Source organism: Amblyomma maculatum, chromosome 2 (genome assembly GCF_055883805.1).
Source record: "Amblyomma maculatum isolate TAMU_Amacu chromosome 2, ASM5588380v1, whole genome shotgun sequence".
NCBI classification, from domain to species: domain Eukaryota; kingdom Metazoa; phylum Arthropoda; class Arachnida; order Ixodida; family Ixodidae; genus Amblyomma; species Amblyomma maculatum.
Genome location: NC_139345.1, coordinates 167242831 through 167314919, shown reverse-complemented (window position 1 = coordinate 167314919; position 72089 = coordinate 167242831). Strand labels below are relative to the sequence as shown.

At 46.3% G+C, this 72089-nt stretch overlaps 1 protein-coding gene and 1 pseudogene across 1 annotated transcript; both read left to right on the top strand.

Annotated features, from left to right (window-relative positions):
* The first annotated feature begins 34237 nt into the window (after positions 1–34237).
* On the top strand, positions 34238–35915 carry LOC146200377 (uncharacterized; annotated as a pseudogene).
* A 4737-nt stretch (positions 35916–40652) lies between these two features.
* Positions 40653–48490, top strand: LOC146200376 (uncharacterized). Its single transcript, XM_084592339.1, has 3 exons — positions 40653–40787; positions 46616–46762; positions 47906–48490. Exons 1-3 carry the CDS (start codon positions 40653–40655, stop codon positions 48488–48490), a joined length of 867 nt encoding a protein of 288 aa, XP_084448465.1.
* The last annotated feature ends 23599 nt before the right edge of the window (positions 48491–72089 follow it).

Here is a 72089-nt window from a genome sequence, read left to right as displayed (position 1 = left end):
CAACGGGTAAGCCGTCACAACCGCTGGGACTTCGCCACTCAGCTCGACAACGTCGTATTCTTCCTGACCGACACCGCCCTTGTCTGGTTGGAAAACCATGAGGACACGCTGACGACATGGGACCGCTTTTTCACCGAACTCAAACAGTGTTTCCGCGATTAGTCGGCGCGCAAGAAGCGAGCCGAACAGACACTAGCCAATCGCGCCCAACTACCTGGAGTGACCTGCACTACCTATACCGAAGCGGTCCTCAAATTTTGCAGAACCATCGATTCGCGCTTTTCTGAGGAAGACAAAGTTGGGCATCTTTTGAAAGGCATCGCAGCTGATGTCTACAACGTCCTCATCGCCAAAGATATCTCGACTTTGTCCGCTGTCCTCTGTCACATCCGCACATTCGAAGCATTAAAGACCCGTCGAGTAACTCCTAAGTTTGGAAGGCTTGCCAATGTGACAACCGTCGCCAGCATTGACGAGAATGTTCCTCTAGACTTTACTTCAACTATCCGGCAGATCATTCGCGAAGAGCTACTCCGGCTCGATTCCCGCTGCCGGCACACGTCAGCAGTGTCCTACCACCCATATTTTCCGTATGAACCTGCCTAAAATCTTCAATAACAGCCTGAGTTTCCTTCTGTTCACTCAGTACACCCTGCCTTTTTCGAAGAATGCTCGCGGCAACATTTCGCAAGCCCTGTTTCTTCTAGTCATCTTGATCAGGCTAACGACCTTAGGCCGCGAAGACCTAGGCGAGCACCCCGGAGCAGCGCGATCCTGACTTTTATCGACAGCATCACATCGAATCCTTCCGGGGCCAACCCCTTCATCGGCCTACTTCTGTCTGCTACCGGTGTGGCACCCCGGGCCATATTTCACGACAATGCCGCCGTCGTCGCCCATCGCAAACTGACCGGCCAACGTGTCAAGACCCAACCAGCGATTACCCAGCTGTCTCCCGTCGGTACTGGTCGTCTCATCCGCGTGGCCAGTTTCAGCGCGGTGACGTACGCAACCACTCCCCGGCTTCCGACTGGAGTCTGACTCCACCGCCCGTTTTTCGTACCCGCCGCTCGGCATCCCCACGACGTCGTTCCCAGTCCCCTCCTCCGGAAAACTAGGCGCCACGGCCGATGGAGGTGAGGCCGCCGGTGAAAGCTCACTATTCGCAGAAATACCTCTTTCCGTGACTATGCTCAAAAATAAGATTTCTGTGTCTGTTGACGGTACTTCTACAATGGCATTAGTGGACACTGGTGCGACAATATCGAATATGACCCAGGTAGCACAAAATGTGGGGCCCCAGTAGGTCCGATGTAGGCAAGTGTGGCTGGGGCAACCATCATAACATCTGCATTGGTCCCCGATGGGGCAAAAGTGGGCAAGCCCCATTTGGGCTTGCCCCTGTTCCTCCTGCATGGGTCCCATAGCGGCGTTGCTCGGGCCAATGCACAGCACATTCCAGCATCAAGACCACAAGGGTCCCTTGTCGGATATTTGAGGGCAATCCAACCTAAATGTGGGCTCTTTACGTGAAAGCCTTCATAGATCCGAAATAAGGCCGCCACCATTAAATCTTTGTGGGACCAAATACGGCCGTAGTGGGGCAAACAAACGGACATACCCACATACTGCCCCAATCGGCCTCTTGTATAGGTTACTTGAGGGCAGGTGAAATATGAAAGAGCTCAATTTGGGTAAGCCCCCATGAAGCCCAAGTGAGGCAGCCTTAGCTAAACCGCTTTAGGTTTCACATAGGCTGTAATGTGGCTGGAGGGCGGACGTGCCCGCATGGTACCAAAATCGGTCGCTGGTGGGGACTTTGAAGGCACGTGCAACAGCAGGTGGGCTATAGGTTCAAAAACAGCACCCAGCCCAATTGGGGCTGCCCACAAAAAATTGCTTTATATCCCACAAAGGCCTTAATGGGGCTGGAAGGCGAGAGGACCCGCAAAATACCAATATAGGTCTCTTGTGTGGAATTTGACGACACGTGCAACAGCAAGTGGGCTTTAGGTTCAAAAGCAACACCCAGCCCAGTTGGGGCTGCCCACACAAAACCGCTGTAGGTCCCACATCGGCCGTAATGGGGCAAGAAGGCACACCTGTCATTGTGTACTCATTCTTTATGACCTTTATTTGTATTAGATGCTGCACTAAATTACTAATATAGATGAATTGTATAACAGTTGTTGCGATTTTACTCAGTTAAAAATATTACATGGCTTTAGTTCTCGCGCTAATGCAAATTGCGCTAAAAATACAAAAAAATGCTGATTACTAGCTGTAGCTCCTTATGTCGTTGTTGTGGACACCCTGCAACTTTAAGCACAATATTACTGTTCAGAACACGCATCTCTGTAGCCTGAACAAGATGTACATGAAGTCATTTAGGCTAGATTAATGTTATGAATTATTGTAAAATTTAATATTTTGGCTGTTTAGACATGTATAAAAAAATTACCTAATTATGTGCATAAATATTGATTGGGAAAACTTCGACTAGGGCTTGCCATCAATTTCCTGCATCGGACCCCTATGAGAATAATGTGGGCAAGCCCAAGTGCGGCTTGCGTTATAGAACTCGCATCGGTCCTATGTGAATATCTCAGAGGCTAACCGAAATAAAAAAAATGTACATCCAGAGCGGCTGCCGGAATCTGTCCAAAGTTGGACCATCGTGAGGGAGCTGGCGGGATGTGCCCTTTTGGCAATGCGGGAAAAATGTGGGCAGCCCCGCAATGGCTCCCTGCATCGGTCCCTAGTAGGGCCCATGGGGGCTTTGTCGACAGCCCCCTTCAGGCCTACATCGGCGCCACTTGCAGCACCCACACTGAGCCCACCGGGGCTCTCCTACATTGCCTACATCGATCCCATCGGGACCCACCCTTCATAGCCCCCTTTGTGCTACCTGGGGAGTTTAACATTTAAAAACTTACTGGGTCCAAAATTGATGTTTCCTTGGGACAGAAATGCAAATTTTCATAGCGCTAGTAGCGATTTGTTGTATCCCGTTGGAGTGCGCAGTGACAAGGTGTCTCTTGGAGGAACCGTGTTTTCTGCAGAATTCGCCGTGCTACCCCACTCTACACATGATGTAATTCTTGGTATAGATTTTCCGCGCTTGTGTGGCGCAACCGTAGACTGTCGCACGGGCGAGATCAGTGTTTAGGGCTCCACCTGAGTTCTTCGAGGAGTCTTGTTTGGGAAGATGTGCTGTGCGTGTGCGACAATACTGCTGTGCCCCCGATGTCTATGCAGTACATTCCGGTATCTGTTCTCGTCGTACAATCGAAACGTTTGATGCGACCGTGACACCTAACAATTCGAACTGCGCGAACAAATCTCTCCTGGTTCCTAATTGCGTGAGGTCGGTAACCAAAAGCTGCATGCATTGTGGACTATTAATTGCTCCATGCAGCTAGCACAGAACCGGGTGAAGTGGAGAAATATGGGAGAGGCCTTCGCCCTGCAGAGGGTATAGTCAGGATGATGATGTTGATGATGATATGATAAATGAAGATGAGGAACGCGGGGGTATTTGGACGAAGAAGAAGAGAGTGGGTGTAGAAGTGCCGCCTGTTTCGTGTGCACCATATCTTGGGCTCAGAAAGTTGTGTTACATAGATACAAGCATGTTATAAATAATATATATATATATATATATATATATATATATATATATATATATATATATATATATATATATATATATATATTCCGCGGTTCCAGGCAACCAACTTCGTCGTCTACGCTAACCAGCAACCACTTCATCGTCTACGTCAACTAGCCACTGATTGTCTCCGCTTCGTCGTCTACTATAGTTTGTATCACTGCCCCCCTCCTCTGTAGCATCGACTTGATGCGACGAGGTGCTACTAGGAAGAAGTTGGGGAAAGGGTACACAAAAGTGTCACAAGGACCCAGCGGCGTTGACGAAAAGTTCAGTCATGCACGATCACTATAGGGCTTCAGCCGAACCACGTGCACGATTTCAGGACGCTGCGGCCTTCGGGATGGAGCTGAAGCTACGGGAACAACGGCGTAGGTGACATCACTGATACGGCGAACAATCTTGTAAGGACCGAAGTATCGGCGTAGTAACTTTTCAGATTGGCTGCGATGACGAACATGTGTCCACACGCAGACAAAGTCGCCCGGATCGTAATTGACGATTCTTCGGCTGAGGTTATACCGAGCAGCGCCATTCGCCTGTTGTCGGTGGATTCTGAGGCGTGCTAGTTGCCGCGCTGCCTCAGCACGCTGAAATAAGATGTTGGCGTTAATTTCGCCATCAGAGCTGCATGAAGGACCAACTGGCATCATGGCATCCAACGACGTGCTCACTTGGCGACCAAAGACAAGTTCGAACGGTGTCAGTCACGTCGTCTCTTGAGTGGCGGTATAGTACGCGAAAGTTATATAGGGCAAAATCGCATCCCAGGTGCGACGTTCTGCGTCCACACACATAGCAATGATGTCGGTGAGGTTGCGATTCAGGCGCTCCACCAGCCCGTTGGTATGAGGGTGATACGCCGTCGCACGTCGATGGCTAGTGTGAGTCAGAGTCATGACCAACCGGATTAGGCGAGCCGTAAAAGATGTTCCACGGTCAGTGAGTACCACGGCGGGGGGGGGGGGGGGGGCGCCATGACGTAGGACAATGCTAAGAACAAAAAACTGAGCAACTTCGGCTGCAGTACCTTTAACAAGGAACGCGGTCTCTGCGTACCGTGTTAGGTAGTCTGTCGCGACGACTACCCAACGGTTGCCAGATGAGGACTTCGGAAAAGGACCGAGAAGATCCATGCCCGCTTGATGGAAAGGGGTCTTCGGCGGAGCAATGGGCTGAAGAAATCCAGCGTGTTTCAATGGCGGAGACTTCCGACATTGGCAGTCACGACATGAGCGTACATAGGCCCGCACCGATGGGAGTAACCTGGGCCAATGATACTTTTGACGAGTTCGTGCAAGCGTACGGCTCACACCCAGGTTGCCGGCGGAGGGTTCATCATGACAGGCACTCAATATATCTCGGCGCAACTCGGAGGGCACAACAAGGAGAAACGTCTCTTCACTGTTAGCAAAATTTCGCTTGTAGAGCACGTTACCACGCAGAGTGAACGTTTGAAGCCCACGAAGAAAAACACGGGGAATACGGGCGTTGACGCCCTGCAGATAGTCGACGAATGACGCTAACTCTGGGTCCCTTCTCTGCAGCTGCGCCATTTGGGTTGTACTAATAGCCCCCAGAAAGGGAGAATCATCGGCCGTTTCTTCTGGACATATGGCGATGGGCGAGCGCGACACAGTCAGCATCCTGATGGTTCCGTCTGATTTGTATACGACTGTTACGTCATACTCTTGTAATCTAAGACTGCATCTAGCCAATCGTCCTGAGGGGTCTCTGAGGCTCGCGAGCCAGCATAATGAATGGTGGTCGCTTATAACGCGGAAAGGTCGGCCGTAGAGGTATGAACGAAACTTGGTGAGGGCCCATATAATAAGAAAGGCAAAAAGGGTGGAGGTTTAAGCGCGTCTTCAACTTAGTGATAGGAGGGAAGACTGTACCTCCAGACATTATTTCTCAGTCGTTGAATAGTTGGTTTCGGAGCGGGTAAGTGTTCGGATCGCGTAAGCGATGACCCGTTCTGCAACGCCTTGCCACCGAATTATTACGGCACCGACCCCAACGTCGCTGGCATCAGTGTGAACGTCAGTTGCGGCGTTTTCGTCAAAATGGCCTAGTATCGGGGGATTCTGTAGGCGGCTGCGAAGCTCAAGGAAAGCGGCCTCTTGTTTACTTCCCACAGGAACGGCCTGTCATCTCGAGTCAGTGTGGTTAGCGGTTCTGCGATGTGCGGAAAGTCTCGTACAAAGCGTCTGTAATAGGAGCACAAACCTAAGAACCGTCGAACAGCTTTCTTGTCAGTAGGGTGCGGAAAACCAGAAACGGCAGCTGTCTTTTCAGGGCCCGGGCGAACACCTTTTGCGCTGACGACGTGACCAAGGAAGCGAAGTTCCTCAAAGCCGAAGTGACATTTGCCCGGTTTGATTGTCAGGTTGGCGTCTCGGAGAGCTTTTAACACAAGGCGTAATCTTTCTAGGTGTTGGTCGAAGGTGGTCGAAAATATGACACCTTCCAGGTAAACCGAACACGACTGCCATTTCAAACTGGACAGAACGGTGTCCATCATGCGTTGGAACGTGGCCGGTGCCGAATATAGGCCGAAGGGTAGCACCTTAAACTCGTACAAGCCATCGGGTGTCACGAAAGCCGTCTTCTCCCGGTCTCTCCCATCCACTTTTATTTGCCAGTACCCACTTTTTAGGTCTAGCGACGAGAAGTATCGGGCATCTCGTAGTCAATCGAGCGCGTCGTCTATGCGGGGAAGTGAGTAAAAGGTCTTTTTAGTGACGAGATTTAGTTTTCTGTAATCGACACAGAACAGCAGAGCGTTGTCCTTTTTTCTGACGAGAACAACCGGCGAAGCCCACGGCCTTGTAGACGGCTGAATGACATCATCGGAAAGCATTTCGGTGACCTGTCTCTGAATCGCTGCTCGTTCCATTGTAGAAACCAGGTATGGCCGTTGGCATACGGGGCGCGTGGTCTCGTCTGTTATTATACTGTGTTTGGCGACCGGAGTTCGGCCCACTTTGGAAGACGTTGCAAAGCAGTCTACAAAATCTGCCAAGACAGTTGAAAGCAGATCCTTCTGAGCCGGCGATAACTCGGTGTTTATTTCGACAGGTGGCAGAACGTGACGAGGTCCAGTGTCATCTGGAAGTTCTTCTTCCACGGTCCACAAATGTGGACACTCCGCGACGTCTTAGAGGAAGGAGATCACCGTGCCTTTGACGAGATGCTGAAATTCGTTCGAAAAGTTGGTGAGCAGAACGGTAGTGCAGCCATCCCGTAGGTGGACGAGACCTCGGGCAACAATGAGACGCCTCTAAAGCAGCAGCGGGATATGACCCTCCGCCATGCCCTCAATGTCATTAAATAGGTCATTCTGCATGCGCATTACGACACTGCACCGTGGTGCCACCATGACATCATCCTCCACAATACACAGAGCATGGCTACAGGGATCGCGGGTGTCGAAGCGTGCCACTGCCCGTTTAGTCGAGATTGTGACTCGTGCCTCGTGTAGGTCGATCACAGCACCGTTTGCCTGCAGAAAGTCGAGCTCTAGAATCAAACCTCTTGACCATTCGCGCAAGACAACGAATTCCCCGACGTAGACGAAACCGCGGATGCCAATTCGGGCTCTGCACCCTCCGGCCGGGCTAATGAGGTGACCTCCGTCGTGCGAATGCTAGGGACTGACCATGGCGTCACAACTTTGCTCAATTCCTGGGCGAGGGCGTGGCTCATCACTGAATAGTCTGCACCGATGTCAAGTAAAGCGATCGTGTCAGTTCCGTCAAGTGTCACGCACAAATCCGAAGTAGCGCATGGGATGCTGTCGCTACCCTGCCCCTGTGAGAAAACAGCGTATCGGTGTATCGGCGGCAGAGGATCTTCAATATTTCCGTCCGCAGCGGCCTTACCTCCGGAGACCGCTGGAATTAGTTTTCCCGTTGTGGACTGGGAGAACGCCGCCAGTATTGCTGGCGTCTCTGCGAGGGGTTGGGGAACGGTACCGCAGCGGAGATGACGATCCTGAGTCATAGCGCCTGTATCTCCCAGGCCTCTGACTGGCCGACAGATGAGCTTCAATTTCGAGCGGCCGTTCGCCGTTCCATGGACAGAGCGCATCGGGTCCGAAGCCGCGAAGTCTCCCTCGGCGATACGGGCATGCACGGTAAAGGTGACCGGGCTCCCCGCAGTGGTAGCAGATTGGCCTGCAGTCCTGCGTATGCCCCAAGTCCGACTTGCGAAGGCGTGGAACAGGCACCACAGCTTGAGCCGATGCGTCATACGGACTGATGTGGCTAACCACCGGTGTCGGGTCAACAGGACCACAGGCATCTGCTTGACGTGCAACGAACGCGTACATCCGTTTGTCGTCGACCCGTGGTGGCATGGTAGCGACAGGATGGTTGGCAGCTGCCTGACGAACAACGGATGTGTGCGTGGGCATTTCATCGACGCGCTGCAGTAGGTTGGTGACCGAGAATTCATGAGCAGCCTGGCGTACTTCATCTCTGACAACTGCGGTCAGTGATGTCACTGGCGCACTCTGAGGCAGACGGAAACGTTGGAGTTCCTCTCGAACAACCGACCGAATGAAGTCACGTAAGGCGTCCGCACCGCCTCCATGGCATGACGAAAAAACATCTGGGGCCAAGCTGCTGACATCTCGGTTGTACTGCCGGGTCCGTTGTTGGAGCGTCGTTTCCATGGTCGTTGCCTCCGCGAGGAATTCAGCAACAGTACGCGGTGGACTGCGAACGAGGCCCGAAAACAGCGCCTGCTTAACTCTACGCATGAAGTGGCGAAGCTTCTTCTTCTCTTTCATACTGGGGTCTGCGCTCTGAAAAGACGGGCCATGTCTTCAGAGTACATGCGCACACTTTCATTTGGCCGCTGGTTTCTGGACTGTAGTGCAGCTTCAGCTTTCTCGTGGCGGTCGGCGTTGGGGAAGGTGGCCAGAAGTCACGGCAAAATGCTTCCCAGGTGGTAAGGGCGCCCTCGTGGTTACCATGTAGACGCAGACTCTTCTAGGGTGAAGTAAACATTATTGAGCTTTCGCTCATCACTCCAGCCGTTGTACCGAGCCACTCGCTCGAAGGTCACCAGCCAATCCTCAGAGTCTTCGAAGACGTCGCCGTGAAAAGATGGTGGTGTTCGCGGCGGGTGCAAAGAATCGGAGCTGAGAGCCTGAGATCAGTGGCCATGTCGAGGTGGCTCGAGCGTTGCGGCTGCGTGATCCTCGTAGGGGTGGAAAGGGGTCCAACCTCAGACGACTGTACGCGGAGGCGGCGACTGATTCGCTGGTGGACCGGCGTCAGATCCGTCGTGAAGTGTGTAAACGTGGGAAAGCGTACCCAGCGCACTCCACCAGACTGTAACAGTTATTGCGCCAAACGTCCAGGCAACGCCCTGAGCCTAGAAGACTGTTGAAGTCCGAGAGCGGTCCGAGCAGCGGTGTGAGCGCGGTTCCAGGCAACCAAATTCGTCGTCTACGCCAACCAGCAACCACTTCATCGTCTGCGTCAACTAGCCACTGATTGTCTCCACTTCGTCGTCGACTATAGTTTGTATTATTATATATAGTGAAAAATGAAGACCAACATGTGAAACAATTTATTGACGTTTCGGCTGTGGAACAGCCTTCGTCAGAATGTCCGTTTCGGCTGTTCGGCGTCTCGGACGTTTCGGCTGTTCCACAGCCGAAACGTCAATAAATTGTTTCACACGTGGTCTTCATTTTTGACCACTATTGACCGTGGCCAAGATTTCATTTTGATTTATGTATATATATATATATATATATATATATACGATAAATAAACAACTGAACCAATTTGGGAATCAACCTGCCAATGTGAGAAATTTACGAAACATGAGCAATTACACCCAAGTTTTGGAGTAGACGCCTCTCGCTGATTTAACTTTTACCGGTTGCCACAAAGCTCATGAATCCACAAAAAAAAAGTTTTTATCGGAGAGTTCTATTGGGTATGTCAGTACATTTGTTTTGCAATTCGTTGACGTCCAGTAAGATCAGAGCCGAGGCATGGACCGCGGATCTTCGGATTGCCAACAAACTGGCGCCTACAATAACTTATTTATCTCCAGCCTACATAGACTCATTCACATTTCGTGATATATAACAATTCCACTTAGGGAATTTGCTGTAGGTAACTCTTGTACAGTTCTTGGGATCGTACTCTCTTTAGGAAGCGCTACGTCGGTACTCACAAATAACTGCTGCGGTAAGCGATGAAAGAGCATTTCAACCGCGTTCTTGTAAAATAAAATAGTAACCTAATTCGTGTAACGGAGCAATCTACGACTGCAATTTGTTTCATACTGCTTTTTATTTAGAGGACAACCGAGGAAAATAGCAATGCTTTAGACATATGCACACAGTATTCATCACAGTTACAATTTTTTAACGGGAAACCGTTCATCGAAAACCTGTCGGCGGCCGTACGCCGGCATTGGCGTTGTGATCGAAAAAGTAGCGAGCATGGCTCTTGTAGGCGGTGGCATATAGCTGACATGGCCGCAGGCTAACTGGTCGTAGCGTTGCCTCGTATTAAAGTTGGGAGGAGCTGCCAAGTCTGGCCCATCCTTTCATATCGGAGTTTGACATCAGAATCAACCTTCCTGGAGCGTTGCGTTCACGTTACCCCTAGGCCACCAGACACGTTCGCACGACTTATATAGAGCGGGGCTTTTTACTGTCACGTGGCATAGTGACAATACCGTAGGCGAGAAAAGAAGCTATTAGCGTTGCCCTGAACAAAAAAATCTCTTCATTCGCCTGACTTGCGCCCGCAAAGAAAAATACAACACGTTAGCGTTGAAACCAGCAATCGTGCTCGTCGGTAGTCCAATTAAGAATACCTGCTTAGCTTCTCAGGGCTCGATTTAAAGTCAGCAACGAAACATCTAGATGAAGCCGCAAATGTGACCGGAACGAACTGCAACATTATGGGAACCAATGCGAGGGAAGAATGATAAAGCCGCTTCTCACGACAACCAGCAAGAACAAACAAATTGTTCCGTTCGCTATAATCACAGTGATAAATAGTTCCTCCTAACTCTCCCCCCTCAACAAAAAAAAAAAAACAGCACCTGTTTTAAATCTTTCTTGTTTTGTATTGTGCACGCAAAAATAAGCGCCTCACCACGTTTGGTTGTCCCATGCGCAGTTGAAACATTAACGTTAATTTTTTTGCGACATGGAGCGGATTTCTCACCGAAAGCGCCTATACACGCTGATTTCAAGGCGCAGCAGCATAGCTGGCAGGAAACTCACCATAGAGTGTATCCCCGAGTAAGAATGCTTGTTTTAGAGCTGTCTGTACAAAAAGGACTAGCTATCGAGAGCAAGAGAATTAAAAAAAATAAAAATAAAAGCCAAATTGGTCCGTAACAACGGCGCATTGGCTGGTAAACCAAGTGTAGGCGGTGAAGGGTGGCTAGTCTTGGCCCTGATTGGACTGGGACAGGTAGGTCATCGGCGCTCGTGGCGGGGGCTATAGCCATCGGATGTTTATCTGTTGTAGGCTGTCATGGGGGGGGGGGGGGGGGGGGCACCCACCACTGCTACCGTTGTGGACGACGGCTGTTGTCTGCGCGCGTCTTTCTCTCCCTCTTCTTTTTGTTTCTGCTCTATTTTCTCTGTTCTGTCCGCACGAGGCCGAGGAGGTGGCTCAGCTACAGAGCCAGTAGTAGGCCAGTGAATTTTCTTTTCCTTCTTCCTACAGGCACAATAACATAAACCAAACTTGTCCTCGTCTGTGACGTGCGGAAGCATTGCGTCGATTGTCATCGTGGACACCCTGTCATGCATAAGTTGAAGAGGGGCTGCCCTAGTCTTCTCCTAGACAGTAGTGTTATAGGCGAAAACCACGTAGGGAATTAGGGATTCACATGTCTTGTATTCGGAGTCGACGTGTATTGGGTGGTCCTAATTATGTGCGAACACCTCGAAGCGTGGCCGCGCTCCGCGGTCGTCAGCGCATCCGGCGCGGCAGCGCATAGAACCAAGGTGGCGCAAGCGCATCGGAGGCTTGGAGGAGGTGCTTCGTGTAGTATGCTACTGCACGGAATAACACCGTGTTTCCTTGTAGCATATGGGATAATCCTTCCAACTGTGGGCTCGAGCGCTGCTGCTGTGAAAAACTCATTGTGTCGGTGTGTAATTTGCTTCGGCTCTTAACAGGGGTCAGCTAGCGTAGACAATTGATTGCTCAATCCCGTCGTTATTCTCAAAGAGGACGGCGCCTGGACCGAGGCTGCTTGCGTCTGTGTGAATTCTCGTGTCGGCGTTTTCATCGAAGAGCCCGAGGATAGGCTGTGAGGGGACTTCAAGTGACGCGAAGTTCCTTGAAGACTTGCGCTTGCGGTAGTGTGTATTTAAACGGCACGTTTCACTTTGTAAGTTTAGTCGGTGGTTTCGCTAAGTGTGCACAATGTTTCGGAAGCCGCCTGTAATAGGCACAGTCCGAGGAATCTGCGGACGGTTTCCTTGTCTGTGGGTGGCGGGAACTGGGTGACAGTAGTCGTCTTATGCGGGTCGGGACTTACACTGTCGTTTCTAAAGACGTGACCGATGAACAGCAGTTTTTAGAAGGCGGAGCAAAGCTTTTCAGGATGGAGAGTAAGTCAGGAGAGTGCGTCCAGTGCTGCCCTCAGCCTGTGTAGGGGCTTATGGAAACTTCCGTCACGAAGAAAACGATGTTATCTAAATATATTAAGCAGCTTTGCCACTTTAGGCCCGTCACTACGTACATTACTCGCTGAAATGTCACTGGTGCCGAGCAACGGCCACATGGCATGATCTTAAATTCACAAAGTCCATCCACCGCAGTAAATGTCGTATTCTCACAATATTTTACATCGACCTCTATTTGACGGTAACTGCTCCATGGTCCATCGTAGATAATAACTTGAGGTTGCAGAGCCCACCCAGTGTGTCATCAATGCTGATTAGGGGTCAGTTCAGTTCAGTTCAGTCGTTCAGTCGTGTCCGACTCTTCGTGACCCTATTGACCATGTCACGCCACGCTTTCCGGTCTCTCACTATCTTCCTAACATCACATAATTTCATCTGCAGTGCCTCGAGGATGCCATCTAACCATCGCGTTCGCTGCCTACCCCTTCTCCGGCGACCCTCAACCTTGCCCAACATCAAATCTTTCTTCAGCGACTCCTCTCTTCTCATCAGATGACCAAAGTAGCTGAGCTTTAACTTTAGAATTTGACCCTCCAATGAGCTGTCAGGGTTTATGGTCGACAATATTGACTGATTTGATCTTCTGGCAGTCCAAGGAACTCTCAAGAGTCTTCGCCAGCACCACAATTCAAACGCGTCAATTCTTCGGCGGTCAGCCTTTTTCACAGTCCAACTCTCGCATCCATACATCACAACTGGAAAGACCATAGCACGAGTTATACGGATCTTGGTTGGCAGACTAATGTCTCTGCTCTTTACTAGGCGGTCAAGGCTAACCATTGCTCTCTTTCCCAGAAGCAGGCGTCTCCTAATTTCATGGCTGCAGTCTCCTTCCGAGGTAATCTTGGAGCCCAAGAAGAGAAAATCTGTCACAGCTTCCACTTCTTGTCCCTTGATGCTCCAGGACTTGATAGGGCAAGACGCCATGATCTTTGTCTTTTTAATGTTCAGTTTAAGCCCAAACTTCTCACTCTCTTCTTGTACGCGCATCAGAAGTCTCTTGAGTTCCGCTTCACTTTCTGCCATTAAAGTGGTATCATCCGCATATCTAAGGTTGTTGATACGTTTTCCAGCAATCTTCACTCCAGCTGAAGACTCGTCCAGACCAGCCTTCCTCATGATGCACTCTGCATATAGGTTAAATAGGCAGGGCGACAGTATGCAGCCTTGCCTCACTCCTTTCTCAATCGGAAACCAATCAGTAAGACCATGCCCAGTTCTGACTGTGGCCTCTTGCCCTTCATACAGGTAGATATCCTTATCTGTTACTCTGTTCAGGAGGCGGTAATCTGCGCAGAACCGAAGTGGGCCTTGTTTTTTCCTCACCAGAGCAACGGGCGGCACCCAGGGACCCTTCGATGGCTGGAAGGCGTCATCGCGAAGTATTTCTTCCATTTGGTCTCGAATTTCATGGTTGGCGTTTTTTCGGCGAAACACTGCAGGGGCTATGGCGTAGTGGCTTGGTATTTTATCGGTTAAAATTCTACGCTTCGTGACGGGTGTTTGTCGAATCATTACAGATGATGCACATCACTCGCTGCAATTCCGTGGGAGTCACCGTATTTCTTTTCGTCGGCAAAGGGGCAGCTCCGTATTGAAGTCAAATTGTGGCTCTGCGGTTTCGCCCACTGGAGAGTCCGACGGTGGGCTAGAAATTACGAATGGATTGCTCGCGTCAGACATTTTGTCAAAGAATGCCATGGATGTGCCCTTGTTAGGTGTCAATACTTCTCGCTGAAATTGGCAACGAAGAATTTTGCTTTTCCGTTCAGGACGCGAGCGATGCCTCTTGCGATGCCGATGCTTTGTACCAGCAGCAATTGCTTCCGTCTCTCAATGATGCCTTTATTGTTTCAGCGTCTTCTCTACATATATTAATTCTTGCGCATCACCGGGTTGCGAGAGCTACTTGGTAATCAAGAACTCTCAGGGCCGCGTAATGCTCTTTGGCTTTTTTTTTGGGGGGGGGGGGGGTAGGACTTCGTCAGGCGATTAATGCGCTTAGATCGAAAATCAACGATCGGTTGCGTTTGATAATTAAGTAACGCCAAGAAAGCTGAGACTACAACGGTGGTCGGAATGTTAGGCTCATTGACTGTTATTCGCGCTGTGTATCTTTCTGACGGCTTGAGCAAGTGGCCTATGTTGTGCTCCTGTATACTTTGGAATCGAGGAAGTGAGTGAGGTCGCCAGGCAATTGAGAAGCGAACAATAGAACAATGGATGTTTATTAGACGAGAACTTCTACATGCTTACACTGACATTTTACCAAAGAGAGTGAGGCAAGCCTTGTAGCTCCTTTTACGAGGTGTGACACAAAAGAAACAAGACTAAGTGTGTAGCTTAAAAAAAGTGGAATTGTAATGATTGAGTGGGTTTCCAGTATTCAGACTGTTAATCAGCACTACTACATTGACTTCGTGAAAAAAATTAGGATAAAAAGGTCGCCGTTGTCGAGTGATGGATGGCTGTTTGCACCAGGACAATGCACCCGCTCACACGGCCCTCTCTGTCAAGCAGTTTCTGACCAGCAGAAATATTACTATGATAGAGCATCCTCCTTACTCACCTGATTTGGCTCCATGCCATTTTTGTTAATTCCTAAAGTTAGATTTTGCCTAAATGGAAGCTATTTTACCTCAGTTTCGATGTTCAGGCAAAAACAGAAAATCTCCCGAAGAGCCTTCCAAAAATCTCTTCCAGAACTGTTACTAGCAGTGGCAGCTCCGAATGCAGAAGTTTCTGAATGCTGAAGGCGACTACTTTGAAGGTGATAATTTCAAAGAGAACTGATTCTGTAAGTACAATAATAAATTGGACCAGTTTTATTTTGGCACATCAAGTATACAGCTCAATAGATGGCGCAGTAAGCGACCACAGTTGCCCGGCGGCCTTGCAGAAACAAGCCAGATTCATCCGAATAAGACACCTTTCTCTCCTTTTTGTGGGGAGAACCGCAGTCTTTGCACTGAGTCTAAAGGATACCTGTTTGTAGGCAGGTGCGTTCGTTGCGGTTGGGTCAGAGTTTAGGGGAGTTGCTCGGTTGGGTTGCTGCTGGTGTACCCAAGGCTTGTGACGGTTCCGTTTCTTTCTGCGTCACAGCTGATGAAAACTCTCTCAAATGCTTGTCTCTGAAGCTACTGATTCATCAGTCTGGTTCGATGAATGTTCAATTCACGAGGGAGCAATTGAATGTGATGTCTTAACTAGGTGAACGGTCCTTGAGGTAAAGTGACATTTAGACTATATGATACGTGATACGTATATGATAGGTGGTCTTCTTATTATGACCCCTTGAACCCAAGGAGGCATGCTTCGCTAATAACAAACAAAAACAAGGTCAGCAACCGCAAATGTGTCAGCATAATTTTTTCGATGCGCCATTTGCTTGAACTGTTTTTCTCGAACTCTTTCCTTCACCGAAGGCTTGACCGCACCTAGCCATGTACAGATGTTTCTTCCAAGCAGCAATGCTGCTGCTGTTTCCTTCGCTGTTGCGTGAGGATATTTCGGTGTTATAACAGGGAGCTTCGCAATGTAGCCTCCAGACGATAGTTGGGTCGTTCTTTCTTTAACGCTAAATTAAAAGACTGAACAAAGTGTTCTGCTAGCTCATTTGTACTAGGGTGGTGCGGAGCACATGTCACGCGTCTATGTCACATGTCACGCACATACCGAGATGCTTGAGGTATGCCCGAAGTTAGCTGCTGATGAACTGAGGCACGTTGTAAGTGACAACTCTTTCAGGCTCACCGAAACGAGCAAAGAATTCTTACAAACACATAATCATTTTCCTTGATGTTTCGTTCATTACGAAGACTTCAGGCCATTTTGAGTGAGCATCAACAGCTGCTAAAATAATTTTGCTGCGCATTAGCCCTGCGAAATCCAAGTAATGTCCACCAAGGCAGTGTTGGCCATGACAATGGGTGCAGCAGCGCCGCACTGGGACTCGAACGTTGCTCCTGACAAGCTTCGTAGCTTTTGACGTGTTTTTCAAGGTCAGCATCGATCGTGGGCCACCATACGTAACTGCTTGCGATTTCTTTACAGCTCACAATTCATGGGTGAATTGATGGGTCTCCTACTATGAGAGCCTGCTGCCGCTTAGGAACTACAAAACGCATGCCACACAGCAAACAGCCCTGGTTGGTAGTTACTTCCGTGTTTCTGTTGAAATAGGGTTTTAACTCTGAATCCGGCACAGATGACGGCCAACCGTTTTTGGTCCACTCTAGGACTTTGCTTAGTTTCGTATTCTTACGAGTTGAACGTGCGATTAAGAAACTAGTTAAGGGCCGGAATTCCAATCGAATTGCTCAATATCATCTTCTGACTGTTCTTGTTGCGTTACAATCGGCAGTCTTGAAACACAGTGTGCCTCGCCGTTGCTAGACTTTCTGAACAGCACCTTATAGCGGTAAACAGACAATGTCACTGCCCAATGCTGTAGCCTAGATGTAGCAATCAGCGGAATCTCTGTCTTAGGTCCGAATATCGTTTGCAGCGGCTGTAGTCTTTACGACCATGAAGCTTCGCCCATAAATGTACTGGTGAAGTTTTTTTACCCCAAATACAATACCGAGACCTTCCTTTTCAAGTTGACTATAGTTCTTCTAAGCCTCTGATAACGTTCAGGAAGCATATGCCACAGGCTTTACAGATCTATCGGAGAAACGTCAGAAAGAACAGCACCTACCCCGTATTTCGAAGGGCCGCAGCAGAGTTGCAACGGCTTTTTCGGGTCATAATGCACCAGGATCGGCGAATTTGCAATGGCAGACGTAATTGCACGAAATGACTTTCGGCAGACTCCATTCCAGCTATACGGCTTTCCTTGCTTCAGCAGCTCGTATAAGGGGTACGCGAGTGTAGACAGGCTTTCCACATACGTACCATAACAGTTGACCATTGCCAAGGACTGCAGCTGCTGCCTGTTTTTTGGCCCTGGTGCCTCCATCAGTGCAGAAGGGGCTTTTCAGGTGACGGTAGAATGTCCTCAGAAGAAAAAACGAACATTGTTCGCGTCGCACTCGTACTCCACGCTCCAGCAGGCATTTCAGAACAAACCTCGAGCTTTTGAAATTGTTCGTTTTTTTTCTTACCGGTGATAAGAATATCGTCCAGGCTCACTCCTCTTAAGCCCTGGAGCGTCGTATTCATAATGCGCTGAAGGATGGCAGGTGTCGAAGACACACCGAAAGCCAAGCGGTTGACGGGGTACAGTCCCTTGTGGATGTTAAGCGTCAACAATTTCGTTTAGTCCTCTGCCATCAACCCCTGCTGGTAGGTTCTGTAGAGGTCAATTTTGTAGAATTACTGGCCTCCGGCTAAAGCTGCAACAAGATCCTCGATTCTTAAAATCGGGTACAGGTCCATATCAAGTCAAGGGTTGACGGTTGGTTTGGAGTTACCGCACAAGTTACCGCTCTACTGGTATTACAGGTGTTGTCATTTCACTCGTAGTCACAGGAGGTACTATTCCAAGTCGTTCGAGCTTTTGCAGCTCTGCTTCGACAGCTGGTTGAATGGCGAAAGGAACACTTCTTGCTTTTAGAAACTTCGGGCGCGCTCATTCTTCTAGGAGCAGTTCCGCGCGTTCACCACAAATGGTTTCTAGCTTATCCTTAAAAAGGGCTTCATATCTATGCAACAGCCCCTCCAAACGTACCTGGTCATTATCTTGAGAGCAGTATGCAGGTGACAGCTTTTTCAGCGCAAAACTGCTGCTCAAATTCAGACGCATGGTTCTCAGGTACTGTAGTCCTCACAGAGGAGGGCCACGTCCATTTACGAAGTACAGTGGCAGGATCGCTATTTAATCGCCATGTCGGACCTCGACGTCAATCAATCCCTTTGGCACGACGACAGCTTTAGAGTATGCGCGGAGCTTTAACGAAGTCGGTTCGAGGTTGTTGGTGTTGCCATATCGCTTTTTGAAGAGCTTTATGGAATGACAGACACTGCTGCACCGGTATCTATTTCCATCAACAATGACTTTTTCTCGACCGTTCAGTTCAGTTCAGTCGTTCAGTCGTGTCCGACTCTCCGTGATCCTATGACCATATCACGCCACGCTTTCCAGTCTCTCAATATCTTTCTAACATCACATAACTTCATCTGTAGCACGTGCCTCTAAGACGACGCTACCTCTGCGGTCAAATTTCCTAGGGGAATATTTCACCACTGAAACATTTTTCTCATCCATGGACAATCAGAAAACGCTGTTGAAAGTAATTGACAATCATCACGAAATTCAAGGGCTTTAAGAGTTAGGCAACTTCTATGCCGTCTACGAAATAAACTAGCTCTAGAAAGAACTAGAAGGCCTAGACAAGACAAAACAAAGGCTCGGTAAGAGAAATTCTGGAAGAAGATGCCTAAAACATAACTACTGCACCAATATACCGGACAGGCCTGGCACAGCAAAAAAGGCAAAAAGTATACCATCATAAAGTAGTAAAAAGAAAGAAAAGGCTCTACTCCTTTCATAGAATTATGCCTGGTGCCGATGCAACCTGGCTCCCATGAGGGAGACTTCAAAACGGAGCACTTATTTAAGCATCGCCTATTAATAAAGATATTTAGCATAGCGTGTGGATGCTTACGTACGAGAAACGCAAGCAATTTGCGGGACGTCCCTCAGCGTGTCGCTTCGGCGCTTTTAGTTGACCGTACGAAAACACGAACGTAAACTGCAGGGTTTGCATCTAGAATCGAAATAAAGAAACACATTGAGGCTTTCTTTTCTTTTTTACTCGGAAGCTGAATCCAGCCAAGTCGCTCCAGGACGGCAGCCAGTTCAAGACAATCGAAACCATGCCAACAAAATGATGCACTCTGCTATGGTTAGCAACGGCGGAGTCGTCGCCAGGAATCAAAAATTAGGCAAGTTTACCCTCATTCGTTTATCCCTCATGGAGCTCACCATGAGAACATATTACAAGAGATTGGAAAGCAAAGGCAGTTTAAATGCAAAAGCAAAATAACAGCGATTTTTCTGTTAAAGTAATTGATCAATCGATACAGCATACGTACAGAAAAAAGCAGGTCTCGAAAATGCAGCTGGTCATGTATCTGGTCTGGTTCTCCGTTGATACAGGCCACATCGTTTGAACTCTCTGCGATTGCGTTGCGGGGTGTAATATCTTGGTTCGATAAATGTGTATCTCTCTTATGCAGAAGGCTCATGTCGGCAAAATGAACGTGTATTCCATAGCCGCTAATGATCGGACGAGTGTTTAAGTGTAATGGGATGTACTGAACACGCGCGAATGTTTGTCTACGACTTCTAGACAGGGCAGGAGTTCCTGCAAATCTTGTCCCTTCAGCTTCTGATGCAGGCCACACTTTATTGATTTGTAAACAACTCGTAATATTACCTCAATCACACTCGCGCTAATACGAGAGAGCTTCGCTTATTGACCGGCCGTTTCCTGCGGCTATTGAGGTTGCACTCTGCCGTACTCCCACAGTTCAGATGCACTTATGGTGGACGTTCATACTAGTATATAAAACTCAGTTTTCACCGAATTTGCAAATGGTAGAACTTTTATAAATCAGAGATGTTTTCATTTGGCAGCAAGCGCGAAATACAAGAACGCCCAGTCACTTCGGAAAGGGCCGGATGCGCAAAACCGACCCCATAAACGACTTTGTCTTTCGCGCATTGTATGTCGTTGCGGCCCTCGTTATATGTACGTACAAGTGTCGCTGTTGCATAGCGCATGCTTCAAATGGCTGTCCTGAGACTGCATGCAATAGCGAACAATACTGCGTTTCTTTGAAGGCTCAGCGAAACCTTCCACCATGTAGCAGGGCTGTGGTTGAGTGTTTCTGTGAGGGCACAGGATTCTCATTTTCGCACAGACATGCTATTAAGTCAGTAGGTTTTCGTCAAGGTATACTCACTCCAGCAATTTGCATGTCAGAGGCACAAGCTCTACACCGCCTTGTCTCAAAGCGGAGATTGGTTCCTTTCCGTAAGTGGCGCTGCTGTAGAAGAAAAACAAAACACCTAACAACGAATTATGGAGCCAAAAAACAAGCAAAAAAAAACAGGAGAGAACAAAACAGTACCTCCGCAAAGAAGCAGCAGAAGAAGACACCTAGCACACTACTTCGTGAGCAGATGACGAGCACTCGGATGCCAGTTGTGAAATATCAAGACAACCTTTCTTCACGTGTGACTTTTGTTTTGAATACGTGGCAAATACTCCCGACCCACTGGCACACACACACGGCGAAGGCGGGACAAGCAGCTCCCATCATCCGCGCACTACAGCGCAAGAATTCACAGCAAAGCTGCGCTGATCAGGGTCATGTTTTCCAACCAAAACCAAATCGCCTACAGGGGGCGCTAGTTGCGCCTCCTGTAGTTACGACGATCAAATAGCGCAGATACCAGCAGACATAAAGCAAGCATTAGAGAAAAGCCCCATGGAAGACTGGGATTATGAACAGGTAGAACTACTCATAAGGAAGAAAATTCAGGAGGTTAAAGTAGCAAACTGCTGGAATGGAAAGAGGAAGCCACGGAGCTGGCGGAATAAGCAAATCAGGGAAGCTATTGAACAACGACGGGCTGCTTCAAGGGAACACCGAATGACAAAGAAAGCACAGGTTTCTCAGGAGGAAATCGACCAAAAGTGGGAATCATATCGACAAAAGAAACTTCAGGTGCAGGCCCTCGTCCAAAGTAAAATAAGGCAGTCCACCGATCGCTGGATGGCTGACATACACGATGCCTCTAGAGGCGGAGCAAGAAAATTCTGGAACCATATAAGCTGGCTAGGGAAGAAAAATGAAAGAAAGCAGGATCGGATTCAAGATAACGAGGGAAATTGTTTAAAGAGAGACAACGCAGTGAACTACATTACATCAGTTATAGCCGAGTCATGTAAGAGCGACGATAGGGTAATCTCCGTAAATCAGGAAGCAACACAACGTAGCAGAATACAAAGCAGCTTAGAACTGACCAATCTAAAAAAGGCAGAAAAAAATAATCCTAAAAACGCATCTACAGGAATAGATGGAATTCCGATCAAGCTGATTAATGAACTCGGTCCAAAAAGTAAGGAAACGTTGTTAAAAGCTGTGGAAACAGTCATAACGAATAAGCTAATTCCGAACAGCTGGCGGCAGAGTAAAATGAATTTGATTTATAAAGAGAAAGGAGACAGGATGCACATAAACCCCTACAGGCCGATTACCATAACATCTGTTATGTACCGGTTAGTCATGCAGGCGGTGAAATTAAATATGCAAGCATGGGTAGAAAGTAACAAGATACTTGGATAACTTCAGAACGGCTTTATAAATGGTAGGCGCTTAGATGATAGCCTGTTCGTGATTACCCAATGCATCGAAATATCTAGAGTGGAAAATAGACCCTTGTATTTGGCCTTCCTGGACATAAACGGGGCGTACGACAGCGTAAGAAGGGAACTCCTGTGGAACATATTAAAAGAAGAAGGTATCGATTATGAGATTATTAATAGAGTTCTTACAGGAAATATACCGGGATAACAAAGTAGAAATTACGTGGGAAGGGATAAGAAGTACGGAGGATGTCAAAGTATGCAAAGGATTAAGACAAGGCTGTCCTCTAGCTATCTCCGGTGCTGTTCATGCTTTATATGATAAACCTGGAACGGAGGATACGAGACAGTAACCTAGGTTTTAACCTGTCATATAGATTAGGTGGAAAGGCGGCAGAGCAGCGCCTCCCCGGTTTTATGTATGCAGACGATATTGTGCTGCTAGCTGAGAGTCTGGAAGAATTACAAACTCTAGTTAAGTATTGCGGAGACGAAGGGGACGCTCTAGGCTTCAGTTTCAGCGCAGTTAAGTCGGGTCTGATGATTTTCAACGGCTCAACTGATCAGGGTCTTAAAATACAAGGCCATGAAATACCTAGAGTAGCAGAATATAAATATCTGGGGGTATGGGTAAACGAAGGATTGGCATACATTGGAAAGCATGAGCAATCACTTAAGGCCAAAGGGCGAAGGAATGCCGGGATAATGAAACACAAGGCATTGTGGGGATACAATAGGTATGAGGTTTTTAGGGGTATTTGGAAAGGAATTATGGTGCCCGGACTTACTTTCGGAAATGCGGTTTTGTGCCTAAAATCAGAGGTACAGTCGACATTAGAAATAAATCAGAGATCCGTTGGACGATTAGCACTATGTCAGTTCAGTCGTTCAGTCGTGTCCGACTCTTCGTGACCCTATGGACCATGTCACGCCACGCTTTCCGGTCTCTCACCATCTTCCTAACATCACATAACTTCATCTGTAGCGCCTCGAGGATGCCATCTAACCACCGCGTTCGCTGCCTACCCCGTCTCCGGTGACCCTCAACCTTTCCCAGCATCAAATATTTCTCCAACGCCTCATCTCCTCTCATCAGATGACCAAAGTAGCTGAGTTTTACCTTTTTAAATTAACCCTTCAATGAGCAGTCAGGGTATAATTATGGTCGACAATATCATCTGATTTGATCTTCTGGCAATCCAAGGAACTCTCAAGAGTCTCCGCCAGCACCCCAGTTCAAACGCGTCAATTCTTCGGCGGTCAGGCTTCTTCACAGTCCAACTCTCGCATCCATACATCACAACTGGAAAGACCATAGCACGAGTTATATGGATCTTGGTTGGCAGTCTGTCTCTGCTCTTTACTAGGCGGTGTTGTGACCGGAGTTCCGGCCGAGGTATGCGCAGACTCCCACAGCTGACAATGGAGGCGCACTGTTGTAACCGGAGTTCCGGCCAGACTCCAGCTACTGACAGTGGAGGCGCACGTAGCGGACGCCGGCAAGCGACCGCGAACAAAAGCAGCGAAGTGGCGGGTACGGCACGTGTTTCCGGCAGCGACGACCAACCGTTCCCGCCCCCCTCCCCCTCCTTCAGGATGAAGACCAGCTGCCCATCGAGCTTTAATCCCCGTGGCGCCACAACGGCGTCAATATGGCACCTATTTTTGTGCTTAATGGGCACGAGCCGCGTCGCCGAGCAGCATTTACCCCGCTCGCCGAATTCTCGAGGCAAGCAGGTGACCCCCTTGGAATTTCGCGGGGTTAATGACCACCGTCAAAAGGCGAATTCTCGGACCATTTTGCCCTGGTACCAAAACTACATCGCCCGCACAAAATTGTCATCGACATCACAAGATTTGTCCTCGCCACCGGAAGATGTGCAAGCCCTCGGCAGTGGGCGGCACTTCGAGTTATCCCTTTCCCCCACTCATTGGATAGTACCGATGGACTTTGAGTCCCCAGCTAGAGAACTTGGGATAACAAACCATATTTAACTGACGGATTTTGTTTGGACAGATAGCTCCTTTTCCTCTTATGACTTGTACCCTCTTCAAAATGTGGAAAATATATATAAACGTTACATTTTGCCTCTCCTCCCTGGCTGTCTTCCGCCTTGATGCATCGTCGCCTCTTGAGCCTGCTGCGGTGAAGCTCGCCCCCTGAACTCGACACACTTCAGCGGTCCAGGCTAGCCATGGCTCTCTTTCCTAGAAGCAGGCGTCTCCTAATTTCATGGCTGCAGTCCCCTTCCAGGATAGTCTTGGAGCCTAAGAAGAGACATTCTGTCCCAGGTTCCACTTGTTGTCCCTTGATGCTCCAGAACTTGATAGAGAAAGACAACACGATCTTTGTCTTTTTAATGTTCAGTTTACGTCCAAACTTCTCACTCTCTTCTTGTAGGCGCATCAGAAGTCTCTTGAATTCCACTTCACTTTCTTTCTTTAAAGTGGTATCATCCGCATATCTAAGACTCGTCCAGACCGGCCTTCGTCATGATGCACTCAGTATATAAGTTAAATAGGCAGGTCGATAGCGTGCAGCCTTGTCTCACTCCTTTCTCAATCGGAATCCAATCAGTAAGACCATGCCCAGTTCTGACTGTGGTCTCTTGCCCTTCATATAGGTTCCTGAGGAGACAGATGAGGTGAATTGAAACTCCCATGTCTTGAGCTTGCCACAATCTGCTGTGATCTACGCAGTCAAACGCTTTCGCATAATCAATAAAGCAGAAGTAGATGGGTTTCTGGAACTCTCGTGCTTTTTCCATGATCCAGCGAAGGTTGGCAATCTGGTCTATAGTCCCTCTGCCCTTGCGAAACCCAGCTTGCACGTCCGGAAGCTCCCGATCCATATACTGCTGCAGCCTACCTTGAAGGATTTTCAACATCACCTTGCTAGCATGCAAAATAAGCGCTATCGTGTGGTAGTTGGAACAATCTTTGGCACTGCCTTTTTTTTTGGAATGGGGATGTAAACTGTCCTCCTATAGTCCTGTGGCCACTGCAGGGTAGTCCAAATTTGCTGACATGATGTATACAGAACATTAACAGCGTCATAGTTGAGGTTTTCAAGCAACTCAGCTGGAATGCCATCAATTCCGCTAGCTTTGTTTTTAGCAAGGCTGGCTAAGGCCCATTCAACTTCACTCTTCAGGATGCCCGGCTCGAGATCAGTAATCAGAACCGTCTTATGTTGGGTTTGCACTTTCGGGTCCTACTTGTACAGTTCTTCTGTGTATTCCTGCCACCTCTTCTTTATCTCTGAGGCTTCAGTGAGGTCCCTGCCTCATTTGTCCTTTATGACGCCCAGCTTAGCACAGAAGCTTTCTTTGATATCTTTGATTGTCTTATACAGAGCTCTTGTGGTCCTCAATTGGATGTTGTCCTCAACAGCTTGGCACTGTTCAAAAAGGCATTCATATCTCTACTTGCTGTTTTCTGAAAATCCGCATTGAGAACCTTGCATCTTTCTCTTTCCCCCATAACATTGGCCATCATCCTTTCTTCAGCAATTTGCAAAGCCTCTTCAGATAACCAGTTTGCTTTCTTGCATTTCTTTTGCTTTGGAACTACCTTAGTAGCAACTTTTTGTATTATATCACGAACATCAGTCAACATAGCTTCAGGCTCTTTGTCTTCGAGATCTAATTCTTGAAATCGATTCCTCAATTTCACAGCATATTCTGATGGAATTTGATACAGATCATACCTGAAAGCCCTTCTAGGTTTGTGCGTTTTCCTCGATCGAAGCCTAAATTTGGCATCAAGAAGCTGATGATTGGTGCCACAATTGGCCCCAGGCCTTGTTTTTACTGCTTGTATAGCGCTTCTCCATCTCTGCCGGCAAAGAATATAATCAATATGATTCCTGTACAGACCGTCTGGTGAAGCCCATGTGTACAGGCGCCTCTTTTGCTGTTGAAAATGAGTATTCGCTATGGTCAGGTTGTTTTCTTGACAAAACTCTACTAGCCTCTGCCCAGCTTCATTTGGCTCACCAATACCGAACTTACCTGTAATTACGGATATTTCTTCATTCCCCACCTTAGCATTCCAGACTCCAATGAGAAAAAGGACGTCTGATGATGGAGTGCGGCCTAAAAGGCATTGCAGGTCAGCATAAAATCTCTCAATGTCAGCTTCTTCAGCAGTAGTGGTTGGTGCATAAACTTGGATAACTGTTATGTTGAAACGGTGACCTTGGATCCGAAGTGAAATCATTCGGTCGTTTTTGGGATTGTACCCTAGCACTGCTTTGCCCATTGTTCCGTTTACTATGAGAGCGACCCCATTCCTTCTCTTGGATTTGTGCCCACAATAAAAGACATCATGGTCACCGGATATAAATTCTCCCATTCCGGTCCACTTGAGCTCGCTGATACCCAAGATATCAATGTTCAATCTGTCCATGTGGACAGTTATTTCGAAGGTAATTGGGCCGAAGTCACGACTCTTAACAGCATTCATGTCGGCCAGGCATTTGTCGAACACATTCGCTAGTATTTTACTTCTTTTTGGGGTGTTTCTTTGTTCAGTGCAGCACCACGGCAGGCACATTGAATTTGGCCCATCTTCCAGCACTTCAAACACGTATCCCCCAAGTGTGGAGATTTATTACTCACATGCCTCGGCGAACCGTATCGTAAACACGTATTCGTCGGCATGCTCATCCCCGCACGGCGCTTGACGAAATCCGAAACCATAACAGGTATTGACGCGTCTCGGTCTGCGTTGACCTTGTATACGTCCATTTCCGCTCCTTCCGGTGCGTGGGCCAGGGCGGTGCTCTTGGTTGCTGCTTCCATCTGGTGAATTCGAGTGGGAGAGCAGGCACACTCGAGAGCACATTGAAAGTGCTATCAGACAAGCGGGTGCCCTCCAGTGGGAGAGCAGGAGTAGAATCACTGGCTTCCAATGGTAGAAGAAGGCTTTTCCTCCGCTGAGAGCACCCGAGTGCACTCTCGGCTGCTCCCTCGTCTAAAGCGAGTGTAGAGGAAGACACATGGCATAAAGTGTCATATGCGCGCCATTTTTTGTTTTCTCTTGAGTCGGTGGCGCTTAAAATGGCGGCTGCAAAGTGTCGGAACTCGGTTAGCGGAAAGCATGGCTCAGGTGCTTTATGCATGTTTGGGAGTCGCTGCTGGTGTCGAAAGGGTCAAAAGACGCAGATCGCCGCGCAGTGAGAACAAAGGCATACAAAACAAGCGGTTCTACACGGAGCGTTGGCAGGCGGAGAATGCTGATGAGAGATGTGCGCAGTCACTTTATGGTCACATAGTCGTGACGCACTGCTCTCGACATGCAGAGCGCGTACCTGTGGGAGGACAGCTACACCGCCGCTCGACGTGCTACTGTACTGCTATGTACTGCTCGGCACCTCTACTCTCGTCCCCCAACCGAATGCGCCAATAGTGAGCGATTTTTCATAGCACTTTGGAACGTCAGCTTCTTTCCTTCTGTAAACAGGACGAGCTGGATATCGTCTATCTTCAGGCCGTAGACAAAACGATCTGGTAGCGCGCAGGTGAGGAAAGTTTCGAAATCACATGAGACAAACCGCATTTTTTGACGAATTCCGCAATGGTTTCCTCTCCTAGCGATCGCTTGTAAAATTTCGATCTTTCCGCGATGACGGACGTCTATGGCGCAAGGTGCCCTCTCAGCAAGCTCTTCTGTGTCTTGAACGTCGAGACCGACGGCAGGTTTGGTGCGGACAGCGACTTAGGCAGGGCGTATGTCTTGGGACCGATAAGCCTTAGCAAGGCGTCCACCTTATCCTCCTCGGCGACTTGGTTTCGCATGTACGAGGTAAGGCTTTCTTCGTACGAAGACCAGTCTCTTGTCGACTCGTCGTACGGCTCTATGTTTTCCAGACTACATATGATTACTGTGGCTGGTGCGAGGTTAGCTGTACCACTCGAGGAGTCGTTGGCTGGCTCACTGTCGCTGCTCGTTGCCGTTTCATCGGTTTCCATGCTTGGTCAAATCCCATCCTCTCGTCGCCATTGTTGTGTTTTTGTACTTTGCAATCGAGGAAGTGAGGTAGCCGGGCACTGAGTAGCAAACAATGGAAAAATAGTCGTTTATTAGACTAGCATGTCTACATGCTTACACTGACATTTTAGCAAAAAGAGCGAGGCAAGCCTTACAGCTGCTTTTATACAGCTCAATAGATGGCACAGTAAGCGACCACAGATTCCCGGCAGCCATACAGAGACAAGCAAGTTTCATCCGAACATGACAGCCTCCAGAGGTGCGAATTCGTAGGCCGTACCATCAGGTAGTCACTTCCTTCAGCTTAGAGGCGAGGGATTCACTCATGACGGAGTTGTCGATATATGTATCTATCTAGTCATCGTGGCTTCAGATAGGTGTCTCGAGGTCGGAGATACGGGTTTGTCATTGCACATTTGTCTGGGATTAGGGCCACTGCTTCGTCAGTTGTTGTTTCTGGCGATCGCCGGTGTCCCATCGCTACCACTAATAGCCGCCTTAAAACTGAGTCGTGTCGTCGCTAACGTGCTCGTGTTGGTCGCAGTGTACGTGTGAGCAGGCATCTATTGAGGATCTTCGCCAGTTCGTCGTGATGCAACTTCACCTCCAATGGTCATTGCGTTTAATTTCACTGCCAGGCACCCGGAGACCACCTGTGAGTTTTAGGTGAGTATCGTCGAGGTGTTAGGAATTGGGCCGGTGAGTAAAACTATGACTTTGGACGTCTGCTCTCATCATGCTCCTGACGAAGGTAGTCGTCGATTTCAAGAAGCCGCTGACCGGGGAGTGGCCGGGGAGTGCCGGAGAATGTGGACTGCCTCACCGCAATGGACAATTTGCGGAGAAGCTCCTACGCATGCGCGACAAAGGTGCAACTAGCGTCCCCAGTAGGCGATTTGGTTTTGGTTGAAAAACATGAGCCAGATCAGCGCAGCCTTGATGTGAATTCTTGCGCTGTAGTGCGCGGATGATGTGAGCTGCTTGTCTCGCATTCGCCGTGTGTGTGTGCCCGTGGCTCGGGAATATTTACCACGTATTCAAACCAAAAGTCACACACGTGAAGACAAGTCGTCTGGATATTTCACAACAGGCCTCCGAGTGCTCGTCGTCTGCTCACGAAGTAGTGTGCTAGGTGTCCTCTTCCGCTGCTTCATTGTGGAGGCACTGTTTTGTTCTCTCCTGTTTTTTTTCTCGAGGCCGTAATTCGTTCTTAGGTGTTTTGTTTTTCTTCTACAGCAGCGCCCCTTACGGAAAGGAGGCAATCTCCGCTTTTAGACAAGGCGGTGTTGAACTTGTGCCTTTGACATGGAAATTGCTGCAGTGAGCATACCTTCACGAAGAACTATCGACTTACATAGGATGTCGTGCGAAAAGAAACACTCAACAGTAGCCCTGCTGCGTGCTGGAATGTTTCGCTGAGCCTTCAAATAAACGCAGTATTGTTCACAATTGCATGCAGTGTCAGGACAGCCATTTGATTAAACGCGTTTCTATCCAAACTAAGCATGCGCTACGCAATGGCGACACTTGTACGTATATATAACGAGGGCCGCGACGACATACAAGGCGCGAAAGGCAAAGTCGTTTATGGGGTCGATTTTGCGAATCCGGCCCTTTCCGGAGTCACTGGGCGTTGTTGCATTTCGCACTTCCTGCCAAATAAAAACATCTCGGTATTATAAAAGTTCTGCCATCGGCAAATTCGGTGAACACTGAGTTTTATATATTAGCATGAACGTCCACCATAAGTGCAACATTAGCAAGGTGTGCTACCTGAACAGTGGTAGTACGGCAGAGTGCAACCTCAATAGCCGCAGGAAACGGCCAGCCAGTAAGCGAAGCTCTCTCGTATTAGCGCGAGTGTGATTAAGTTAATATTACGAGTTGTTTACAAATCAATAAAGTGTGGCCTGCATCAGAAGCTGAAGGGACAAGATTTGCAGGAACTCCTGCCCTGACTAGAAATCGTAGACAGACATTCGCTCGTGTTCAGTACATCCCATTACACTTAAACACTCGTCCGCTCATTAGCGGCTATGCAATACACGTTCATTTTGCCGATATGAGCCTTCTGCACAAGAGAGATACACATTTTTCGAACCACGATATCACACTCTGCAATGCAATCGCACTGAATTCAAACGATGTTTCCCGTATCAACGGCGAACAAGACCAGCTGCATGAGCAGCTAAATTTTTGAGACCGGCTTTTCGGTACGTATGTCGATTAATCAATTACTTCAACAGAACAATCGCTGTTATTTTGCTTTTTCCTTTAAACTGCCTTTGCTTTCCAATCTCTTGTAATATTTATTTATTTATTTAGGCATACTGTCAATCTACTGGGGATTTTAACAGGGACGGCATTTAGTACAAAGCATACTAGGGTGAAAAGGACTACATGGCTAAAAATGTCAGATGCAGAGTGCGTAGTCTTAAAAGGAACTTAAAAGGTGGAACGATGGGAATACAGTGTCACACTTCATTATACAGTTATACAGGGAAGATCTCCGACGCCTGGCAAACATGATCACACTGATAGGTTAGGCATGGCCCACATAGCATCACACAGAAACATAATGAACGAAAAATATAGCACTAAACATGAAGTTAACTATTTAGGATGACGTTTGGAATATATGATAATGACAGGAGGTGGTTTACAACAAGTTTTTCAAAAGTATCTAGTGATGTACTATTAGTGATGTGATGATGAAGGTTATTCCACTCTCTTACTGCAAGGGGGAAAAAGGAATATTTCAGGCAATCAGTGCGGAAAGAATATTCTTTTAGTGTTTGGCTATGTTTATGCCTAGTTGGTCTCGCCTCTGAGGTCGTGATGTACTTAGTTTTATCAATATTAACTTGGTTATGCAGCAATTGATAAAGCACTTAAGACGTGCAAATTTGCTCTATTTTCCAGAGTGAGAATGCCGACGTCAATTAGTAGTTGAGTTGGTGAGTCAGTATACCTGTACCAGTTAATCACAAACCTAACTGCCTTTCTTTGGATGGATTCTAATTTACTTATGAGACATTTCGTGTGAGGAAACCAAGCGACAGTCGCATATTCCAGAACCGACCAAACAGAAGTGTTGTATGCAAGTTGTTTTGCTGAAGGCGGGGCTTGACGGAGGTGTCTTCTGAGAAACAGGAGCCGTTTTAATGCGGCTGATGTCACATAGTTGACAAGCGACTCCCATCTGAGATCATGTGATATTATAACACCGAGGTGTTTATAATTGTTAACTCGCGTCAGGGGGGTATTATTCACGATATAGGAATAGGAAGACTGATTTTTTTCTCGTTATTGTTAGAAGAGCAGACTTACTAATATTAAGGTTCATTTTGCAGTCAACACACCCCTTGGATACGGCTTCTGCAGCGCAGTTTAGGGCAATATGGTCATCGGGAGTATTAATTTGCTGGTAAATTATACAATAATCTGCAAAAAGTTTATTATTGAAATTGACATATAGGGGTAGATCATTAATAAAAATTAGAAATAAAATTGGAGCCAGGACGCTGCCCTGAGGCACTCCTGATGTTACTCGATCAATTTCAGAGAACTGATTGTTAATCTCAACATATTGTGACCGATCTGTCAAATAGTCTTTAATCTATTTAACAATGTGGCTGCTGCCTAGTGTGCATTCTAATTTAATAATAAGTTTTCTTTGTGAAACGCGGTCAAATGCCTTTGAGAAGTCAAAAAGAATCCTATCTACTTGTTTCTGACTGTCGATGCTAAATGATAAGTAATGAATTATTTCCAAGAGCTGAGTAACAGTGGAAAGGCCTTTCCGAAACCCATGCTAGGATGGTGTCAGAATGTGCTGTTGTTCGAGAAATGTGGTTATATGCTTGGTCAAGATGTGTTCGAGAAGTTGACATATTGTGCAAGTTAAGGAGATGGGTCTGAAGTTAGAGGGTTCACTCTTGGTTCCACTTTTATGTACAGGAATAATTTTGGCGATTTTCCATTCTTGGGATAAGGCGCTTGTTGATAGCGGCTTATTAAATAGTATGAATAAATATTTGGCGATCCCTTCGGCATATCGTTTGAGAAATATGTTTGGTATGTAGTCCGGGCCAGGAGCTTTTTTTGTGTCTAGTTTAAGTAAAAGATTCAATATACCTGATTCACTTATATTTAAAGAGGCTAGAATAACCTATATAAAGGGACTATAGGAGCGAGCTCATCATCATCAACTGTAAAAACAGATTTAAAGTACTTATTTATGCTATTAGCACAGTTAAGATCTTATTCTTGGGAGTTCTGGTTCTTGTTTTGTTTTTTGGGTTTGAGAAAGGTCCAAAATTTTGGGGTGGAGATTTTGAGAAAATTAGGTAAAGTATTTGTGAAATAGTTGGTTTTAGCTAAGTTTATCTTTTATTTCAAGTCTCTAATGGCTTCAGCGAGACGATTTCTGAGTCCAGGTGTGCGTTTCATCTTCGCAGATTTTCTTAGTCGTTTAACTTTGCGTTCGGCATGAATCACGTCTCGTGTTATCCAAGGGTTGTGTTTTCTGGTTAGTTTTGTTTTCGTCGGGACATAATTCTGAATACAGAAGAAAACAGTACGTTTGAATGTGCACCATAATGATTCAATATTTGCCGAAGGCTGATTGGACATTTCTTCAAATGCCGTGTATTCATAAATAAGGTGATCGAGGAAATTTGAATCTCTAGCATGACTGTAATCGTGATTGATAACTTTAGACTTAGTGGGAGGCTCTGTGTTATAAATAGGAAGAGTGCATAGGACTAATTTGTGGTCAGATATGCCATCAATATATTCGAGTTCTGCCTGGTCTGCTGAAAAGTGGCTGCTGAAAATGATTAGGTCAGGAATATTGGACGTTCTTCCTTATACTATTTACTACCTGACAAAGATTAAATTGAAGCATAGCATCTAGAATTATTTCGGAACTAGGGGAGTGAAACTGTAAGGATTGCCAGTTTATATCTAGCAGATTGAAATCTCCTAATAAGATTAGTTTAGAGCCTAGAACATGGCGTTGCATGTAATCATACAAGGATGACATTGAGAGATGGTCGGATGAAGGACTGCGATAGACAAACCCCACTATGATAACGCGAGAGCCTAATTTCAATTTGCAAAAGATTGCCTCAGTACCCTGAACATCCGGCAGTACAGAGAAGTGAATTGTTTTGTTTATTAGAATAGCTACACCGCCGCCACGTGTAGGCCTATCCTTGCATATGATTACGTAATCTGGAGGTGTTCTCGCCATCCAAGATATCGGCTGATAACCAAGTTTCAGTTATTGCCATAAAGTCTGGCTCAATTCCAGCAAGCAGTGATTCGATCCAATCTGTTTTGTTCAGAATGCTGCGGAAATTAACATTTGCGAAAGTTATATGCGGCGCTGTGGTTTCCGCCTGGGGCGTGATTTCAGTGCCTCGCCTGGAGGATTTTCTGTTTTTTGGCTGTCTGAAATATGTTCTCATGGTGAGCTCCATGAGGGATAAACGAATGAGGAATAAAGTTTCCTTTTTTTTTAATTCCTGGCGACGACTACGCCGTTCCTAACCATAGCAGAGTGCATCATTTTGTTGGCATGGCATGGATTGCCTTGAACTGGCTACCATCCTGGACCGACTCGGCTGGATTCAGCTCCCGAGTAAAAAAATAAAATAAAGAAAGCCCCAATGTGTTTCTTTATTTCGATTCTAGATGTAACCACTACAGTTTACGTTCGTGTTTTCGTACGGTCAACTAAAAGCGCCGATGCGACACACGGAGTGACGTCCCGCAAATTACTGGCGTTTCTCGTACGTAAGCGTCCACACGCTATACTAAATATCTCTATTAATAGGCGATGCTTAAATAAGTGCTCCGATGTTTGAAGCCTCTCTCATGGGAGCCAGGTTGCATGGGAGCCAGGTTGCATGGGTACCATGCAAAATTGTATGAAAAGAGTAGAGCTTTTTCTTTTTTCTTTACTCCTTTATCATGTGAGACTTTTTGCCTTTTATGCTGCTGCTTCCAGGCCCTCCGGTATAGTGGTACAGTAGTTTTGTTTTAGGCATCTTCTTCCAGCATTTCTCTTACCGACCCTTTTCGGAATTAAAGGCCACTTTGAAAACAACTTAAAAAATAAAAATAAATTTTTGAATATTGTTTTAACAAATTACACATTTCTTTCTGTAATATTGGCAAAATAAATTTTGTTTGCTTCTAACTAAAACCGTTCCAAACATACAGCCAAATTTGTAACCCCCTAGACATTTTGCAAAACCGAAACTGACAGTTTCGGTTTCTACATACCGAAACAATTTGACTCCTTTGGTGGACTTACTTTTTTTTGCAACATAACTTTTCAGTTTACAATCATTATAAGTTTTTCTAAGCGTGTATGTTTATTTTTGCTTTCATTTAATACCGAATGTGCTCGCAAGAGGGACGCATAATGTCTCGATCATGTGAGTTGTGTACCCTGGAACGTTCCCGCGCAAATTGAAGAATCTGCCGACTGTGCTTACTTGGTGCCTTGTGTGCTTCAACTATTTCACTTCGTTGTTTACGCGCTTTACCCACATGGGAAAGTTTAGAGTGCAGAGGAGACGAAAGCGAAAGGTTGCCGGAAATAGACACACGACAGGTGAAGATGGCGACGAACCGAACCCCGCCAACGTGAGTGCTTCAGCAAGTGCCTTGAAACTCGGAGATGTGGAGAACAACAATGACTATAAATCGGATTCTACGCCCGAAGCAAACAGGATAATTGACCTTGACATTCTGTCAAATGTTTTGTCATCGCTTGCGTGTTCGGAGTGCTTGGCAACATCCCTGAAACTTGAGGAACGCTACTATGCAGGTGTGTCTTGTGTGTTGGCTACTGTGGGCGTTGCATGTGGCTATGAGCAAAAACGTCAGGGCATTCAGTGGAGAACAATGATCGACTTGTATATGCAATGCGACAATTAGGAAGTGGGCATGCGGGTGCGTAAACATTTTGAAAAATTATGAATATGCCTCCACCCCCGTGGCATTCCGCTTACGATAAACTATCTTTGAAGGTATCTGACGCTGCAAAGGAGGTTGCATCGAAGTCAATGATTGATGCAGCAGCTGAAGTGGAGAAGGCTGTAAACAGTAATCAGTGCGGAGTGTCAGGAGATGGCACATGGCAAAAACGAGGCCACTCTTCATTGAACGGCTGTGTTTCTTTGATATCTGTGGATACAGGAAAAATAACCGATGTGGAAGCTTTGTCCAGCACATGCAAGTCATGCAAGATCAACAGCAAACTGAGTCCCACAAGCAGCGATTTCCTGGAATGGAAGGCAAATCACACAACTTGTGATGCCAACCACACAGGCACTGCCGGTGGTATGGAGACAGTTGTACTTTACCGCATGCTTGAGAGGTCAGAAACGACGCGCGGTTTGAAACATGTGCACTACTATGGAGATGGAGACTCGAAGAGCTACTCGGCAGTGAAGGATATGTATGGACCAAATAGCGTGAAAAAATGTTAATGCATTGGCCATGGCCAAAAACGGGTTGGCTGCCGGCTAAGAAAGCTGAAGAAAACAATGCGGCAAAGGAAAATTGACTGACGGGCTTATTGATCGCCTTCAAAATTACTATGGCATTGCTATCAGAGCCAACGTCGGAAATCTTGCAGAAAAGAAGCAGGCAACGCTAGCTAGTTTGTTCCACGGCAGTTCCACGGACGACAATCCAAGGCATGGGCTTTGCCCTGTAGGAGCAACCAGTTGGTGTGCTTTCAACCGAGCAAAATCGGCTGGCCAATGTAACTACAAACACAAGGGAGGACTTTCAAATGACGTTCTGAACAGGGTAAAGGTTGTGTACAACGACCTTTGTTCAGACGAGTTCCTCAAGAAATGTTTGCATGGCAAGACACAGAATGCCAATGAATGTTTCAATTGCATGATCTGGCAAAGGGTACCTAAAAATGTCTATGTAAGCCTGCCAACACTGAAGTTTGGCTTATATGATGCCGTGTGCCATTTTAACAATGGCAACAGAGGGACGCTGGATGTCTTGAAACACATTGGGATCGAGCCTGGACGCCACAGAATGAAAGCTTGCTCGACAGGTGACCAACAGCGCATCAAGAAATCCTCCCGTCAGTCTACCGATGCCGTAAGAAACGCAAGAAAAAAAAAAACGAGCAGACGCACGAGCGAAAGGAAGTAAAGACAAAACAAACGAGGACCTGAGCTACAAATGTGGGGGATTTTAACCCTCCGGAATATTTCTGTATTACATTTGTAGCTATATCAAATATTTTTTGTTGTTTTTTTCAAAACTTACTTTTCTGCCGTTTCATCTTGCGCGAACATTCATAACGTATTTCCTCGAATAGATTTTTTAACGAAACTTTGAACATCTATTCTTGATATATCAAGCTGTGCAGCCAACTGCAGAAAATAAAATTGTGCGATAAGATTTGTCCTTGCTGCATTTGTTTTAAAAGCATTCCTTGCTGAAAACCGTTTTTTTTTTGGTAATATTGTAAATAAAAAACGCCAAGTGATGGTATCGCAATTATTTTAGTTCATTGCACAGCTGATGGCTTTATGTACATAACTGCAAGGGGACTTTTCCTTGTGGTGGGCTATATGTGAGTTATGACTGCTGGCGTGGGATGCATTATTAGTACGGTTTTCGAGAATAAAAATTAAATTTCTTTTGTGTGTATTTAAACGCTCTGATTAGAATACAAAAGGCCATCTTTAAATATTGATCACTAATTTTCTCTTTATTCGCTACCAAAACTTTTTTTGCATCACGTCCTTCGCATCAGTCTAGGTTGACTAGCAATTATCTGTTCCTTTGGTTTTCTCTAGGCTTTCTAGTTCTTTCTAGAGCTAGTTTATTTAAAAGATGGCTTAGAAGTTGCCTGCGTCTTAAATCCCTTGAATTTCATAATGCATGACAATAACTTTCAACAGCGTTTTCTGGTTGTCCACGGATGAGAAAAATGTTTCGCTGGTGAAATATTCCCCTATATGAAAGCTCATCGCAGAGTTAACGTTGTCTTTAAGGCACGTGCTAGCTGCTGCTTATTTATGCATTTTGATGTATATTACTGCAGTGTTCCTATGGGCAGACAGCACAATTCCAGTTATTTATACCTAGAGTCACTTTTGCATGAGTCACTTTTTACTCCTTTTATATAAATTCAAGTGTACTCTTTCGTCTAATCTTGGCGCCTCATTTATGGAACAACCATGCAGCAAACATCTGTCGATTTTTCATACAGATATATTTGTGTTCGATTTTGCAAATCCGCTTAAGCTCCATTCCTATCTAGACGCACTGACTCATTTTCGGCCCAATATTAACATTACTCGTCGTCCAGAATTTGAATCATCGGCACTAGCGCAGATATAACTATTGCTTACCCTCCAAGTGTTGTTCCAAAATGTTCCCTGCTTTTCACGTGTTAAGTTTATCGCGTGTGTAATCCTTTGTTTTTAATAATGTACTGCATGATAGGCGTCGCGTACGCTGGGGAATTGTTTTTCGTTTGCCCTTTCTGTCTTTGTTATTCCAGTGGAAGTGTGCAAAGTAAGCGTTTGTCTAAATGCTCAATGCACCCAGTTGATTGAGAGGTTTGGTGCAATGGTGTCACCAAAGGCGGGCCGAGCGCTCTGGTTTCTGCGTGCTAGCGGAACGCTCAAATTGTCTATACCTAAAGGGTGCTTAGCGTTGCTTCTACGTTCGTTTTAACCGACTGTTGCTGCCACAGCTCGTCCTGCCAGTGAAGCAGTGCTATTTACCTTATATATAATCAGACAGATATGAGGGAACGGGAGACCTAGCACCGAATCGCTAGCTAAACTTGCACCGTTCACCGGTCAAGCATCGAATAAGCAAGCTCAAGACAAGGCAGTTTCATTACAATGTATGGTATGTCGTGGTGCATAGGGGCACACAACGACCATTCTATTGTCACAGATGATGAGCAGTTAAATGCCCGCGAAATGTTCTCGCCCCAAATGCAGGATACGAAAGCTTAAAAGCTTTTTCTTTCATTTCAGGGAACAAAGAGCGCTCATGGGCGGGCGTGTTATTCCTGACATCACACCCTTAAATTGCCGGAAGAAATCGCGATTGGGATGAAAGATATAATAAAGCATACCTGGCTTTGAGGTTTAACACAGACTTTCAGAAGACCTTGAAAATACTTAAACACAAAGTGAAAGCTTTAGTTAAATATGGAGAGCTTAAACTCCGGTGTTGCCTGCTTAGCCATGAACGAATTCAGAGCGACTTGCCTTGTAGCAAAACTTGCCACTCCTGTCCGTTCTAATGGATACAATCGGGAGAACAGACCATATCCTTTTCGCTCTTTCTCGGCTCTGTTGACACCGCGATCTACTGAAAGACCTTTAATTATTGTCAAGCTAACGGTGCGAAGCGTGACAGGGTTTTCAGCGAGGCACCAAATATATTACGTCTGCGAGGGCGAAGGATTTGCCGATTCAGCCAGAGTTAGCCGTCATATGACAAGGCCGCGTTATAAAGCATGCGTTTGCTCATGTTTCACGCGGCGTGTTTCTTAGCTTATCAAATCTAAATTTTATCTATTTATTGTTTCAGGAGCTCTGTGCCCATACCAACTCAAAGCTTCAACGCTGCTTAATACAGATTACAGTGTAAAAACGCCAAAACAAAGGTTAGCCGATAAATGTTTCACCTTTCCAGGGGGCCTAAATAGGGGGCCTGAATATTATACGGGGTACGAACTGGGGGATCAATCTGCTTCAAGTAATTACTTAAGACTTCCGCCACCGGCCTTGACAAGCGTCAGAGCAAACAATCGTCTTCTTTGCCGTTTAGGCATTCACTCTGAAGCTATCAGATACGAAACTCCGACGTATATATAATCTTTGACAAGGTGCGAAGGTCTTCGTGTACCAGTTGGTATCCAAGCGATACCACGCTTGGATACCAACTTTGGTACCAACTTCGTACCAACTTTGGCACCAACGCTTGGTACCAAAGCGCTTTTCTCTCTCTTGTACGAACAGCTAACTGAGACACGTGGTGAGCGGCGACGTCTAAGCAGAGCGGCGAAAGATATGCCCATATATGAAAGCGTTCTTCGTCAGATCTCTGAGTAAAATTGCGGTAGTATTGACCTATACTGTTTGCCTTACCTTTTGTTAAATAGTCAGTTGAGATGGAGTCTAAGAACCAGATTTTTAAATGCGGCGTGCCCCACTGAGGATGCCTTAAGAGCGGCTCGCCTTCCTTCGGCCAGTTTTTAAATACGCGGGAACGAGCAGCTCTCCGTTCAGGCTTTCATTGGAGCGTCATTTTGTTCAGGCGGGAACCACGCTCGCTGTATGCATCCCTACCTCGTTCCGTGGCCCGAACGCTTGCTTAACTGCGCAACATTTGTGCCTGAGCTTGCGCAGCCGGGCATCTCTGACGGCTACGGTGAGAGGTTCGCGAAGACAATGAGCTGCAATGCGCTACGCTGTAAACGTGCAGGGATTACAGCTTAGCAAGGCGCGTGTGGGAACAACCCTGAAAGCTTAGCCAGGAAACTGAAAAGGATAAACGTCATCACGCCACGTGAGAGTATGCAGCAATGTCTAACATCCCTGTGAGGCCGCGGACCACCGTATGGGGCGCAGGCGCGTATTAATACATACCCACTCCTGTGCATTATGCACGGACGTGGAGAGCGAAACAAAGAATGGGAGAAGTTCTGACTTCATGAGAAACTACTTTCGAAGGATGGCCACGAGACGTCGCGCTTTCTTTCTCTATCTTTATAAACAAGTGAATGTTGCCATATCAACCAGGATTTCGAGCCAAGGCTTGTCAAGCATTGAAACAATACGCGGAAAACGCGAAACCTACGCACGGATGCGAGCACCTCAAACCAAATACGCAGCTATAGATGCTTATCTGCTTTTTCTGTAATTATAAAACATTTCGTTAACTAAACATAAGTCATTCACACCTGGCACGTATAAAAGCTCCTCGTTATTCTAAGCGCTTTCTTACTCAAGGAATGACTAAGTGCGCTTAAAAATTTAGATGGCATCCTTGGACACTTGCTCCAAGTGAGGGAGCCAGGAGTTTAGCATCGGAGTAAAGAAAACGGCACGAGCAAGGGGCTTTCTGAAAATTTTCCACAGTACTTTTAGGATGTTCTCTAGGTGCAGTTTTGGGCATGAGTAAATGCGTGTATCAATGACCCTGCCGCCACTTGTAAGAGATGACCTCGACTGCGGAAAGGGTGGGCTGGTTGCAGGACGGCGGCGCTGCTGTCGACAACTGTCCTTCCGAGAATATACAGCGTAACATGAATCTAAGGCATAGATATTTATCTCAAGGTTCATGAGGGCCGGACGAGTCGTATGTGCAGCCTTGATTAGGTTTGATGATTATAGTACCTGTACCTGTTACATGAGCTGTTTGCAGCACTAGGAGAGATAATGAAGCTCTAAGCCAATTATGATTACGTTCATTACGTTACCTCGGGCCTCTTCTACTGTGCAGCCAACGGCTGGAAGAGTTTATTTGAACAACTCTCTAATGCCTGTCATTCCGAATGTACTAAACCTACATTATCGCTTATAGCTCTGGATGAACCCTGTGAAATTGAGTACATGTGTGTAGGAAGCTTGGATTGAAGTCAGGTTTTCTGCCAGATTGTGAAATATGTAGTGCTACGAAAGGTTTTAGGCATGTCTATTCGGATTACCACGAAGAGCTTCTGTGATTTAGAACTCATTTATTATTTGGCGCCGCAGTTATCATTATAGGGGCAGTATGCAAAAAAGGTCTCCAGAAGGATCTACTCCGCATGGCTTGCTTGCTAACATCTGTTTTGCCATTAATCACGGTTTGAAAATGGAACGCCAAGTAGGTACTCTAACTACCGATATACGATTTTATGCGAAGGTGAAATCAACAAAGGTGATAGATTAACGCACGCTTTGCTTCCGTGGTGATGCGTAGGCTCAACATCCTCGCCAGTCACATCGAAAAGTTCATAGAACACTTCGGCTGCGGGTCGAAGAAGGGAATGAGTGTGAAGCCGGGCTACCGCGAGTGCACCTCTTCTGGAGGCGACGGTAACGCTCTTGTGAGGCCACCTGACTTGGACTGGACGCACCTGACACCGAGTCTCGCTCTTTTTTTTTGCTTGTACTTGCATGTGACAATGCTTTCACATGCAGTTATGTTCATCGTAATTATTTCATGCGTTCAGTGAGTGTGTGTTACCTTAATGCTGCGTCCAGACACACTTCACAGAAGCAATCGCCTTTCAACTCACGGAGAGCCTACCAGCGAGGACAAAAGATCAAGTTACGGGCACTACCGTTGAGAGATCGGAAGTACGCAGGTTTTAGTCGTGCCCCGCTTCATTCGGTAATCAAAGGTGGGGCGTTTGTCTTTGTTTTCCCCGTTTTGTCCGGAAACGATTGTTGCATTCCTGTTGTGTCTTTGAAGCCAGGCCTTGAGCATGAGCACGCTTGTGATCTGCCTTGCAGTGTCACGTTTTACACGTCTGATGCAGCTGAAGTCAGCCAAATCAGGGGACGATAACTTCGAACTCTAATCAAATCGTTTCACACACGTGACCTCGGAACTCATGATAACCACGATAACGAAAAACCGAAAAATCCCAGTGGGAATCCAGGTGCTTACCGCAGAAGAGCGCTTGTTTTTCTTTCATTTTGGTTCTATAATCCAGTGATCCCTAGTCAGGAAAATCGTGTCTAGTGCGTTTTTTTTTTAATTTAACTTTAGCTCCTCGCATACAATTAAGTTCATCCCATTGTACGTTTTTCTTATGACCGCTTCTTTTTAATATATGCTTTACATCCTACGTCCCCACCAAGCAACAGCGAATGTTTATATATTGAAGGAGGGCGTATCCCAGCATTGTGGAGAGCACATATTCTCCTAGGGTTGCAAAATTACCACATTTCTTGTGTTATCCGGTATACCAGTTGCAATGTAACAGCGAAACTGAAGAACTGCCCATGAGCACATCAGTTCAGTTCAGTTCAGTCGTTCAGTCGTGTCCGACTCTTCGGGACCCTATGGACCATTTCACGCCACGCTTTCCGGTCTCTCACTATCTTCCTAACATCACATAACTTCATCTGCAGTGCCTCGAGGATGCCATCTAACCATCGCGTTCGCTGCCTACCCCTTCTGCGGCGACCGTCAACCTTTCCCAACATCAAATATTTCTCCAGCGACTCCTCTCTTCTCATCAGATGACCAAAGTAGCTTAGTTTTAACTTTAGAATTTGACCCTCCAATGAGCAGTCAGGGTTTATGGTCGACAATATCGACTGATTTGATCTTCTGGCAGTCCAAGGAACTCTCAAGAGTCTTCGCCAGCACCACAATTCAAACGCGTCAATTCTTCGGCGGTCAGCCTTTTTTTTGCCATGAGCACATAGATGCTCCATTTTCTAATAACAAGGAGGAGCGGGGGCACTCCCACCGAACCCACCGCAGCCACGATAAATGTAATATTGCGAGTATAATTCACCATCTCCACCCCTTTTCGCCCATAAAAAACGATTGCAGGTATAACCGATAAAGGAAATTGCTTTTTTCTATTTCATCATTTCAACACTACGTTTTTGAAGTTACGGGCTGAATTGAGCAACAAAAGCGGTTTAAGAGTCCCTTCAACCATGCCAACCCCTTTCAAACGGTGGTGCGGCTCATAAGTAGCATAATATTTTGCTATAAAGAATTTCATGTAAAACAGTTATAAACATTTGTTTTCATTGAAATATCTTATTGCAGTTTTTTCATTTGCCTGGTCTCCATTTTTGCCGGCAGATGACCTTCTAGCTCTTCAAACATTCTACCGCACCTCACGTGAAGTGGATCAACCTCACCCCCTCCCCCCCCCCCTCACACACACGCACGCGCGCACACACACACACACACACACACACACACACACACACACACACACACACACACACACACACACACACACACACACACACACACACACACACACACACACACACACACACACACACACACACACACACACACACACACACACACACACACACACACACACACACACACACACACACACACACACACACACACACACACACACACACACACACACACACACACACACACACACACACACACACACACACACACACACACACACACACACACACACACACACACACACACACACACACACACACACACACACACACACACACACACACACACAAAAATCCCTTAAACTTATCTCCTACTGCCCGCATCCCCTCCCCTTCGAATTTGCCAATCTGAAGTATTGCCGTCGGATGCAAAGGCCTCCCCTATTCAGCGTAGTTTTGAGGACTATCTGTTCTTACACCGATCAAAAACCCTTCCAATGAATGTAATATTATTCAGGACCTGATTACGCCACTAAATAGCGGCTGTGATTTATGGTGTATGCGTCTTTTTCGAATCATTTGTTTATGAGGCTGTGCAAAATCAATGGCTAACCCAGCTTACACGCTAGCGGCTGACAATGCTTACATGAAGTAAAATTTCCTGCTTCATGGAGCATCATTGGCTTTGTGGGCTGTGTCGAAGGCGCATGCACTGAACTGAAGGTGCCTCCCAATTGAAGGTCTATAAAGGTCAGAAGTACAGAGAGTATCATGTTTAAGTTAGGGAGGCTATTGAAAGAGGAGCGAACACGTAGGCGAACTTGCTTATCTTTGCTCTGGACGTGGAGAATCAGAAGAGCATTCGCCACTTGTCAGCCAGGGCCGTACACGTTGGGGCAGACCTGTTCGCATATTACTCGGCAAAGTTTAATTTAAAGCGATCGTTTCATTCCAATGACGCGCGCAGTGTTCCAGGCCACGTGGCAAAGGGAGGCTCCATTTCGTGTGGAATTCTTGCGTGAAATAAAAGCAGACACAGCTGATTACGCGGTCCTAGCATTCCCTCGTTGATAAATCAAGATATAATAAATTACAAGTTGTATTAAAGCGCCTTCGGTGCCCACTTTACGCTCTATAATATGTTTGTAAAGTACCGTAAAGCACTTAAAACACGCGCTAATATATTTCATCTGCAAAATATCTCCACAGGTAATGCACAGTGGAACTGAAAACAAGGTAAAGAAAATATCAAAGTTGTGCCCCCGTGAGTTGTACTTTTTCGATTCACGACGAAAGCCGCTAAACGGCGCCTAAGTGACTTTAGACAAACCATTGTTTTGACATTTCATGTGTGGACACCATTAGCTTATTATCTGAAGGCGTCGCCAGAGCTCAAAGAGATTCCGGCTTTAGTCGAACTCGAGGCACCCTGCATAGCGCCTCGGCTCGGAAAATGTGGTCCAACATCTCAAAATAAAATTCTTTTTTTCGTTGGAGAAAAGCCTAAGGGTAAGCTGAAGCAGATAATTAGAATTAAATGCCGAATTGGCTACGATGGAGGTAAATAGGAACAGGTGAGATTTCATGCTGAGGATAGATGTTAGGTGTACTCTCCACATACTGGCAATTCTTACTTTTTGATACAGATCAAGAATAAATTTTTGTGGCTCTTTGCCCTGCAGGAGCATCGCTAACTTTTATTAAGGGGTGAGCGAGCGAACCTGTGGCAATGCCTTATGAAAACAAAAAAATAAAAACAAGATAAACGAAACGCACGGATGATAAGTGCATGGTTGCTGTCAAAACATTTCCGTTTCCAGCGTTGCCCTGAAGCCCTAAGTAAGTGTTCTGAGGTTTCGAGATTGCGGCCCTAACATATATTGTCGTTCATGCAACAAAGACTTGCCTGATGATTTGAACAAAATATAAAATCTCCTAAAACTTGAGCTGTGAAGATGGAGTGTACATTATACAAACGCCGTTAACAGAAGAAGCTGTACCCTTCCGCCGCTATCTTATTAGCAGCATATTTGTATCCTATCTGTGTAAGTGACAATAAATGATACAGTAACAATCGCGTTTAAGATACATCTACTTAGACATGGAGCTTTTCCGCTTTATACGGGGCTATATAGACCACGTTATTTCGTTTAATTATTATTCTTTGACGTTGCCTAAACACGGTACATCACCAAGAAAAAGGAATTAAGGCTGAACAAAACACCATTGAAATGCACGCGATATTAATTCTTGAATACTGTTTGTGTAAGTGACCTGAGATGATGCAATATGTGTAAGGTATCCTAATCTACGCAAGAAGATCGAGGTTTTTTTCTTATCATTTTTACAGAATGCAATGCTCCGCAAGGTAGCATACATTGGGAAAACAATAATTGTGGGAAAATTAGGGCATAGCAGTGAAGAAACAAACCACATGTCAACAGAAAGCAATGATATTAGATCCCCGTTAGCAAATTATTTCTTCGTTCAGTAGGTTTCTTGACAACACAATGTCAAGAGGACGGATGTAACATAAGCGATGGCAGTAGCGAAAGGCCTCTCTTCGGTAGTAATAATAATAAAGAAAAAACGAGCGAGCAGTGGTATCTCTCAAGGCTGGTGGCAAAATTAGTGAAGGCGTGAAAACGTTTCACGCATGTTGAGGTGACTCACGCGCGGCATGTGTGCTCAAAGAGTTACGCGTAAAAGACCGCCCACGCAATAGCGCGATGGTGGAAGGATCTTGCAAAATGCGAAAACAGGGAGAGCAGCACTAAAAAGAGTGAACTCGCATTTATTTCTTTATATTTTTTGTTGCTTATGTCACCGACACGCGTCGCATGCCTCAGCTCGCAGTATAAAAGTTCGCTGACGAAGTGAAGAAGCCACCACAAGGCATTCGTCTCCGCCTTGCTCTCATCCCCTGGAACTGCAGCTCAGCTTGGCGTCATTTGCAACCGCTATGATGTCAAAGGTAAGGAATGACAACTCAACCAGAGTTTGAAAACAGATGTGAACCAAACAATGCTTATTACGTATCCAAGCTTATACTATCCTGTGCGGTCAATATCGTAGGCAACCTTGATATCTTGTAATGAACAAGTAGGAGAGTAAGCGCCGACCCACAAGGAAAATGCGCAGATGGAATAAAAAAAAAAGCGCTCTTTTTAGAGCAGGTCATGAAAAGAGTCGCTTTAGATTGTCCTAAAGTAATGACTACAAAAACGTACAGAAGAAGTTCAAAACATGATGTAAGATTGTAAAAAAATGCAATGATTTGTTTGGTTTGGTTTGGTGTGTAGGATTTAATGTCTCAAAGCAACTCAGGCTATCACAAACGCCGTGGTTTGTCTAATTCTTTTTGATCTAACGGTTACCTGCGCAGACAAGAAGTCGGAGACAAACATTGTTTTCTAGCTTCTATATTTTTGAAGCTGTATTTGCCGGCTCCAGAGGTTCAGAACGGAACTAACCTGACTAAAGTCTCGTTTACCTTTTTACCGGCAAAATGCTCATTTCTTAAGTGCTGTTATGATGTCATGGTACGATAACTCGCATGATCGACCTAGTTCCGACATTAGCAGCCTCGGGCATTGAGACAAGAAGCGCAATATAACAGGAGCGGATGCACTACCCGGCGTCGGCTACGCTCCAAGTAAATATAACAAAAATCTATCACACGATGTTGTCAGAACTGTCCTTGCGTGCCTTGCCTGCGCAGTTCGGTGCTGATATTTGAAATGTGCTGAGCTGGAATCGAACGTAAAATGTTGGAATTAAGAGGCTCTCATGTGCAGGAACAAAAGCTCCTTGAAAAGACAGAAAATGTGATGTGGGTTAGGAAAATAGTTCGGCTCGTGCAGAAAGCTTAATCTACTATAGCATTATACGTTACTGAGCAATCTCACGATAATGTAGCACATAGCACAACCAAACAAATTCACAGTTTTTCGAGAAACTTGACGGCATCCGTCTAATACGGCTCCTTGCCCGGAGTTGATAAACTTCCAATTATCGGGACTTTTTTCAGGTACAACTCCTGGTCGTCTTCCTGGCGGCGAAAGCTTACGGGCTTCATTATCACCACACAGCGGCCGGGTACCCTGGAGCAGGCTATGGCGGCTATGCTGCTCCGGTAGCGGCTACTCCTTATCGGGGATACGCGGACTTTGCCTCTGTAAGTGAATTATACTAGTGCAAGAGTACTAAATTTATTGCTTTTGGCCGTCACATTAGATCGTTTTCGATTTATAGCTTTATTGATCAAAACACAACTCACAAAAGGAACAAAAATCCTCAGCTGTTAACTGAATGGGCAACAATTTACGGAACCGAAATAGCCATAGCATTAAATAAAGAAGCAGCATGGGCGTCTCATTTCCCACACTGACCAGGTGCACGGACGCAAAATCCTGATCGTTTGAAGAATATCAAATTCCACATTGCGTTCTTTAAACAACGAGACGTGCTTTTATTATGTTGTCTTAATACAACCAAACCATATAAGCACTTAAGTTCAATTTAGAATGCACTGATTTTCAATGCCAATAATATCCTAGGTAAGTTAAATGGCATTTACTTCATTTGTCGTAAATTCATGATGCCTCAGATATAGCTGGTTACTTAAAAAAAAAGGCTACATAATTTTGATTGTGCAATTAAAGCCCTACCAAGTGCGTTGTGGTGGGTGCACAGTGAAGAAGTTGGGCTTCACTCGGCTTACTCCCACCTGTATGAAAACTCAAATTAGTACTTTTTAAGCAGACAAATGAGAGGAAATGAGAGGCTCGTCTAATACACTCATGTGACAGAAGCCAACAGTTAGCAAGGCCACGATAAGTGAAGCGAGGATGTTTTGTTCCTGTCGTTGACGTAAACTAGAAGGCCTAATTATAATACCAGTTCAAATAAGCAGAAAAAATTAGAAACATATTCCGCATTATTTTTCATGGTCTCGCTGACTGCTCGATATTTTTTTTTTCAATTGTAATTTTTTAGCTATGACAATACGAACACTGCCGACCTGCTTTATTTCACTCTGGAGGTAGCTACTAGCGTCAAAATTAATTTCTTGAGGACGTTTAAGACTGAAATTGATTAAAAAAACCTGCCACCGCTGTGTATGATCAGAAAATAACAATTCCCCATTCTTACATCATATGTTGGTTCGCAAATTATTCCCATCGGGCGGAAGAGAGGATTAAACATGAAACTCTGGATTCACATCATATTAAGTCATTTACTGCGCTCTAAAGCATGAAATCAAATACTCGAGTCCCAATAATTTCCACTTTCTAACATTACTATCTGTCTTCTGCAGCCACCTCAGCCGTACAACTTCGGCTATGACACGGTGGACGAGTACGGAAATCGCCAGTTCCGCAGTGAGCAGGGAGACTCCAACAATATGAAGACTGGATCGTACGGCTACCGCGATGTGAACGGCCTCTACCGGAGAGTGAACTACATCGCCGATGCCAACGGTTTCCGGGTCACGGTGAACACGAACGAGCCAGGCACCGCACCGGGTGCTAGCGCCGACGTAGTGTTCAACGCCGCGCCAGTCGTCCCACCAGTTCCCGCTGGCGTAGCAGCCTCAAGGCCCGGGGTTGCTCCGATAGCGTACGGTGCCAGGGGTGTGGCAGGCGGTTATAGCGGTGCATACAGCGGGAACAGTGTATACGGATATGCACCGCACGGTGGCGCTGCAGCAGGCTACAGCCGCGTGCCCTACGCAGGCGTCGGCTATGCTCCAGGAGGTGGCGCCCTTGGTGGCTATGGCTACGGAGGGTACTCTCCTTACGGTTACGCTGGTGCTGGATATCCAGCTGGGCGCTACGCCGTAGCTGGATATGGGGGATCCGAGGGTTGGGCTGCTGGTCACCACGGGTACCGAAGGCGATAAGAGAAGGCCAGCGTCTGCCTAAAAGCTGTATGCTAGGAGAACAAAATGTATAGACAATGAAGCATCGTAACCTTACCCCGAAAACACTTCAGTGTTTGCGTGACCGTGGGCTACAAAAAATAAACGCAAGATTTTTCTACAGGACTAGTCTTGAGATTCTCCGTGCATTTGTTGCCCATCACGTGGTAGTATATATATGATTTTTCTATACACAATCCATGATTTTTTAGACATTTTTGCTGAATGTAACTCCCGTACAATGGGCATCATAGGAAATTATGAGCCTATTGGGCAGTCGTCAGCTTTCTCTCGCAAAAAAAAAAAAAGTAAATGGCCTTGTCTAGTAGTTGAGCAATAGACAGACCACGAGAAACCAACACCTTTACTGCAGTATGCAATAGCAATGCACTATAGCAGCAGACATGATGCAAACCGCGATAAGAGACAATTGCGCCACCTGCCGTCTTAACTGAGACTGACCGTGAAGCTGGAGCAGCGTAGAGGCTGCCTGATTACAAATTTCGGTGCATATTTCCGAACAGCAACTCATTCGTATACTCATCTTAGTATCACGTATGCAGATCCGTCACTTTATGGCCTACTCAGAGTATACACAACTCTGCAACAATGTAGCAGCCTTGCCTGTGCAAAAAGAAAAAGTAACACTTGCATCATGGCAGGCTGTGCAGTTAGGTTGCTCTTACCATCTACAATACATATATTGAAAAACGAGTCACAAACCCTGGCATGAAGGAAGTAACAGCAGATTTTTCCTTCATGCTAATCAAGGTCAAATAATTTATTCGTAGCGATAATAAATTAAAACGTATCGGAAAATTATGTGGCTGTTTGCATACCATAAGCTTTATGGGGTAGTTTTTCTTCTAATTTCTAAACTTCATTATATCCACGATTATACCACTGTTTCCCATTCATCAAAACAGAATAACCCCTATGTCACTAGCGGTTGCCTCCCTTTGTATTTCAGAATGCACTCCTCCTTTTCCATCCGTTTGTTTGTCATCTATACACTGTATACTACACCTTGTTTAAATGCATGTATGCAACTCATGCGGGGGCAGCGGTGGTGTAGCGGTAGAACATCCGCCTCGCATGCAAGAGGACAGGGGTTCAAATCCCGGTGCCGCGCAATTCTCCACCGGATGAAAAAAAAAAAAAGAAAAAAAAATGCGCGTGTCGATGGAATTGCATATACAGGTTTGGGGTGCGACCTGAGGCCGGTAAACACCTCCGGCAACGCACTCCCTCACCAGAACAGGAGTTGGCCACCCTGGTGCAGTAATTGGCCACAACCTCCTATGATAAGCTCCATAAAACCCCGGCCCTCAGTCACCAGCGGCTGCGGAACAACTGACCACGGCGGCGGTCAGACCTGTGACGCAGCAGGGGGTGCTAAGAAAGCCTGGCTCCGCTGGACAGGCCGCCATTGGAAACTGACCCTGGCAACGTTTAATGCTAGAACTCTAGCTAGTGAAGCTAGTTTAGCAGTACTGTTAGAGGAACTAGAGGGCATGAAATGGGATGTCATAGGGCTTAGTGAGGTTAGGAGGCCGAATGAGGCATATACTGTACTGAAGGATGGGCATGTACTGTGTTATCGAGGTTTACCAGAAAGGCGACAACTAGGAGTAGGTTTCCTTGTCAATAAGTATATAGCGGGTAATATAGATGAATTCTATAGTATTAATGAGAGGGTTGCAGGCATCGTAATTAGGCTTAATAAGCGGTATAAACTGAAGGTTGTACAGGCCTATGCACCTACATGTAGTTATGATGACCAGGCAGTTGAAAGCTTCTATGAAGATTTAGAATCGGCAATGCGAAAAGTAAAGACGCAGTATACTGTACTAATGGGCGACTTCAATGCCAAGGTAGGGAAAAAACAGGCAGGGGACAAGGCAGTAGGTGACTATGGCATTGGTTCTAGGAATAGCAGAGGGGAGTTACTAGTTGAGTTTGCAGAGCGCAATAACTTACGAATCATGAATACCTTCTTCAGCAAACGGAAGAACCGAAAATGGACATGGAAAAGTCCTAACGGAGAGACTAAAAATGAAATCGACTTCATAATGTGTTCAACCCCCGCCATTGTGCAGGATGTAGAGGTAATCGGGAAAGTTCGATGTAGTGACCACAGGATGGTGAGGTCCCGAATTAACCTAAATCTGAAGAAGGAACGCAATAGATTAGTAAGAAAGAAACCCATCAACGAATTAGCGGTGAGGGGGAGGGCAGAAGAGTTCAGGATCTCGCTACAGAATAGGTATTCAGCTCTAACTGAGGATGGCGACATTACCCTAGAGGCAAGGAACAATAATTTCAGAGATATCATTACTGAGTGCGCGGTAGAAGTAGGCGGTAGGATAGTTAGAGAGGATACCGGTAAGCTGTCTAAGGAGACGAAAGATTTGATTAAGAAACGGCAGAGTATGAAAGCTTCCAATCCAACAGACCAGATCGAATTGGCCGAGATATCAAAGCTAATCAATAAGCGCAAGGTGGCCGATATAAGGAAGTATAACATGGAGAAAATTGAGCATGCTGTAAAGAACGGGGGAAGCCTTAAAGCGGTAAAGAAGAAATTGGGCATAGGCAAAAACCAGATGTATGCGATAAGGGACAAGGCGGGCAACGTCATCACTAATATGGACAAGATAGTCAAAGTAGCCGAGGAGTTCTATACAGATCTCTACAGTAGCCAAAGTAGTCAGGACCGTAATGAGATTGGCGGTAGGGAAAAACAGTCAGACGTTCCACCATTGACGAAAGACGAGGTCAAGAAAGCACTAGAAACTATGAAAAGGGGGAAATCAGCTGGAGAGGATCGGATAACTACAGATTTGCTGAAGGACGGGGGGGATATCGTGCTAGAAAAACTGGCCACCCTGTATACGCAGTGCCTGGTGTCATCGACGGTACCGGAACCATGGAAGAATGCAAACATTATCCTCATTCACAAGAAAGGGGACTCTAAGGACCTTAAAAATTACAGACCAATCAGCTTACTGTCTGTTACGTATAAGGTATTTACTAAGGTAATCGCTAATAGAATCAGGACAACCTTAGACTGCAATCAAGGAAAGGATCAAGCAGGGTTTCGGAAACGGTACTCTACTATCCATCATATCCATACCATCAATCAGGTGATAGAAAAATGCTCGGAATATAACCAGCCCTTATACATAGCATTCATTGATTACGAAAAAGCATTTGACTCAGTTGAAACCTCGGCGGTGATGCAGGCATTGCGAAATCAGGGGGTAGACGAGACGTACGTGAAAGTGCTGGAAGATATATATAGTGGCTGCACAGCAACCATAGTTCTACATAAAGAAAGCAACAAAATTCCCATAAAGAAAGGTGTTAGGCAAGGAGACACAATCTCCCCAGTACTATTCACAGCTTGTTTAGAGGAAGTATTCAGAGACTTGGAATGGGAGCAGTTAGGGATAAGGGTAGATGGAGAATACCTCAGTAATTTGCGATTTGCTGATGACATTGCCTTGCTAAGCAACTCGGGAGATGAACTGCAAGTAATGATTGATGACCTAGACAGGAAAAGTAGAAAGGTAGGCTTGAAAATCAATATGCAGAAGACTAAGGTAATGTTCAACAGCCTCGGGAAGGAACAGGAGTTTACATTAGGTAGCGAAATACTGGAAGTAGTAGGCGAATATATCTACTTAGGACAGGTAGTAACCGCATATCCGGATCATGAAAAGGAAATAACAAGAAGAATAAGATTGGGATGGAGCGCATTTGGCAAGCACTCGCAGATTATGACTAGCAGCTTACCGGTATCGCTCAAGAGGAAAGTATACAACAGTTGCATCTTGCCTGTACTCACCTATGGGGCTGAAACGTGGAGGCTAACCAAGAGAGTTCTACTTAAGTTGAGGACAACCCAGAGGGCTATGGAACGAAAAATGGTAGGGGTAACATTAAGAGATAGAAAGCGTGCAGAGTGGGTCAGAGAAATAACTCAAGTTAACGACATTCTAGTGGAAATTAAGAAGAAGAAATGGACATGGGCAGGACATGTAGTGCGAAGAGGGGATAACCGATGGTCGCTGAGGGTAACAAACTGGATTCCAAGGGAAGGAAAGCGTAGCAGGGGGCGGCAGAAAGTTAGGTGGGCGGATGAGATTAAGAAGTTCGCAGGGGTCAAGTGGATGCAGCTAGCACAGAACCGGGTTAAGTGGAGAGATATGGGAGAGGCCTTCGCCCTGCAGTGGGTATAATCAGGCTGATGATGATGATGATGATGATGCAACTCATGATAGCTTATTCGATCAGATATGCGATAAAAGAATGAACGATGAACAACAGCGCAGCGTGTGTTGATGAATGGATGCTTTGAATGCGTTTTTTTTTATTGGCCTGCTTGTACTTGAACAATAGTTATTGTGGTGGATTGCTGCTCACTCAACGGAACTGTGCAAAAAATTCGCTCTTTCGCCTAGATAAAATTGACGTTAAAATTGTAATGTAATATGTTGAGTGAGTTGGTTTTTGCTTTTTAACTCGCGCGAATACGGCACAAAGAAGAAAGGACCCAATACAACTGTATTGCGCATTAAGAAGCCACTGTTACAAGCTTCTTTATGGGATAGTAATGGATGGTTTCTTTTGAGTTGTCGCGGCTCATCCCGCTACGAAAGAGTCAGAGTTAGAGAGAGAGAAAGAGAGTGTGTGTGACAGATAGAGAGAGACTCAGAAAGAGAGAGTAGCACTTTTTATTTAATTCAGGGGATTAAGGAGCTGCCGGGTCTCCGTTGGTTGGGAGGAAATACTGCTATCCTCTGTGATGTTTGTAAAGGAAACAAACGTTTCCGTTGTGTGCCTCGACTGATGCTTGAACTTGAAGCAAGAATGTAATGGTGATTTTTTTCCGCCCACTGGCATCTTGCAGTGGAAGGGATTAGTATTTGTACTGAAGAATTTAGCAGTGGTGCTTTCTGCGTCATAGAAATTTTGCTAAATGTGGCGCAACCTTACAGTGAAGGTTTCTGGGAAGCCACTTCTGCATTTACACATTATACCATTTTTAAGTCATACTTCAAAGGCACCTTGTAGTGGCTCATTCTTTCCCATTAGGGAGAGAGAGTTCCAGAGCTCTTGATAACGGTTACGTGATCATGACTTAGAGTGTGTCCCGAACACTGTAGAGAAACAATTCTTCAATTGCATTTAAAAAACGGGTGTGGGAACACCAGACTCTACATCCGAATAGGCTATGGTACTTCTCCCAAGGAACAACAACAAAAAAAAAAGAACTGACAGGATTTGTCATCAAAACATAACGCTGATTTGGGCATTGAAAGTTTCGGGCGTTTTAAAGTAAATATTGGATGAGGTTGCGTGCCTGCAGCTGCATAGGGAATTCCCCCCCCCCCCCCCCCCCCCTATACTGAAGAAATGAAACAATAAAGTGGAAATCAAGATGGTGTGTAAAGCGAGTCTGTAGTTTAATTGCGAAAATACGTTACCCCAAATATGCATTTACACATATACTATCTATAAAGAGTGAACGCTGTCAGCAGGTATCAAATAAATAAAAATATTACGAATCGCGCAGCCATATAAAAATAGTGAAGTATATATATATATATATATATATATATATATATATATATATATATATATATATATATATATATATATATATATATATATATATATATATATATATATATATATATATATATATATATATATATATATATATATTTATATTTATATTTATTATTACGCAGCGGCAAGGCGATGACTGCAGGAGAATAGAGGACACAGAAAAGATGCTCGATGCTCGTGAGATGACGTTTAATGAATCTTTTCTCTTTCTTTCGTCCGTAACAATATATATATTGCATTGGCAAAAAAAACAACTTAACCACTTTTGGAATTACCCTGCAAATGCGAGAAAGTTATGAAACGCGAGGAATTACACCCAAGGTTTGGAGTAGAAGACGCCTCTCACTGATTTAGCCAGACAGCGCATGAATCCACAAAGAAATTGTTTTTTTTTTTTTCGGAGGGTTCCATTGGGTATGTCAGTACATTTGTTTTGCAATTCGTTGACGTCCAGTACTAATGAGAGCCGAGGCGTGCACTGCGAAGCTTCGGATTGCCAACTAAGTGGCGCCTAAAAATAACTCATAGATCACGAAATGTGATTCAGTCTATGTAGGCTGGAGATAAATAACAATTCCACTTAGGGAACTCTGGGTAGCTTACTCTTACACAGTTTCTGGGATCGTATTCTCCTTTGCCAGCACAACGTCGGCACTCACAAACAACTGCTGCGGTAAACAATGAAATGGCATTTTACCGCGTTCTTCTATAATAAAAGTCATGTAATTCGTATAAGGAAGAAATCTGTGGCTGCAATTTGTTTCGTACCGCGTTTTATTTAGAGGACAACCGATGGAAATAGCAATCCTATAAATATATGCACACAGTATCTATCACGGTGACAATTTTTTTAGCGGGATGCCGTTAAAAGCCGCGTTCACCGAAAACCTGTCGTCGGCGGCCGTAAGCCGGCATTGGCGTTGCGAGCGATAAGTCACGAGCATGGCGCAAGGTATATCTACCTTGCATGGCGCTTGTAGGCGGTGGCTGGTAGCTGACATGGCGGCATACTAACTGGTCGTAGCGTTGCCTCAAATTAAATTAGGGAGGAGCAGCCAAATCTGGCCCATCCTTTCATATCGTAGTTTGATATCAGAAGCAGCCTTGAGTTGCATTCACGTTACCACTAGGCCACCAGACACGGTCGCACGACTCTGTTAGAGCGGGGATTTATATTTCCACGTGGTATAGTGACAATGCCATTGGCGAGAAGAAAAACTATTGAGGTTGCCTGAAAAATAAAATCTCTTTATTCGGCTGACTTGCGCCCGCAAAGAAAAAACAATACTTTAGCGTCCAAATCAGCAATCGTGCACGTCGATAGTCCAACTAAGAATGCCAGCTTAGCTTCTCAGGGCTCGATTTAAAGTCAGCTAAGAAACATTTAGATAAAGCCGCAAAGGTGACCGGAACGAACTGGAACATTGAGGAAAGAATGAAAAAAAAAGAAAAACAACCGCTTCGTGCGACAATCAGCATGAATAAACAAATTGTTCCTTGCGCCATAATCACAGTGATAAGGAAATCCCCCCCCCCCCTAACTTTCAGCCCCCCCTTTCAACAACAACAAAAAAACACCTGTTTTTAAATCTTTGTTTTTGTATTGTGCATTCACAAATAAGCGTATCACCACGCTTGGTTATCACCTGCGCAGTTGAAATTTCTTTTTTATGCGATATGGAGCGGATTTGTGACCTAAAAGCGCCTACACACGCTGATTTCAAGACGCAGCAGCATTATGGGCAGGAAACTTAGCATGGAGTGTATCCCCAAGTAATAATGATTGTTTTAGAGCTGTTGATCCAAAAAGGACTAGCTATAGAGAGTACGGCAGACAATTAAAAAGAAAAATAGAAATAAAAGCCAAATTGGCCCATGAAAACAGCGCATTTGGTGGTAAACCAAGGGTAGGCGGTGAAGGGTGGCTGATCTTGGCCCTGATTGATCTGGGACAGGTAGGTCACCGCCGCTTGCGGCAGGGGCTAGCCTGGCACCGAATTGTTATCTACTGTAGGCCGTCGTTGCACCCGCCCCTGTTTCGCTGGTGGACAACGGCTGTTGCCGGTGCGCGTCTTTCTCTCCCTTTTATTTTCTCTCTTCTCCATTTTTTCTATCAACAAGACCGAAGAACACAAATTAAACACCATAATTAGGAGATGCACGAAGTGCGCTCTAGGACTCCCCATAACTACTTCTAACGACATTCTAGAGAAAATGGGGTTGCATAATGAGTGGAAAGAGCTGGCTGCGGCGGTCAGGCTGTCCCAGAGAGAGCGACTCGCAGGAACGGCGGCGGGTAGGCGAATCCTCGATTGGGTAAACCTACTAGCGCCCGGGGAAGGCGAAAGTGTCAGAGAAAGCATAGATCGAGAAATCAGAAAGCATCTATACGCCTCGCCCATACCGAAGAACATGCACCCCGTACACGACGAGGGGAGGAGGAAAAGCAGAGCTAAGCACCTCGCTAACAAATTGGACAAACTCCCGCCGGGATCGGTCGCCTACACCGATGCAGCGATCGGATAAGAAGGCGACGTAACCTCGGTCGCCCTATTGGACACTGGGATCGCCATAGGAATAGAAAGAAATCGAGATCTACCGCCGGTAGAGGCGGAGGAGATTGCAATAGCCATTGCCATTGCACGACCAGGCGTGAAACACGTCATCAGCGATAGCAAAGCGGCGGTTAGAAATTTTAGCAAGGGTAGAGTCAGCAATCGTGCTGCAAAACTTCTGAACGAGTCGTCTCTCGCCGAAAGCGTGACCATAATCTGGACCGCAGCGCACGCCGGTCTCGCCGGCAACGAGGCTGCCCACATGCTCGCCCGCTCCTCGCTACCTCGGGGTGCTGCGGACGCCTCCACAACATCTAAACCCAAAGAATGTATAGGTACCTTTAGGGATGTAACCGACAACTTGAAGAAAGACCGGAGGATATATCCGCCACCGGTTAGATCCCTGAGTAAAAAGGAATCGTACGACTGGCGAAGACTCCAAGCTCGAAATTTCTTTTCGCCCCTGTGGAGGAGTTGGACGGGTGCCAGAGGGCGGAAGAGGGACGGTGCAGAAACCGAAATTTGTAAATTTTGCGGCCACGTGGCAACATTAGATCATATAATATGGAGATGCGTTCGTGCCCCAGGGCGCAACGCGATTAAAACTAGCGATGAATGGGAGACCACGCTAAGAAGCTCCGACGAAAAAACACAGCGATTCGCCGTCCGCCTGGCGGCCGAGGCTGAAGACCTCTTCTCCTAGACGAGGCCGGGTGTCCTCTGGCCGCGGTGTGACAGACTGCCTCCCCGGACGCCTGCGTGCGGTCACGTAGGTGGCTGCTGCACCATATTCGGCGGAAATAAATGTTCTTCCTCCTCCTCCTCTATCCGCATGAGGCAGCGAAGGTGATTTTGCTACAGAGCCAGTAGCAGGCCTGTGCATTTCCTTTTCCTTCTTCCTACAGCCACAACAACAATATAAACCAAATTTGTCCTCCTATGTGACGTGCAGAAGCATTGCGTTGATTGTGATCGGGGACACCCTGTCATACAAAAGTTGAAGGGCCTCCCTAGTCGTCTCCTGGATATTAGTGTTATAGGCGAACACCATGTAGAGTATTATGGAGTTCCATGTCTTGTATTCAGCATCGATGTACACATGGCAAGCATGTCTTCTATAGTCTTGTTTAGACGCTCTGTGAGTCCGCTTGTCTGGGCATGAGAGGCAGTTGTCGTCCGATGGCTTGCTCAAAATGTCTTGCAAGAGCTCTGCCGCAAATACAGTTCCACAAGTCAGCGATGAGCACTGTCGCAAAAAGATGCGTTCGACGAAAATCTTCACGATTTTCGCTATCGTTCTATTGGGAAGAGTTTTGCTTCGACGTAACTGGACATATATATATGTTGTCATGACAATCCAGCTCATCCCGTTGTTAAAGTTGGGAGGGGGCTGAGGAGGTCCGCCTCTATTTTTATTAACACTAACCACCCTCTAATGAATTACTAGAGGGTGGTTAGTGTTCAGTGGCCCAGTAGGTATCATCGGTAGTGTCTTGCGTCGCTGGCAATCACAGCATGATTTTACGTAAAGAACAGCGTGGGCAGGTAAACGGCCTGTAGTACTTCTCTTGGATCCTGTGCTATGTGCGCGCAAGACCTAGATGCCCTGCTGTGGGCTCGTCGTAGGACAGCTGAAGACCTTCCTGTCCGTGGGTTCTGTAGCTCCGCGGACCTGTTGGATGCGAATCTCTTGTTCACAAGGTCGCCATTTCGTAAGGTGAACAACGAAAAATGACGACTGAACACAGCAGGACGGAAATAGTCTTTCCATCTAGTATATGCGCTAGTTCTTTCAACTTCGGGCTCGAGCGCTGCTGCTGTGCAAAACTGATAGCGCTTACTAGTCCTAAGAAGGCGATGTCATCATCTTTCGGGAGAGCGTCGACGGGGGCTCAGGATAGAAGTCAGCGTCGGAATGCTTGCGACGAGACTTGACCACTGTGATGTCGAATTCCCGAGGACGCAAGCTCCATCGAGCAAGGCGACCGAAGGGACTTTTCAAATTGGCGAGCCAGCACAAAGCGTGATAGTCGCTCATTGGCTTGAATGGTCGTCCGTGTAATAAGGGGCGAAACTTCGAAGTGGCGTTGATGATCGCATAGCAATTCTACTTGGTCGTTGTGTAATTTGTTTATCCTCTTAAGAGGGGTCAGCTAGCGTAGACAGTCGCTTGTTCGACCACGTCGTTATTCTGAAAGAGGACGGCGCCTGGACCGAGGCTGCTTGTGTCCGCGTGAATTCTCGTGTCGGCGTTTTCATCTAAGAGCATTAGGATAGGGTGTGAGGAGACTTCAAGTAACGTGTAGTTCCTTGACGACTTGCGCTTGCGGTAGTTTATGTTTAAACGGCACGTCTCCCTTTGTAAGTTTTGTCGGTGGTTTCGCTATGTGTGCAAAATGCTTTGGAAAGCGCCTGTAATAGGCACAGTCCGAGGAATCTGCGGACGGTTTTTTTTTGTCTGTGGGTTGCGCGAACTGGGTGATAGTAGTCGTCTTCTGCGGGTCGGGACTTACACAGTCGTTTCTAAAGACGTGACCGATGAACAGCAGTTTTTAGAAGGCGGAGCAAAGCTTTTCAAGCTGAAGAGTAAGTCTGGAGAGTGCGTCCACTGCTGCCCTCAGCATGTGTAGGGGCTCATCGAAAGCCGTCACGAAGAAAACGATGTAATCTACATATACTAAGCAGCTTTGCCGCTTTAGGCCTGCCACTATGTCCATTACTCGCTGAAATGTCACTGGTGCTGAGCAAAAACCAAATGACATGATCTTCAATTCGAAAAGTCTATCCAGCGCGGTAAATGTCGTCTTCTCGCGATATTTTATATCGGCCTCTATTTGACAGTAACCGCTTCTTGTTCCATCGTTGGTAAACACTTGGGGTTGAAGACCCCATCCAGTGCGTCATCGATGCTGGGTTGGGTAGAGAACCTTCTTTGTTACTCTGTTCAGAAGCTGATAATCTACGCAGAACTGAAGTGTGCCATATTGTTTTCTCATCAGAACAACAGGCGGCACCCAGGGACCCTTCAATGGCTGGATGATGTCATAGCGAAGCATTTATTTCATTTGGTGTCGAATTTTATGCTTGGTGTTTTTCGGCGAAACACTGCAGGGGGTTTGGCACAGAGGCTTGGTGTTTTATCGCTTAAAATGCTACGCGTGGTGATGGGTTTTTGTCGAATCATTGCAGATGATGCACATAACTCGCTGTAATTCCGTGGGAGTCTCTGTATTTCTTCTCGTCGGCAAAGGGGAAGCTCTGTGCTCAAGTCGAATTGTGGCTCTGTGGTTCAGTTCACTGCAGTGTCCGACGGTGGCTTAGAAATTACGAGTGGATTCTCACGTCACAAATTTTGTCAAATAGTGCCTTGGATATGCCCTTTTTAGGTGTCGTTACTCCTCGTTGAAGTTGGCAACGAGGAATTTTGCTTTTCAGTTCTGGAGGCGAATGATGCCTCTTGCAATGCCGATACTTTGTTTCAGCAGCAATTGCTTCCGCCCTCAATGATGCCTTCATTATTTTAGCGTTTCCTATACGCATATGAATGCTTATGCATCATCAGGTTGCGTGAGTTACTTGTTGATCAAGCACTCTTAGGGCCACGTAACGCTATTCTGCTATCTTCGGCTGAGAGAACTTCGTCAGGCGATTAATGCGCTTAGATCGAAAATCGATGATCGCTTGGGTTTGAAAATTAAGTAACGTCAACAAAGCTAAAGACTAGAGCGGTGGTCGGAATGCTACGCTCATTGACTGTTATTCGCGGTGTGTATCGTTCTGACGGCTTGAGCAAGTGGCCTATGTTGTGTTCCTGTACTTTGGTATCGAGGAAGTGAGGTCGCCAGACACTTGAGTAGCGAACAATGGAACAGTGGACGTTTATTAGACGAGAACACCTACATGCTTACGCTAACATTTTACCAAAGAGAGTGAGGCAAGCCTTACAGGTGCTTTTGCGAGGTGTGACACAACAGAAACGAGACTAAGTGTGTAGCCTAAACAAAGAGTGGAATTGTAATGATTGAGTGGATTTCCAGTATTCAGACTGTTAATCAACACTACTACATTGACCTACTAAAAAGACTTGGTGAAAAAATTTGGAAAAAAGGTCACCGTTGTGGAGTGATGGATGGCTGTTGCACCAGGACAATTCACTCGCTCACACGGCCCTATCTCTCAAGCAGTTTCTGACCCGCAGAAGTATTACTGTGATAGAGAATCTTCTTTATTCACCCGATTTGGCCCTATGCAACTTTTTTTATTTCCTAAAGTTAGATTTTGCTTAAATGGATCCCATTTTACCTCAGTTTCAGAGGTTCAGGCAAAAGTAGAGAAACTCCCGAAGAGCCTTCCAAAAACCTCATTCCAGAACTGTTACCAGCAGTGGCAGCACCGAATGCAGACGTTCGTGGATGCTTAAGGCGACTAATTTGAAGGTGGTAATTTCAAAAAGAACTGATTCTGCAGGTACAATTATAAATTGGACCAGTTTTTTGTGTGTCGCATCAGGTATACAGCTCAATAGATGGCGCAGTAAGCGACCACAGTTGCCCGGCGGCCATGCAGGAACAAGCCAGATTCATCCGAATAGGACATCTTTCCCTCCTTTTTGTGGAGAGAACAACAGTCTCTGCACTTAGTGTAAAGGGTACATGTTCGTAGGCAGACGCGTTCGTTGCGGTTGGGTCGCAATTAATGGGACTTGCTTGGTTGGGTTGCTGCTGGTGCACCCAAGGCTTGTGACGGTTTCGTTTCTTCCTGCGTCAGAGAGAGAGAGAGAGATAGTAAACTTTTATTGTTTAACCGAATAGCGTGGGTGATTTCCTCAGTCCAGGGTACCATTGGCCTGTGCTGTCTCCCGGGCCCTGGTGAGCAGGTTGCGCAGCTCAGAGAGACGCATGTGGGCCAGCTCTGCTCCCACTCTGCTTGGCTGAACGCTCGAGCTTTATATTTCTCTAATTGCTCTTTGTAGTTCCATATCATGTGAAGGATGTCCGAGACTTCACCGCATGCAGTGCACGTGTTATTTTTGAATTTTTCGTGCAAGATTTTGTGGCACTTTACTAGGTTTGGGAAAGTCCTAGCCTGTATGTTCCTCCAGGTTACTGCCTCCCGTCTGCTGAGGTCTTTATGCGGTTCTGCGTATCGTTTTCTTTCTAATTTGAAGTATTGCATTAGTTCCCCGTATGTAAGAGCGGTTGAAGGCTCTGGGGCAGCTGGCGCAGGTGCCCGAAAAGTACGCCCTCGGGCTGATGTGATCTCTCTTAAATGCTTGTCTCTGAAGCTACTGATTCATCAGACTGGTTGACTACTTCGAAACCATTATTCGATTCACGGGGGAGCAATTGAATGCGATGTCTTCGCCAGGTGAATGATCCTTGAGGTGAAGTGACATTTACACTGTATGAAACGCGTCCGGGCTATGACACCTTGAACCCAACGAGGCGAGCTTCGGTAATTACACGCAAGAACATGGTCACCAAGCCCAAATGTGTCAGCGTGATTTGGCCGATGCGCCGTTTGTTTTAAGTGTTCTGGCAGAACCCTTTCCTCCCCCGAAGGCTTGAACGCATCTAGCCATGTACGGATGTTTTTTCCAAGCAGCAATGCTGCTGCTGTTTCCTTTTTTGTTGCGTGAGGGGTATTTCGGTGTTACAACAGGAAGTTTGCAATGCGGCCTCCAAACGCTTGTTGGGTTGTCCTGTCTTAAACTCTGATTTCAAGGACTGAACAAAGTTTCTGCACGCCCATCTGTACTAGGGTGGTACGGAGCACACGTCAGGTGTCTTATTCCGAGATGCTTGAGGTATGCCCGAAATTCGCTGCTGACGAACTGAGTGCCGTTGTTAGTGACATCTCTTTCAGGCTCACCGAAACAAGCAAACAATTCTCTCAAACACATAATCGTTTTCTCTGATGTTTCGTTCATTACGAAGACTTCTAGCCTTTTCGAGTGGGCATTAACAGCTTCTAAAACGTTTAGCTGCGCTTTCGCCCTGCAAAATCCAAGTGAAATCTCCTCCTTGCAGTGTTGGCCACGACAATGGGTGCAGCAGCACAGAACTGGGACTCGAACGTTGCTCTTGACAAGCTTCGCAGCTTTTGGCTGGTTTTTCAAGGTCAGCATCAATCGTGGGCCACCATACTTAACTCCTAGCGATTTTTTTACTGCTCACAATTCATGGGTGCCTTAATGAATCTCATCTACTATGAGAGCCTGCTGCCGCTTAGTAACTACGACACGCATGCCATACAGCAAATAGCCCTGGTTGGTAGTTCGTTCCGTGCTTCTATCAAAATAGGGTTTTCATTCTACATCCGGCACAGATGACGGCAAACCGTTTTTGGTCCACTCTAGGACTTTGCTTAGTGTCATACCCTTACGTATTGAACATGGGATTACGGCACTAGTTACGGGCAGCAATTCCCATCGAACTGCTCAATGTCTTCTAATGACTGTTCATGTTGCGTTACAATCGGCAGTCTTGAAACACAGTGTGCCTCGGCGTTGTCGCTGGACTTTCTGAACAGCAGCTTATAGCGGTAAGCAGATAACGTCACTGCCCAACATTGTAGCCGATATGCTAGGATAGGCGGAATCCCTGTCTTAGGTCCGAATATAGTTTGCAGCGGCTGTAGTCTTTACGAGCGTGAAGCTGCATCCATAAATGTACTGGTGAAATTTTTTTGCTCCAAATACAATACCGAAACCTTCCTTTTCAAGTTGACCATAGTTCTTCTCAGCCTCTGACAACGTTCAGGAAGCATATGCCACAGGCTTTAAAGTTCTATCCGGAGAAACGTGAGAAAGAACAGCACCTCCCTATTAAAAAAATTGTATGAGGCAATCACCTCCCATTTTTTCACAAAACCTCACCCTCAATTCACATAAGAAATCACGTACGAGTCACATAATATTGCATAAGGTCTCATAGATTCTTGCACATTATCATAAATTATGCACGATATTATATGATAATGATGGGCACCGTATGAGAGTCTATGCGATTTGATGAGAATTTATGGGGTTATTGCCCCGCAGAACTTTTGGTTTTTCAGTACTGCTATTCCGTATTTTGACGGGTCGCAGCAGAGTTGCAACGGCTTTTCTGGGTCGTAGTATACTAGGATCGTCGAAATTGCAATGACAGACTTAATTGCACGAAATGATTTTCGGCAGACTCCATTCCAGCTGCATGGCTTAATTTCCTTGCTTCAGCAGCTCGTATAATGTGTAAGCGAGTGTAGACAGGCTTTCCACAAACTTTTTATAATAGCTTACCATTGCCAAGGCCTGCAGCTGCTGCCTGTAGTTTGGCTCTGGTGCCTCCATTAGTGCAGAAGGCTTTTCAGGTGATGGTAGGATGCCCTCAGGAGAGATATGGCCAAGATAATGTAGCTTTTCTTGGAAGAACGAACATTTTTCGCGTCGCACTCGTACACCACGCTCCAGCAGGTGTTTCAGGACGGCCTCAAGCTTTTCGAAGTGTTCGTTCTTTGTCTTACCGGTGATAAGAATATCGTCCAGGCTCACTCCTCTTAAGCCCTGGAGCATCATAGTCATAATGCGCTGAAGGATGGCTGGTACCGAAGACACACCGAAAGCCATACGGTTGACGGGGTACAGTCCCATGTGGGTGTTAGAAGTCAACAATTTCATGACTTTTTCTGCCATCAACCCCGGCTGGTAGGTTCTCTCGAGGTCAATTTTGGAGAATTACTGGTCTCCAGCTAAAGTGGCACGAAGATCCTCGATCCTTAGAATCGGGTACCGGTCCGTATCAAATCAAGGGTTGACAGTTGTCTTGTAGTTACCGCAAAAGTTACCGCACTACTGCTACCACAGGTGTTGCCATTTCACTCGTAGTCCCAGGAGTTATTATGCCAACTCTTTAGAGCTTTTGCAGCTCTGCTTCGACTGCTGGTTGAATGGCGAAGGGAACACTTATTGCTTTTAGAAACTTGGGTGCGCGCCTTCTCGTAGGAACAGTTCCGCGCGTTCACCACAAATGGTTTCTAGCTCATACTTAAAAAGGTCTTCATATCTATGCAACAGCCCCTCCAAACGTACCTGGTCCTTATCTTGAGAGCAGTATGCAGGTGACAGTTTGTTCAGCGCAAAACTGCTGCTCCAATTCAGACGGATGGTTCGAAGGCAGTCTCGGCCGCCAGAAGAGGTCCACGTCCGTTTAAGAAGTACAGCGGCAGGATCTCTGCTTAAATGCCATGTCGGACCTCGACGTCAATCACTCCTTTTGGCATGACGAGAGCTGCCGAGTATGTGCAAGTCGGTGCAAGGTTGTCGATGTTTCGATATCGCTTTTTTACAGCTTCAACGGAATGACACACACTGCTGCACTGGTATCTTTTCCATCAACAATGGCTTTTAGTCGACCGTTACTTCGAAGGTGAGTGGGTCGTGGTCACGACTCTTACCAGCATTCATGTCGGCAAGGCCTTCGTCGTCCATATTCGCAAGTATTTTGCTTCTTTTTGGGGTCTTTCTTTGTTCTGTGCAGCACCACGGCAGGCACATTGAATGCGGCCCTTCTTTCAGCACTTCAAATACGTATCCTTCAAGTGTGGAGAGTTCTTACTCACATGCCCCTGCGAACCGTATCGTAAACTCGCAGTCGTCCGCACGCTGCTCCCCGTACGTCGCTGGACGAAATCAGAAACCACAACAGGCATTGACGCGTCACGGTCTGCGTGGACCTTGTACACGTCCATTTCCGCTCCCTCCAGTGCGTGGGCCAGGGCGGTGCTCTTGGTTGCCGCTTCCACCTGGCGAATTCGAGTGGGAGAGCAGGCGCACTCGAGAGCACTTCGAAAGTGTTCTCAGAAGAGCGGGCTTCCAATAGTAGAGGAGGAGGGCTTTTCCTCCGCTGAGAGCACCCGAGTGCACTCTCGGCTGCTCCCTCATCTAAAGCGAGTGTACAGGAAGTCACATGGCATAAAGCGTCAAATCCGCGCCATCTCTCTCTCTCTCTTCAGTCGGCGACGCTCAAAATGGCGGCTGCAAACCGTCGGACTGTGCGAGTGGAAAGCATTGCTCAGGTGATGTATGCATGTTTGAGAGTCGCTGCTGGCGTCGAAAGGTCCAAATGAGGCAGATCGCCGCGCTGTCAGAACACAGGAATACAAAACAAGCAGTTCTACACGGAGCATTGGCAGGCAGGGAGTGCTGGAAAGAAAATAGCGCGTTCACATGCTGGTCCCATGGTCGTGACGCACTGCTCTCGACATGCAGAGAGCGTTCCCGTGGGAGGACAGTTACACTCTCGCTCGAATTGCTACTCTACTGCTGTGTACTGCTCGGCATCTCTGCTCTCGTCCCCCAACCGAACGTGCCTATAGTGAGCGCTTTTTTCTTTGCACTTTAGAACGTCAACTTCTTTCCTTCTATAAACAGGACGCGCTAGATACCCTCTATCTTCAGCCCGCAGACAAGATAATCTCGTAGCGTTTGGTCCAGGAAAGTTTCGAAATCACATGCCTGAGCCAAACGGCGCAGTTTAGCGACGAATTCCGCAATGGTTTTCTCTCCTATCATCGCTTGTTAAATTTCGATCTTTCCGCGATGACGGACGTCTGTGGCGCAAGGTGTCGTCTTACCAAGCACTTCAGTGTCTCGAACGACGAGACCGAGGGCAGCTGCGGTGCGGACAGCGACTTCAGCAGAGCGTATGTCTTGGGACCAATAAGCCTTAGAAAGGCGTCCACCTTATCCTCCTCGGCGCCTTGGCTCCGTAAGTACGAGGTAAGTCTTTCTTCGTACGAAGACTAGTCGCTTACCTACTCGTCGTACTTCTCGATGTTTCCTAGATGGCATATCCTTACTTTGGCCGGTGCGACGTTCGCTGTGCTTCTCGACGCCTCATTGGCTGGCTCACTGTCGCTGCTCGTTGCTGTTTCATCGGATTCGATGCTTGGTCAATCCCATCCTCTCGTCGCCAGTGTTGTGTTCTTGTACTTTGCAATCGAGGAAGTGAGGTAGCTGGGCACTTCAGTAGCGAACAATGAAACAATAGGCGATTATTAGACTAGCGTGTCAACATGCTTATACTGACATTTTACCAAAGAGAGTGAGGCAAGCCTTACAGCTGCTTTTATACAGCTCAATAGATGGCGTAGTAAGCGACGACAAATGCCCGGTGGCCATACAGGAACAAGCCAGATTCACTCGAACATGACAGACTCCAGAGGTGCGAATTTGCAGGCCGCCCCATCAGGTAGTCACTTCCCTCAGCTTAGCGTCGAAGGGTTCACTGAGACGGAGTTGTCGATATATGCATCATGGCCTCCGAGATCACCCTCGCGCACGTGTTTCTCTCCGGCCGTTCCAATCAGCGCGTACCCCAGCCAAATGTTGTAAGTTTGTCAGTTCCTCCAGACGCCACCAGGCGGCAGTGCGCGCCTATGCGTCGATGCATCGTCCAGCCCGCTCGTGTCATATCTCCGCTGGCGGTTCTCTCGTTTTTTGCGCGTTTACATTGAGGAAAAATTGGTTACGAGCGTGCCACGTAGCCTTTTATTTTTAGCTGGTTTTCCAGCAAAGACTGACAGCAAGGTGTGTTCGAAATGTTTCACAATTTAAGTGTTGTGTTTACTGCCGAAGCGGAGTGTTTATGTTCTTGCTGCGTTCACATAATGCGTTCCGTTCTGCTTAGAATTTACGCAATGTGCTCGTGTAGATAGTTTTCTTTGCTTGTGAGACAGTTACTCGTCAAGGATACCTCGTGTAGGTGATAGTCTTTGAGTGCCTAACGGTCACCCGTGAAATCGGCAGTCAACGTTACGAGCGTATGCTCGAGTAGTCAAAGGCATGCATGTTTCTCAGCTACAAAGTCTTGTTGCAGTTCGGTGAACTGATGAGACATTCGTTTTCCTCCCCATTTTTAATCCTAAGTCTTCTGCGCTTGCTTGCAAATATAACAAATTCCTGTGGAGCGTACATCGCTACATTCCATGTGTAGCGTACATGTCCCTAGCTCTTTTCTATCTCTCTTCTATCTTTGCTCTCTTCTAGGTGCTCTCTTCTATCTTTGCGCAGCAAGAAAGGACCACGCGACTGAAAAAACGAAGATAATTAATGAAAAGTTGCTTAGGCCACAGCTTATCAACGCCGGCAAAATAGTAACTGATCAAACAGCTTACCGGAAAAAGAAAGAAAAGTGCATGCTGAGCAAGATAGGAGCTGCGTGTTTAGTCTCGCGAGTTTTATCTTTGCAAATCGAAAACTAGAAAACAACGCAAGTAGTCATCATGTGGTGATTGAATTTTGTAAATAACAAAATGTTTGCGTGTACTTTTTGATTGTGCTTGCCCATATTGTTTTTATCTTTGTCCACCTCATGAGTTTTTTAAATAAAGAAACGCGTCTTCTTTAAATTGCTCACAGTGTTTGCCTCGTAAATTTGTTCAGAAAGTGGCTAGTATCACTACATCCGGCGGATGTTTAGTGTCAGAAATGTGCGGATAAGTTTCGCATATCAATGAAAGTTAATGCAAAATTGCTAACTAGTGTGGCAGGCGTGTATGATAGTGCCATTCTATAGTCTAATCATAATTCGTTTGAATTTACCCATTTGCTCGGCTTGGCCCTCTGCGTGTATAGGAATAGCAGTAAAAATTAAAAATAAAAGCACTGCACCCAGTCTGTAGCATGTGGAAACAAGTGAAAATAAGAAATAAGCTGAAACTCGCGTGATAATTGCACACATTTATGCTATGGCGGGCCGCGTAGTTTAAAAACGGGGCAATAGCTTCTCCTCATTTTCGATCGTACAAGCTGATCCGTTTTTAACGGGATCACTTTCAAAAACCTCGCATATACTCATATGACGGCAGAGGTGCCTGAACGTGCCCCGATTACCCTTCACCTTTATCTAACTTTTTTTTTATTACGCAAGCTTGCCGTAAGGCATGTTATAAAAACCCATGTAAATTGTTTTCCGTAAAGATTCTATCGAACTTGCGTGCTTACGATCTTCCCAGGCTGCTTTAAAACCGTGCGAGAAAAAAAAAATAGCTATCGTGAGATGCATCTAAGTAAGCAATAATCAGATGACTGTGGCCGAACCATTTAGAGAATGGCATTCGTGCGATGGATGTTAATGTAAGTCGCCGCACTCGTAAATACTGTATTTAGCGAGTTAATGATCTCGCAAATGTACGGCGACAAAAAGAAAAAAAAAAGACGAGGAACCGCAGCAGAGAGCCCCAGACCACGCATGCATGCTTCGGGCAGGTATGCAGCTTCGGGTGGTCGCTGAATAACTTTGCTCATGTGGGCCTTATATTATTAGCACTTCAACGATAGCGAAATTGTTGGCTGCCGTCTTGCCCGTGGCATTTCAAAGCTGGCAGCTCGACTGTGATACAAGCGCAAGCTGAGGACACTCGTGTTTTATTGTTAGCGCCAAGCTGCGGCGGAACACTTGATGCATAGGTGGCGAGCGCCACGGTGCGGCGAAAGACGCTGTCACACCCCATTTTCAACTTACGCTCTCTCCGGCCGATTGGAACGGCCGGAGAGAAACGTGCGCGCCGAGGTGATCTGGGAGGCCATGTATGTATCTATCTAGTTCTCATGGCCATCGATAAGTGTCTCGAGGTCAGAGATACGGGTTCGTCATTGCACAATTGTCTGGGATTAGGGTCAGTGCTTCGTCGGTTGTTTTTCCTGGCGATCGCCGCTGTCCCATCGCTACCACTTATAGCCGCCTTAATACTGAGTCGTGTCATCGTTAACGTGCTGGTATTGGTTACAGGGTATCCGTGAGCCGACATCTACGGAGGATCTTCGCCAATTTGTCGTGATTGAACTTCCCCTCCAATGTTCATTGCGTTTAATTTCCCCGCCGGGCGCTCGTAGACCACCTGCGAGTGTTAGGTGAGTATCGTCGAGGTGTCAGGAATTGGGCCGGTGAGTTGAACCATGACCTTGGGTGCCTGCTCTCATCATGCTTCTGACGAAGGTAGTGGTCGATTTCAAGAGGCCGCTAACCGGGGAGCGGTCGGGGAGCGTCGAAACAGAAACCACGAAGGCCCAATCTTCTGTATGGACAATGCTGGAGAATGTGGACTGCCTCACCGCAATGGACCATTTGCGGAGAAGCTCCTGCGCATGCGCGGATGGATGGATGGAATATAGGAGCGTCCCCTTTGAAACGGGGTGGTAGCAATAGCTATCATGCTCATTTTTCTCCCTATATCTTAATTATTGATTTAGAATGGTTAACTAAACCATCATTCTATGTATTAAATTTTTGTTCCTACATTACTAACATTATGTCACTTCTCTGCTTCTAAGCCACCAATCTTCCAGTCGTTTTTTGCTAGTTTCCACCGCCGGTTTATTCACCCGGCCACTGTTATCTCTAAACCCCAGAGCTTCAGGAACAGTGATTGCGCCTGCATCAACTTCCGGAGGGATACCATTACATTCGAGTATAATATGGTCAATTGTTTCACTGGAGTTTCCACATACAGCAGATGCGTCATCTCCATTGTTAAATTTCTTTTTGTAGTTGCGTGTTCTAAGGCACCCTGATCCAGCTTCAAAACGTAGGGCACAGCCTCTTGAGTTATCAAAGAAATCTTCCTTCCTGATCTGCAATTTCCACTTTCGGTATAATTCCACACTCTGTTTCTTTTCCATCGAATTTATCCAATTTTTACCTTCTGTGTTTTTCACCTGTTGCTTAATGCTCTTTATTACTCCGTCCTTGTGACTAGCATACTTACTAGTTGGTTTCCTAGTTCTTTTCCTCCATTGTGAGTGAACGCTTTTTAAGTACAGGTATTTAAATACTTTAGCTGCCCATCTGTTACTGTCCAAGTTCCTCAGGCGTTCCTCATATAATATTTTACTCTGAGCTTCCCGTACTTCGAAAGATGACCATGCCATATCTCCCTGTACCGCATCATTTGTAGTTTTGCCGTGGGCACCTAGTGCTAACCCCTTCATGGATCACTGGTTTGTCGTGGCGGAGGGGCTTGCGAAACTCGATGAAGTCGTGAGCTCTGCTGTGTAGGGCCACCCAAGATAGACAGGTCACGGCAGAGGGTTCTGACAAAATGTGATTCACTGGAGAAGGTAATGGCAACCCACTCCAGTATTTCGTGCCAAGAAAACCCTATGGCCAGTCACAATACCATTAAAGATATGGCGCCGGAAGATGAGCCCTCCAGGTTGGAAGGCGTCCCACATGTTACTGGGGATGAACAAAGGGCGATTCCTAGTAGCTCCAGGACGAATCAAGCGGCTGGGCTAAAGCCAAAAGGACGCTCAGTTGTGGATGTGTCGGGAAGCGACCGGAAAGTCCGATGTTGCAAGGAGATATATCAAATAGCAACATGGAATGTAAGATCTATGACGCAAGGTAAACTGGATGTCGTCAAGCGAGAAATGGACAGATTGAACATTGACATCTTGGGTATCAGCGAGCTCAAGTGGACCGGAATAGGAGAATTTAACTCCGGCGACCATTATGTCTTTTATTGTGGGCATGAATCCAAGAGAAGGAATGGGGTCGCTCTCATAGTAAACAGAAGAATGGGCAAAGCAGTGCTAGGGTACAACCCCAAAAACGACCGAATGATTTGACTTCGGATCCAAGGTCACCCTTTCAACATAACAGTTATCCAAGTCTATGCACCGACCACTACCGCTGAAGAAGCTAACGTTGAGAGATTTTATGCGGACCTAGAATGCCTTTTAGACCGCACCCCATCATCAGACGTCGTTTTTCTCATAGGATACTGGAATGCTAAGGTCGGGAGTGAAGAAATATCCGGAATTATAGGCAAGTTCGGTCTTGGCGAGCCAAATGAAGCTGGGCAGAGGCTAGTAGAGTTTTGTCAAGAAAACAACCTGACCATAGCGAATACTTATTTTCAACAGCACAAGAGGCGCCTGTACACATGGACTTCACCGGGCGGTCTGTACAGGAATCAGATGGATTATATTCTTTGCCGGCAGAGATGGAGAAGCGCTATACAAGCAGTAAAAACAAGGCCTGGGGCCGATTGTGGCACCGATCATCAGCTTCTTGTTGCCAAAATTAAGCTTCGATTGAGGAAAATGCAGAAAACTAGAAGGCCTTTCAGGTATGATCTGGATCAAATTCCATTAGAATATGCTGTGGAAGTGAGGAATCGATTTCAAGAATTAGATCTAGAAGACAGAGAGCCCGAAGAGATGTGGACCGATGTTCGTGATATAATACAAGAAGTTGCTACTGAGGTAGTTCCAAAGCAAAAGAAATGCAAGAAAGCAAACTGGTTATCTGAAGAGGCTTTGCAAATAGCTGAGGAAAGGAGGATGGCAAAAGCTATGGGGGAAAGAGAAAGATACAAGGTTTTCAATGCGGATTTTCAGAAAA

What these genes read in the sequence shown, in the direction of transcription:
- LOC146200376 (XM_084592339.1), top strand. Translation starts at nt 40,653, where the DNA reads ATGCGTAGGCTCAACATCCTCGCCAGTCACATCGAAAAGTTCATAGAA. An exon ending in GAGGCGACGGTAACGCTCTT is followed by an intron (nt 40,788 to 46,615) that starts GTGAGGCCACCT and finishes GACTTTTTTCAG; the next exon opens with GTACAACTCCTGGTCGTCTT. An exon ending in GATACGCGGACTTTGCCTCT is followed by an intron (nt 46,763 to 47,905) that starts GTAAGTGAATTA and finishes TGTCTTCTGCAG; the next exon opens with CCACCTCAGCCGTACAACTT.